The sequence below is a fragment of the Convolutriloba macropyga genome, chromosome 5 (genome assembly GCF_964194025.1).
Source record: "Convolutriloba macropyga chromosome 5, txConMacr16.3, whole genome shotgun sequence".
Taxonomy (NCBI): Eukaryota; Metazoa; Xenacoelomorpha; order Acoela; family Convolutidae; genus Convolutriloba; species Convolutriloba macropyga.
The window spans coordinates 27,574,676-27,646,764 of record NC_134472.1 but is presented as its reverse complement, the minus strand read 5'-3'; the positions used below and the strand labels follow the sequence as shown (position 1 = coordinate 27,646,764).

At 32.6% G+C, this 72,089-nt stretch overlaps 1 protein-coding gene across 1 annotated transcript; it reads left to right on the top strand.

Moving 5' to 3' along the window:
- Window positions 1-19,021: 19,021 nt before the first annotated feature.
- On the top strand, window positions 19,022-69,445 carry LOC142339921 (uncharacterized). The gene is made up of 6 exons (XM_075390281.1): window positions 19,022-19,144; window positions 23,730-23,835; window positions 60,660-60,895; window positions 61,294-61,418; window positions 68,032-68,196; window positions 68,715-69,445. Exons 1-6 carry the CDS (start codon window positions 19,093-19,095, stop codon window positions 68,898-68,900), a joined length of 870 nt encoding a protein of 289 aa, XP_075246396.1. The 5' UTR covers window positions 19,022-19,092; the 3' UTR covers window positions 68,901-69,445.
- Window positions 69,446-72,089: the final 2,644 nt, after the last annotated feature.

Below are 72,089 nucleotides of genomic sequence, written 5' to 3'. Positions count from 1 at the left end.
TCCAATAGATCTGGATCCCAATACATCAGAAAGTTAAGGATGTTGTTCTGAGTTTTCCGGCCGGGAGCCTCAAATTTGTACCTAACAGCTTCTCAACCTGCTGGAAAACCCGTGCGCAATGAAGGAGACAAAAAATTCTATGCTAAAACGTTTGAATTATTTATCAAAGACAAAGCTGAGGAAATAATTGATATCTAAAATTGACCCGAGATTATTTGCTTTTAAGACTGCTTGTTTATAAAGTATAGTTAAGGGGGCAGTACCTGATAGGATTTTAAAAAAGGTATGAAAAAGTACAAAAATTGACCTGCAGAACTCCGCCACAGTTGCAAAAAGAGTGCAGTATTACTTTCTAGGCTGGGTCTCAAATTAATGCAAAAATTATTTACTTCAGCTACAATTACTTTACAGGTTAGAAAGTTCAATAAACAGTGCAACAGATGGATTTACTCTAATCTCAAAAAACGGTACCTGGGAATGCAGCAGAAAGATGAGTCTGAACTTGGAAATTTTTTGAATGATCCAAATGTTAGACACAAAAACCATCAGCTGACCTTGATGAAGCATTTACAAGCAATCAAACAGAGTTCGGACACAATTATTCTCGACTTAGAAAGCAAACCTGAGCAGTAAGCAGAAGAATCTGTTGAACCTACACCAGATAAAAAAAGACTTTAACACAGTATGAAAAATAACTTTTGGTCTATCTTTTCACAAATGTTTTAATCTAGAAATGGTCCAAAGCATACTGGAAATTGTTAAGAAGTCTCAATAGATTACTATTGGTGAAATCAGCTTAACTTTGTTTCGACATTGCTTGGGGACATTGGCTTGAAGGCAACAACCTTTCTGTACAACATTAAACAACTAACAAAGAAAACAGACAAAAACTTGGCTTCCGATAAGAATATTTTGAATGCCAATGACATTGAAGAGGAGATGGTAATTAAAAAAATCAGAAAAACTGTAGTCAGGCAAGTATTTGAAATAAATCAATTGAGGTCAGAAAACGAACAACCTTCAACCTTCACACGATTTGAAACAATAGCAAACTCACTCAAAAATGAGTCCTAAATTAAGATCCAGGACTACGATGAAGAAATGGATGAAGTTAACAACACCAAAGATAGCATCTGCATTTAACCAACCACCAGAGGAATCAAGAAAAGTTTACGTTCAAACAAAACGTCAAACGTTCCAGCGCCTGAAAAAGGATTGAAAAAACTATACAAAAACGGTCCAGCAACCATGGTATCGGAAAACGTCTCCAGAGGGCATCAAAAATCCAGAAAAACAGTTCAGAAAATCTTAAACCACACAAAACACTTATACCAAAAACAAAACTTATTGTGAAAGTTTCCTCGATTGAACGACAAATTGTTTGATCTGAATGAGATCTCGTCTCTAGACCATGCATACGTTGAGAAACTTTCAAGACACAACGGGGACTTAAAACTTTAACTGGTCGCTGTCGATTGCTTATCTCGATTTTTACGTGTGCAAACCATGCAGTCAAAGTATGCTACTTGTATGCTAAAATAGCTTTCAAGAAATGATAAAAATGGAGCAACCAAAAAGATCTGGGCTGATCGAGGGAAAGAATGTGAAGGCTACACAACTTACAGCGAAAAAAATCGAGCTGAGGTAAAAAATGAGATCACTGAAAACCATAATCCATAGATGCTTGAAGACAAATGTATATAATCCTATACAACAAATCAACAAGATTGTTTGAACGCAGTTAATTGTCGTACTAACAGAGTTACCCTAATGGCTCCTAAAAAGATAACAAAAAAATCTGCCAATTCTACTCTCTCTTGTAATAGATGCAGCAGCATGCAAAAAAACAACCTAAAAATAGTTTCATAGATTTAGTAAGAATTTGAAGATTTAGAAAGTTTTGGAGATTTAGTAAAGTACAACGTTTCCGAAAGGGTAAAAACATTTTTAGACAAGGTGTTTGAAATAAGATTTTCCCACTAAAAACCCTTGCACTTACGGTTTATTAGACAAAAACGTCGAACGAATTCTCAAAAAATTTACACGAAGTTGAAATCAACAATCTTGTTGTGGAGAATAAATACAGGAATTTAGCTCTCATACAAAATTGACAATGAACTGAAGAGATGTTGGAGATGGTCAGTTTGCAGTTCATCTTCTGTCATTCAATTCTTTAAGAGTTCTCACAAACAACACACTTGTAAACCTCAAAAACTGGTTTAGCAAAATTAAAAAAAATCATTCCTGATTTCGACTGGCACTGAGTAAAGTACTTTTTCCTGCGTATATATATATATATATATATATATATATATATAATGTTGTTTACGCAGAGGTCAGAGTGTGTAAAAAGAAAACAGAAAACTGAACAAACACTGATTGTACGGTTACTAAACCTAATATTGGTGGAAGAGCAAGTTTTATGAAAAGGGCCTACGGAAACGCTGAGAAATTGATTCCACAACTCAAAAATTAGTTGACGATGTAATTGAAAACGAAATTTAACAAAGTAACTGACCATGTTAACTCAACGATCATAAAGAAACAGGAGGGATTAACATTTCCCTGGCCACAAATTTGCAGTTTGCTTGGTTCTTTAATGACCCAAGACGGAGGGCTTTGTTTCCACATTGGCTTCAATTCAAAACCTCATAAGTAGATGACAATTAATCTATATGAAAACGACCCAGATTAGCCAGATGATCTCTGGCTGGAATTGAGCTCCTGTTTTTTTACCTCGATGTTTGTGATTACCAGCACGTGGGACACTCAGATGCTCTTTTGCTTAGTATCATTGTCACAAAAGGACGATAGAGAGACAGTAACTTAGACATTTTTGAGCCCAGTCAAAGAATAGTTTTCAGAAATTTGGATTACAAAAAGCAGTTGACAAAAATTATGCAGTGTAGTAGAGTTCAACGCCATAGCGGAGCGGTTATTTTAGTCCCGCTTGCATGAACCTGTAAAAGTGTTCTGGCCATACTCTTCAAAAAATCTTACCCAAAGATTTTTTATGGCGGCATCATACGCGCCACAGGCTGTGTCGCCTCATTTTTCGGGACATTACGACAACGAACAAGTGAATTTGGTGCTTTTGCGATATTAGTGATTTGGGTGAGCAGCCCTGCCTTTTGCGAGAGAAATGGTGTTTCTTGCTGTTAAACATATTAGAAAAAAAGTTATTGCTTCAAGCTGCTGTCGAGCTCAGTGAGGTAGCTAGTAAGCGCAAAACTCCCTAACGAGCACTCAGAAGCATCGTCACTAGAACAGAAATGAAACAGTTCTGCGAAGTTACTACAACAATTGAAGCCTTGGATTTTCTACAGAACGGCACATAATATGGTATTTCTCTTGGAGATTATGATAATCTTTTCATTATGGCTTTTGATCTTACGTCAACTCAGGCAGGAAGTTTTTCACAATTTTTGTCATCCAGAACGAACCAATTGTTCAATATCAGTGACCTCACATTAACCTGAGCACCGGTTGACAATGTAAAAACTTTCTTTTAGGTGAACGCAACTCTAGGTTTTATATTAGTTCAGAACGAAAAACATTAAAAAAATCTGATAACCTAAAAAATCTGATCTTTGCAGCTGACAATTGTCCCAGACTCTAAACAGAGCGTTTTTTACTTTTAATGCATCCGAATTGTCAGAACCAGGATCGTATTGTTTTATATTATACAGGCAACAAAACTTTGCCATCCCTTGGGGAAACGGTGTTTTTTACCGACCCTATACCACTTCAAAAACCATCAAGAAGCTTTCAAGTGGATGTTTTAACAAAAACAAAGAAGTATTTAAGTGACAACGTAATCATCCCATGGACTCTGTTCTTTGAGGTCCTATTGTGTTTATATAATTCAAATTTTGTTAGTTTTTTTTATTCAGCACTGATTGTCATGAATGACTATGATTTAATTCGTTTAGGTGAGCACATGTTTTATTTCAACTTCTGAAATTTTACCACTGTTTACCAAAATTGGGGAATTGAATTATCCAAATAAACTTTTAATTGAACTTAGCAACAGTATAAACCATAAAAAATTTGAATCTGCAGCCATCAATCTGGAAATCAAACTCTCAAACTCTAAAACTGCGCAAAGAGGAGACTTATATAGAACGTTTGATAGTACGACTGATAGCAACAGAAAATACTAACACTGTTTGAGTCTGTTGAGTCCATTTGTAGTTCTATTGGATACAAACACATGGTAACTTTTCCTTGAAACGGCTGTGAGATTCATTTTTAAAACCGCTGAAGACAACTTCTCCATTGTGGCTCCCTCTGCAAAATAATACTTTACAATTAAAATGATCTCTTTAGAATAGATAAAAAGGAGTGGAACAGTGGGGAGTTTTGATGTCAAAGACTTTCGTTCTTCGGATTGAAAATTTTCTATTTTAATGAGAACTTGGTATTGAAAATGGCTGCCGCAATTAACTTCATGTATATACGTGCATGCGCTTTCTATTGCATGCTTTGATGCTTTATCATAAAGAAGAGACTCAAGCTCGTGTTCGACAAAACTTAGTCGGTTCTTTCATAGAAATATGTTTTTGTATGGTTAGAACAACGTCACCGTCTCTTTTTGGAAATCTAATACCAAAATTTTTCCCAATTTAAACGTTTACAAAGCATGTCAAACATTACTGACAGTACTGGGCAGAGTACCATAGATATTCTGATGCAACGTCAATCCCGACCTATTTAAGAAATACACCCAAATTTGTGTTCTCCCGCCAAAAAAAAAACGAAGTGAATTGATTGAGATTTTTTCTATGAATTTGATTCAGGCAACACCAAAAACTCTAAGCAAAGCATCAAAAGATGAGATTAAAATTCTATCTGTTTTTCTGTATGTTGTATAGCTTTTTTATTTGCACGGAACGTTAAAATGATTTCAAAAACATTATTTTCTTACCTCAACGACTCTATCAACAATTTTGAGGCATGTAGTTCTTTCAAGCTAACGAGTTGAACAACAAATTGATTAATGGTTTCTTCGAAGCACAATATATTAGGTACTGTAGTGGAGTCGAGCCGGTTTAAAAGTTAACAGTGCAATATTTTGAAATCAATAAATTGGTTTATCTAAAAGACAAGCAAAAAATGTAATATTTGGCAGAAGGAAAATTTTGGTTAGTAAACAATACAAATAGCTACTGAGAAACAGGAAACCGTCTTGTTCGATCACAGTTGGAGGCAAGATGACCATATCCACCACAAATGAGGCTTCATGGGGCTCCGGCTTTCTGCAATTGAAGTTACTCCAGGAGAATTGCAGTCTGCAATCCTTGCACTTCGATGCAGCTGCAAAACAATTTTGAGAAGCAATAAGCCTCTCCATCTTGTCGTCTTGTCCGATGCCGTTCAAATTCCAAATCTCTTTACCCTCTGGACTCTGTGTTGCAGCATGCCTTCGTCTGCAATACCCAGCAACACTTGTCGTACTGCAGCAAGATGCACCTTCCTCTGATGAGGACATCTGAAATGGGGAGAGAGTTTTATAGTAGTAATTTTATGTATGTAAGTTAATACTGTTATATGTCTTCCTTCACTATTAAAGTTAGAATCATATTAAAAAAATTTCTGCGAGTAAAAAACGAGTAATCAATGCTTTGAAACCAAAAAATTTAAAAAAACAAGGACTTATGTTATGCTGTACATAGATTTCACCAAACCAAAGCAAATTTACACTCCTACAGATCTAAAAAGATCAAGCATTTTTTTATGTTGGGTATTCAATTAGGTGTGCTTAAATGTATGAGTAGGTTAATAAATAACAAACTATCAGTGACTAAAATACATTCATGTCTCAGCAAGTTGTGGGAACTGGAAACGGAAACTCAATTCTCAGACACTCGATTCGCCAACAAAACCAACTAAAAAAATTTATTTTCAGCTACACAAAAACAGCTCCGTGAAAAGTTGTAATAATAATCAGATTTTAACAAGTTGATCACAAAAACTCTCATTTTATTACAAGTTAGTTGGTCTCTCTTTTTCTTGTCAATGGAACAAAAACACCGAAAACCCAACAAAAAAACTTCCTTGACGTCTTTGCAACTCTCCGATTAAAAAATATCAGCGAAAACATCTTATTTGATTCAAAAAAAGCGTCCGACTTTATTATTGTGTAATCATTGCAAACTCAAAACTGAAATCCTACTCGGGCACATTGGTCACAGTTGCAGCCCTCACTGTGTAAAAAAGGTCGAGAGTATGGTCACATAATGCAATCATTGCTTCATGAGCAAAGAAAACTTTGCTCAACACTTGAGACACAGACACGTACTACTTGTCTAGGATACGGGGGAAACAACTCAATCTGAGTCTCCAAACAAGGCTGGGCAGTCGTTAGCCCGGATGTTTCAGAGGGACCCTCTTTAACAGAAAGACAGTTTGCCAAAAGCTGCACAATCAGCCTTGAAAGGTGTTGTAAAATTTTACAATATCAAACCAGCATTGGAAATAGACCTGCTGGCTTACCTAAACTCATTGAAGCCGGAGATGAAAAATGTCAGAGCAAATTAAGTCATGAAGCTAACAGAGCTCAACTGACAGCAGGATTGAAACTCTTGTAGCCACGAGATAATGACGAAGACAGATACATTACTAATTTTGCCACGACTGATAGGAAAACTGTCTACAATGATGCTTTATCCGAAGATAAATTTTTCACAATGGTTCAAAAACGTTTTGTGTACTGAACTGCTTTGCATTGAATGGGAGTGGATGGGTTCTAGGGACATTTATCAGTTCATGGAAATAAATTTTGCATTATTCAACACTATTCGGTATTCTTCCTATCTAGGACTGACAAAAGAAATGGCAAGCAGCAGACATCTACTAAAAATCCGAAATATAAAGACACGAAATGTTTACTCTTCTACGAATACACTTCTTCTTGCCAAATTATGCTCGGCCCTACTCTAGAGTCTAACTCTTGGCGACTGATTGCCAGCCCGCTCTGTATGTAGGTACTGCTGTTGTACGAACATGAGAGCTCAACAACCTCCTAGCGAGTAATGAATGTCAATGGCTATTGACAATTTAATTCTATCGAGATATTTAAAAAAAAAACTGGAATGTTGTTCGATATCATGAAAAAACTATCTTTTCACTGGGAGTATCCAAAAAAGAACAATTTTGTCATCGGTTTGCTTTAGATTTCTGATGGTGAACGCTATCACTTGTTCTGACTGAAGTTCTAGAAAAACTTATATCAAGCATAATAGGCATAACAGTTAATCACCGTTCAGTTCTTTTTAGAGACTGTTTTAGCCATTGTAGCAGCTCTGAATTTTTGTAAATGATCCAGATCTTTACTTTGATTAGGAGGCTGCATTCATTGCAATGCCTACAAAAAAAGCGTTCCCAAATTCTATCGTACTTTGATCTTAAATATACGTTGGAAGATGTTCATAGCGTACCAAATGGCCCAGATAAAAGTCATTCCAGATTAGTAGGAAAGCATACGCCGAGCAGGTACAGATTTGCTGCAGTTGAACACGATTGCTCAAATCTGTTCAGATATCGACTGCAAAGAGGACCTGACTGTATGATAGGTAATAAAAACCAATTTTCGGAACTAGCGCGTGACATTGACTACAGAAATCAACAACATCGTGTAAATTCTGGAACCTCTTCCTACAGACGAGGAAAGATAAAAAGCAAAAAGTTCCTGGATTTTTGAAAAGGATTTTGGCGAAACTGATTGAAAAAAGGTCACTGTCATATCAAGGGTAATTTTCTGGGCTGGGATCATGAAGTTTGCGGTATCGAGCAAAACCCCAAAAATACACTTCTGTTTTCGTTCATCGTTTGAGTCAATACAATTTACACCACCTCTGCAATGCATTACACAATTGTCACCACAAGAACAATGTCACAAGTATCCGAACACAGGTGAGACATATATCAGTCTCACCCAAAAAAAATCACAGAAAAACGTCCAGATTGAAAAAATAGGATCATTTAATTTCGTGAAGATCTCCAGTTTCCAAATTTATGAACACATAACTACAAAAATTGGTCAATTTACTGCCAAGCATTAGTGTAAGAATATTGGATAAGCACTTCGGAGATTATCAGATGTTTTGATTACAAGAACGATTGGAACAATTGGATCATTTTGTTTTACAAGTAAAAACACCACAAAGTTTATCAAAAAATCTGAAATTGAAAAAGCACAAAAAATTTTGGGAAACCTTGATTGCTTCAAGTGGTGGCAATTATCAGAATCTGTACTCGTCATTAGATACGTTGCAACAAGCGGTGTTTTTGAAAAATTTTGTACCCTATACATTCAATCATCAGGTTTAGATTAGTCTCAAAATTTCGGCAACAAATTCTGCGGGGGATGCTTTTCTAAAAATTTAGATACACTAAAAATTTAGATACACATGAACTCGATATACTTATCAATTAAATTTTGTTGGAAACTTCATGTGAGCCGGTATAGCTTTCGTGTTTGCGAAACGTTTTTTGAAGCCAAAAGTGATTCTCTTTTAAACAGGTTCACTCCGTGCATGGAGCATAGTTTCAACCTCCTCATGGACGCAAAAAATTTTGTGGAGGATTCCGAAAGATTTTCCCATTACGTCCTGGAACTTTGTGCTCTGAACCAACAAGAAGCCTAGCCCGCAAATGATTTGCATGATGATCACGAAGACCTTCCGTTGACAACTTTAAAATAATCAGTCAAGCCTCTTTGGTTGATTGAATATCATTTTGCAATTTGGAGTGAGCTTATTCTAACGGGTAACTTCAAAGTAAAAAAAAGTTGCAAACTTTTTACCACAAGGCGCGATATACACTGCATTATATCACATTGAAGCTTAATGTGTCACTAAGTCTGAAGGAAACAAAGCTCATCATTGCCTAAATTTTTCCCAGATTAAAAGGTTATCGGCTTAGATTGGTCTCAACATAGAAAAGCGCCACCATGCAGTTGGAAGGTTTAAAGAGAAATTTTTAAGCTGATAATAGGCGCCGTGAAAGCAAAAGAGGTAATCAGTCATTTTTACTAGTTTTTATTGAAGAGGAACTATGGGCAAGCACAGAAAAGATTAACATTAAAACATTAAAAGGTTTTCAAGAAAACATGGTCACGGTAACAATTCGAAAGTACCATTTTTTTGGAATAAGCCGACATTAGTGGATATAGCAACATTAGACTTGCTGGAAATAATTATGCTCAATTTTCACTAAAACACAGTGAAAAAACGGCGATTGCTTCTTATTATACACAGACACATAAATCCTGACCATTGAAATACGAACAACCGACCTAAACAATAATCTAAAAAAATCAAATAAAATGAACAAGAAATTTGTCTTTTCAAATTCTGCGCGCGACAACAATTCATGTGATGAAAAAAACAAGATTGTAATTTTGAAATTTAAAGATGAGATGAATATGATCGCCAATAGAAAGCTTCTGTGCTCTCAAGTCAAAAACGTACTCAATCTCAACTGAAGCTTATTTATCATGTTCCTATACTTTTGTATGATAGCAATTGCAATGTTCAAAGCAACGCGATAGTGCATAAAGTTTTATGTAAAAACTGTTCAAAAAAATTGTTTAAACATTACTGCTTTAAAACTAAAAGCAATTCACAAGAATACCCAGAACTTTTAAAACAAAAATTAAGTAACGGTATGGCAGAGTTTATTGTCTTATTTACAGATGAGAAGAAATAGTCAGTTAAAAGAATCACCAAAACCGCCTAAGCCGGACTCACTCAAGACATGTTTAATTCAGTTTTGATGGAGATTATGGGTCGATTTGAACACCAAACTACAGAATCCGTTTAATCAATCAACAGTTTTACACAACTGGGACGAAAAAATGAACTCACTGCTTTTTGCGACAAACGGTATTATATTGATGCAATGAATTCACTATCCCATGGTCATAAAACAAATCGGGAGAACATATTGTATCAAGAATTAGCACTCGATGGGAAACGTGGTAAAAATTGGAGAAGAAACTACGGGAGGGGGCTAAGATATCTCGAGTTGGACGTTTGAATTATCAGATGAAACAGTTGTTCAACAAGATGAACAAATAAATTTCGCACCGACTGATTCGGGTTTCTTCTAGCGAAAGTAACACGACCAACAAAACCAACTAAAAAAATTTAATTTCAGCTACACAAAAACAGCTCCGTGAATAGTTGTAATAATAATCAGATTTTAACAAGCTGATCACAGAAACTCTTATTATATTACAAGTTAGTTGGTCTCTCTTTTTCTTGTCAATGGAACAAAAATACCAAAAACCCAACAAAAAAAACTTCCTTGACAATTCTCTGCAATTCTCCGATTAAAAAAGATCTGCGAAAACATCTTATTTGATTCAAAAAAAGCGTCCGACTTTATTATTGTGTAATCATTGCAAATTCAAAACTGTAATCCTACTCGGGCACATTGGTCACAGCTGCAGCCGCCACTGTGTAAAAAAGATCGAGAGTATGGTCACATAATGCAATCATTGCTTCATGAGCAAAGAAAACTTTGCTCAACACTTGAAACACAGACACGTACTACTTGTCTAGGATGCGGGGGAGACAACTCAATCTGAGTCTCCAAACAAGGCTGGGCAGTCGTTAGCCTGGATGCTTCAGAGGGACCCTCTTAAACAGAAAGACAGTTTGCCAAAAGCTGCACAATCAGCCTTGAAAGGTGTTGTAAAATTTTACAATATCAAACCAGCATTGGAAATAGACCTGCTGGCTTACCTAAACTCATTGAAGCCGGAGATGAAAAATGTCAGAGCAAATTAAGTCATGAAGCTAACAGAGCTCAACTGACAGCAGAATTGAAACTCTTGAAGCCACGAGATAATGACGAAGACAGATACATTACTAATTTTGCCACGACTGATAGGAAAACTGTCTACAATGATGCTTTATCCGAAGATAAGTTTTTCACAATGGTTCAAAAACGTTTTGTGTTCTGAACTGCTTGGCATTGAATGGGAGTGGATGGGTTCTAGGGACATTTATCAGTTCATGGAATTAAATTTTGCATTATTCAACACTATTCGGTATTCTTCCTATCTAGGACTGACAAAAGAACTGGCAAGCAGCAGACATCTACTAAAAATCCGAAATATAAAGACACGAAATGTTTACTCTTCTACGAATACACTTCTTCTTGCCAAATGATGTTCGGTCCTACTCTAGAGTCTAACTCTTGGCGACTAATTGCCAGCTCGCTCTGTATGTAGGTACTGCTGTTGTACGAACATGAGAGCTCAACAACCTCCTAGCGAGTAATGAATGTCAATGGCTTTTGACGATTTAATTCTACCCAGATGTTTGAAAAAAAAATAAACTGGAATGTTGTTCGATATCATGGAAAAGCTATCTTTATCACTGGGAGTATCCGAAAAAGAACAATTTTGTCATCGGTTTGCTTTTGATTTCTGATGGTGAACGCTATCACTTGTTCTGACTGAAGTTCAAGAAAAACTTATATCAAGCATAAGAGGCATAAAAGTTAATCACCTTTCAGTTCTTTGTAGAGACTGTTTTAGCCATTGTAGCAGCTCTGAATTTTTGTAAATCATCCAGATCTTTACTTTGATTAGGACGCTGCATTGATTGCAATGCCTATAAAAAAGTGTTCCTAAATTCTTTCGTACTTTGATCTTGAAAATACGTTGGAAAATGTTCATAGCGTACCAAATGGCCCAGATAAAAGTCATTCCAGATTAGTAGGAAAGCATACGCCGAGCAGGTACAGCTTTGCTGCAGTTGAACACGATTGCTCAAATCTGTTCAGATATCGACTGCAAAGAGGACCTGACTGTATGATAGGTAATAAAAAACCAATTTTCGTAACTAGCGCGTGACATTGACTACAGAAAACAACAACATCGTGTTTATTCTGGAACCTCTTCCTACAGACGAGGAAAGATAAAAAACAAAAAGTTCCTGGATTTCTGAAAGCTATTTTGATGAAATTGATTGAAAAAAGGTCACTGTCATTTAAAGGATAGTTTTCTGGGCTGGGCTCATGAAATTTGCGGTATCGACCAAAAACCCAAAAATACACTTCTGTTTTCGTTCATCGTTTGAGTCAATACAATTTACACCACCTCTGCAATGCATTACACAATTGTCACCACAAGAACAATTTCACAAGTATCCGAACACAGGTGAGACATATATCAGTCTAACCCGAAAAAAGCCACAGAAAACCGTCCAGATTGAAAAAATGGGATCATTTAATTTCGTGAAGATCTCCAGTTTCCAAATTTATGAACACATAACTACAAAAATTGGTCAATTTACTGCCAAGCATTAGTGTAAGAATATTGGATAAGCACTTCGGAGATTATCAGATCTTTTGATTACAAGACCGATTGGAACAATTGGATCATTTTGTTTTACAAGTAAAAACACCACAAAGTTTATCAAAAAATCTGAAATTGAAAAAGCACAAAAAATTTTGGGAAACCTTGATTACTTCAAGTGGTGGCAATTATCAGAATCTGTACTCGTCATTAGATACGTTGCAACAAGCGGTGTTTTTGAAAAATTTTGTACCCTATACATTCAATCATCAGGTTTAGATAAGTCTCAAAATTTCGGCAACAAATTCTGCGGAAGATGCTTTTCTGAAAATTTGTGCATATGAACTCGATATACATATCAATTAGATTTTGTTGGAAACTTCATGTGAGCCGGTATAGCTTTCGTGTTTGCAAATCGTTTTTGGAAGCCAAAAGTGATTCTCTTTTAAACCGGTTCACTCCGTGCATGGAGCATAGTTTCAACCTCCTCATGGACGCAAAAAATTTTGTGGAGGATTCCGAAAGATTTTCCCATTACGTCCTGGAACTTTCTGCTCTGAACCAACAAGAAGCCTAGCCCGCAAATGATTTGCATGATGATCACGAAGACCTTCCGTTGACAACTTTAAAATAATCAGTCAAGCCTCTTTTGTTGATTAAATATCATTTTGCAATTTGGAGTGAGCTTATTCTAACGGGTAACTTCAAAGTAAAAAAAGTTGCAAACTTTTTACCACAAGGCGCGATATACGCTGCATTATATCACATTGAAGCTTAATGTGTCACTAAGTCTGAAGGAAGCAAAGCTCATCATTGCCTAAATTTTTCCCAGATTAGAAGGTTGTCGGCTTAGATTGGTCTTAACATAGAAAAGTGCCACCATGCAGTTGGAAGGTTTAAAGAGAAATTTTTAAGCTGATAATAGGCGCCGTGAAAGCAAAAGAGGTAATCAGTCATTTTTACTAGTTTGTACTGAAGAGGAACTATGGGCAAGCACAGAAAAGATTAACATTAAAATATTAAAAGGTTTTCAAGAAAATATGGTCAAGGTAAAAATGTACTCAATCTCAACTGAAGCTTATTTATCATGTTCCTATACTTTTGTATGATAGCAATTGCAATGTTCAAAGCAACGCGATAGTGCATAAAGTTTTATGTAAAAACTGTATAAAAAAATTGTTTAAACATTACTGCTTTAAAACTAAAAGCATTTCACAAGAATACCCAGAACTTTTAAAACATAAATTAAGTAACGGTATGGCAGAGTTTATTGTGTTATTTACAGATGAGAAGAAATAGTCAGTTAAAAGAATCACCAAAACCGCCTAAGCCGGACTCACTCAAGACATGTTTGATTCAGTTTTGATGGAGATTATGGGTCGATTTGAACACCAAACTACAGAATCCGTTTAATCAATCAACAGTTTTACACAATTGGGACGAAAAAATGAACTCACTGCTTTTTGCGACAAACGGTATTATATTGATGCAATGAATTCACTATCCCATGGTCTTAAAGCATATCGGGAGAACACATTGTATCAAGAATTAGCACTCGATGGGAAACGTGGTAAAAATTGGAGAAGAAACTACCGGAGGGGGCTAAGATATCTCGAATTTGACGTTTGATTTATCAGATGAAACAGTTGTTCAACAAGATGAACAAATAAATTTCGCACCGACCGATTCGGGTTTCTTCTAGCGAAAGTAACACTGAAATTATTTAGAGTGTGTTTTGTTGAATTTTGAGGAAGAACAGGCAACTAACAGTTGTAGTGATATCAGTGACGAAACAAACCCATTCATCATTCATGAAGTTTCTGAGGAGTCTGAAGTAGGAAGTAAAAAATATCAATATAAAGACAGTGAGTTTTGCAAAGTTCGCAAAAAAAATTGTGCAACCGGCAGAGCAGACAAAATCTAAAAGAGAAGCTGAAACACCAATTCAACAAAATTATAAATATTATCGTAAAAGACGTCGTGTCTCTTTTATTGAAAGGGATTCAGATTGACGCTTGAATTTTGTTGTTATCCAGACGGTATTGTTGGTCCCGGCTTTGATAGCTGTACAAAATGTCGCTTGATTAATTTACTGCATAAAGTCAAAAAAATTGCAAGCCAGATTTTAGAATTAGATAAACGCAAAAAAAACACTAGGAACCTATTTTAAAAATTACAGAAAAATAAGATTGCCTAAATGGCTGTCTTCTATTCTTGTTTTTTGGTTGAGTGAACACAAAATGCAGAATAACCTTCAATCGCTGGAAGGAACATCAATGAAACAGTGTCGTTTGATTGACAATTATTTATGAAAATTCCAGGCCGGAAAAGTTTGAAAGTCAATCGAGGACAGATCTTTGTGTTACACAGATTACTGTTTATAACCAGACAACAATTCGGGAATCTGTAATTTGTTGCCAATTTTTGAGATGATTATAGATATTTCAGAAGAAATCGTCATTGTTTGAACGTTTATAAATAGTGCTTTTAACTACGCTTCTCTTCAACAATTTTCGAAAAGTCAGAACTTTATAAATAGTTGACGATCAAACTGCGGTACAGATTTTAAACGTAAAACTCAATTCCTGTGAGGAACTGCATTCAATGGATAATTTTTTTGAAGTATATAAGATAAAAAACCGTATAAAAATATTTTCATTTTGTCTGAATCTTAATAAGTGTCGGGTTTGCTCGAGAGGAAGCAACTGAAAGAAACATTATCAGTAGCAATTTCCGTGACATTGGAAAAAAACCTTCATTTCAGTAGCTCAAATTCTTCCTTAAATCTTCTAATTTAATTTTATCTAGCTTCTTTTAATAATTTTGTACGCAAAAATTTTTGTCTCTTGCTACAATACGCAGACGTAATTAGTAAGTTAGGTTGTTGGAAATAGCTGCGATGCAGTATGAAGAGCATTAGAGGCAAAACGGAAACAAATCACATATATTTATAATTAAATGCACACCAACAAACAATAGGGTGTGCACCTATAACGCACGGCCATTTTGTTCTTATTTGAACCCATTTCGCAAATTAAACCTATTACGGATTTCATAGTGCATTGAATACATTTTTAATACACCCAGTCAAATCTTGTTTGAACTTTTCCGTCGGCGCCAACATGCATTCAAAATTAAATTTCAGGGTTTCAAATTCAATTAAAGTATTTCAGAATAAATTGACAGAAAAGTACTTCAACTATAATTAGTATACAAATAATAAGAGCAGAACTGAATTAACCAGAACAAAATTGCGATGCAATGAGGGAAATATAACTACAGTAGAGATTGGAAACAAACAAATTCAAAACAAAACCAGTAACCAAAAAGGAATGACAGTAAAGGACAGCAAGTGTTCGAATTTTTATAGGGAAGACTCAAAACCATTCGCCGAGTGTTAATACACTGACGTGTTCGAACACAATTTCTCTAACAGGAAAAAGGTTTCGCTTCTATTCCCGAAAATAGAGTAAAAATACCGTGTTTTAATTGGAACGCAATGAGGGAAATATGGGTTAGATTGGATTTGCTGCGGGGGTGATCTCACCAAAGCGCAAAAAATTAACAAGAAATTCAGCTCCCTTATTGCGTGCCCAGTAAGACGCCGTACATCTGGGGGCCGATAAAAAATTCACCACCGTTTGAGCTCCTATCACTCCTATTATATGCCTGGCTTGACATAACGCTCTTGATATGTGATTATCAGAGCAAATTATGAAGAAAAAAGAAAAAGCGGTCATGCTTTTGCACTCAACCAAATTCTCGTCAGTTACCTTGTAATTTTTTTCCGTAATTTTGAAACCGAGTCCACTGGGTAGTCAGTTGGGTCTTCTTTGTCGTCCTTATAGATTTATTGACAACCAATCCCGCGGCCACATAGCGGGAATACTAACCAAGTGGTCCAAAGAAAAAACAACCACGACGAAGGGTGGCAATATAACTTAGCAATAAGTTAGAATTTGCATTTTCCAAAAGTTTCCGAAGTAATTTTATTTGTACTCATTAGTGTAATTAAGCTAACAGTCTTCGGGTACCAATTTGGGAGACTGTGAAAATAGAATCAGAGCCAAATATAGAGAACTGATGTGTCTATCATTCGACAGGTTAGTCATCAAATGCCAAAGCAAACACTTTAAGAAGTAAATTAGTTACTATTTTATAATCCCATACAATTTTCTTTGCATACCTTCGTCAAAAAACACTACCTACTGATATGGAAAAAGGACCCGCATCTTTTCTTTGTCTCTGAATATTTAAATTTGATGTTTTTCAATTTTGAGTCCAATGGATATAGTTGGGTCTTCAAGTTTGTCTTTAGAAACTCATTGACAAACACTCTAGAGGGCACACGGCCACAATACTACCCGGGTGATCCAAAAAACCGTCATAACGCCAGGCGGCAATATAGGTTAGCAATAAGTTAGACAAAGCATGTTTCAAAATTGTCCAAAGTAGTCTAATTTTTTACAATCATGTAGTTAACTAAAAGTCTAAGGGTGACAATTCGGGCGAATATGAAGCAAAAAACTAAGCCAAATAATGAAAATTGATGTGTCTATTATTCGACAAGTTAGTCAACAAATGTTAAAAACAAACTCTTTTAGAAAAAAAGTTAATATTATACAAAACAATACAATTTTCTATGCATATATTTGTCAAAAATCATTATCATCATATGGAGTAGGACCCACATCTTCTTTTCGTCTGTGAGTTTTTTAAATCCGATGTTTTCCAGGTTTTAAATCACCGAGTTTTTCGCAATTATGTCATTATGCAGTAGAAATTATGTCAAGTGGAGATAGTTATTAAAACAATGAGAAATTGAATTGAATAGTTTGAGGTAAGACACCTTAGTACTGAGGCCTGATAAATAAGTGTCTCCCACTTGTGAACTCCAATGACCTCTATTGTACGCCTCGCACAACATAACGTTCCTGAGAACAGTTCTTAGAGGAAAACATGAAAAAAAAATTGAAAATGTGGTTATGCTTTTGCTCTCAACCCAAATTCTCTTTGGTTACCAATTAACTTTGTAAATTTTGTTCCATAATTTTGAAATGGACTCCACTGTGTTGTTAGTTGGATTTTCAAAATCATTTTTATAGATTTATTGACAACTAATCTCGAGGCCACATGGCGGGACTAGTAACTGGGTGATCCAAAAAACAGCCATGACGCCAGGCGCCAATATAAATTAGCACTAAGTTTGACATGGCTTGTTTCAGAAGTTTCCGAATTAGTGTTATTTCTTTGGAATCGTGTAATTAAGCAAAAAGTCCCAGGGTGCCAATTCGGGTGACTATGAAGGAAAAATCTAAGCCAGATAATGAGAATTGGTGCGTCTTTTATTCGACAGGTTAGTAAACAAATGTCAAAACAAACTCTTTAATAAAAAAAATTAGTTACAATTATAAAATCCTATGCAAAATTTTTATACATACCTTTGTCAAAAAGCATCATTATCTGCTGATGTGGAGTAGGTAGTACCCACATCTTCTCTTTGTCTCTGATTTTTTAAATCTGATGTTTGGCTACTTTTTTAACTACAAAGTTCTTCGCACTGATATTTTTTCGCTGATCTCCAGTTGAGATTATTATTGAAATATTGAGAAATTGAAGTGAATATTTTGATTGATATCTCATTTATAAAAGTTACTTCCTATCTTTTCATCTAGTTTATTGACACCTGTCTTGATGAATGTTTTCCCGGGTCGAGGTTTGGTCAAAAAATAATGTAAGATTGGCGGTGAATAGCAATGAAAAAAATATTTATCACCGCAAAGCACCCGCATCCTTAAGCGTTGAGTGCGGTGAATTTTTGCGGTGAAAATTTTTTTTTCACCGAATTCACCGGATTTCTTACAAAAAAGAAATTGCTGTATACGGGTTCGAACCTCTCAACAACTTCTTATTCCACTGCGCCGTCTGTCATCTACTGCAATAATATTTCCTGTGAATTTAAGATAAGCGTTGAAATTAGCGCGATGAATATTACTAAGATTTGCAATTTTAGCGGTGAAATTTTTTTTCGCCGCATTCTGCTGGTGGGGCCGAAAAAGTTTTTTTCACCGCATTCTGCTGGTAGCGGTGAAAAATTTTCTTTCACCGCTTAAGCGGTGAAGAAAAATTTTTCACGCTTGAAAGTTTTTTTTCACCGCATTCATCGCTTTGAACTCAAATCTTACACTTTTACTCAAATTCATCGCAAATCTTACATCTTTTAGCGATTTTCAGCGGTGACACCTCGACCCGGGTTTTCCCGAAATTCATTAATATTGAAGTTTTTCATGTAAAGCGTAAAACGCAAAATTCTGGGTTGGATTAATCGAAATAGACAGTTTTCTGAACAGAGGATGATGTGAACTGTGGCTTTGGTTCTGTTGACCGGTTTATTTGTTTACAATAACCCTTTGGTGACACGTTCTGTGAAGCCGTCTTTCCAACGGTCTGCCTAGGGCTTCATTTAGTTACGCATAGTATGTTCAGGATATCTGAGACTTGAGGCGCGTGCTCCTCATCTACATTTATTTTCTCTAATAAGAATGCGGGGTCTATAAACACTTGCATGGCACTTGTCGATTTACGGACTATCTTTAATCATGATTTCAATATAACGAAAACTATTCAGAAACGATTTTAGGCTGGTTTTCTGCTTAGTTGAAACAGGTTCAGCCTCAATTGGCATTGAACTTAATTAATTGTTTACGTATTTACGATCATCAAAGGGTCAAAACGGATTGTAGAAGTTTTATTGTTCAATTCTAGACAGCATTGAAACCATGAACCGAATTAGCCAAATATCTTTCATCACTTTTACTTTTTTGATAGCAGGTACGTTACATGAAAAGTTATTGATAGCTCATTACGCTGCAAATTTTTCATATCTCAATCAATCCCGGGTTTCAGGCTAAAACTCAATAATGGATTACTTTGAGTTCAGTTTGGTGAGCTAGTTTAAGCTTAAGTGCCAAGAAATATCTTCTGTGGGTTAGCAAAAACAAAATAGAAACATTTATTCGAATTTTCATCTCATTTGATGCAGAGACTTTAACGAAATACTTATTAGTTGTTCAACAAAACTTTTTTCCTCGGTTAATTGTTCCGACCCCACGGAAATTTTTTTTCACAGCATTCTGAATTACATTCAAAATTACATTTCACCCCACAAAAAAAAATCAATTTTCTGTTCCTAATAGACAAAAAGCAATAAAAAGACTAGTTCTGGTCTCATAGGGAAGTTGACTATTAAAAAAATTGAATTCTAATTGAGAGCTCTTGTTTCAAGAAAATCTTGCACTTTTTGTTTTTTTTTTTCGTGTCACCATGAGACTAGTCACTTTTCACATTCGAGGTTCCGTTAATGACAAACCTCATTTACTATCAAATGAAGCCCAATGAACAAAAAAATTTTTTCCAATGGATCGCTCATGTATTTTTTGGATTCGTATCTCAGTTTTCGTAATATTAAATTAAATTTTGATTTTCTTTTTGAGATTTTACTAAATTTTTGAAATCCTATGGCATAATCTCTTGACTAAATGTGCAATAGGTTGCGTAATGAGTTTTAAGTGAACCTATATAATACTTTGAGTGGACAGCTAATGGCTGTTAAGAACTTTGAAAATTAATCTCGTTAGCGCTTTTATCTTCTAACTCTTGGTTATATGACTTCAATGCCACAAGATTTCAAATTTTTTGTTTAATTTTCAGACATTTCGTTTTACTGATTCCTTTTGAAATATTATCACGTTATCCTAATATTGATGGCTCCCATTGATTTAGCGAAGACGTTCAATGGATAATAGATAAAGTTTTCGGGAAAAAACCTATGGCTTAAATGGTTTCAACACTTTCTTCTTGCACTTTTCTACAGAATTTGTTGTTTTTGCCTCTATTTGTTTTTTTCATAGACATATTGTGATGCCTTGTTGATTACCTATGCATCCTTGTCCTTACATCGGGGCACAACTGAGCGTATTTATTGACTTTCCTGGAAAGTTAATGAATTTAAAGCCTGTAAAGACTATAATTTTTTTGAAATTTTTTTGAACATAATTCAATCTTAATCTTTTTGATAGAACCAGTCTGCAAGTTGTATCAACATTAATCAGGTCTTGAAATGTTGAATTTCGACCTTTTAGGAAACTCCAAGGGAAAACTAGACCCTGCTTTAGTTTAACAATACCATGGAATAATACGTTTATAGTGAGAAAAACTAAAAGAACAACATCAGCATTAGATGAAGCAATTAATACATTTATAAAAAATAGTCTAACTAAATGTAAACCTTTCTATGAAAAAATTGAACAAAAGAGAACAAATGTGGCTTGTCAGGCAGGACTTCAACAGCTCTAAATAGTTCAGATAACTTGCATCAACTGCCTAATTTTTGAAATCAAATAATTGTTTCCAGCCGACTTTTGGTGGGATGGAACTATATACTCAAATGGGATTTTTTTGTTCAGACAATTTCGGACGATCGATATAATCATCGTAGAGAAAAGTGAGTGGTATCATTAAAAATCCCGTCTATCGTAGAGTTCGAAAAGAAAAGACTTTTTGATTTTCAAAGTTTTCCAGGAAGTATCGAGGTTTAAATTTGGTGTGAACAGTAATGTTTGGCATGATTTTGATTCATTTTTTTGTTCAACTTAAAATTTTTCTAAGAAAACCAATTCAAAATTATCTTTTATGCTGCAAATGAAACGTCCATGTGTTCCTAACAGACGAAAAGCCATAAAAAGGGTAGTTTTCGTCTCATAGGGAAGCTTATTATAATAAAAATGATTTTTATTCGAGAGCTGATCTTTTAGAAACCATTTAATTTTTGAAATTTTTTTCAAGTCACTTAGAGACTAGTCATTTTTCAAATCCGCGCTTTGTTCATGACAAACTTCATCTACAGCCAAAAAGTTCCCAATGAACAAATAATTCAATTTATAGGAATCGCTCATTTTTTTATGGCATCGACTATAAGTTTTGATAATTTTTTTTTGAAAATTTGACTTTCTTTTTCAGATTTTAATACTATTTTGTAGTCCTATGGCCTAGACTTGTTGACTAAAGTTGCAATAAGATTCCTAAAGAGCAAAAGTTGAACCAATGTAGTAATTTGAGGGGACAGCTAACGGCTCTTAAGACTTTTAAAAAAATTGTCCGAAATTTTTCTTTGCACATTAACCGATCTTAAACTTGTTTCTCTGAACTGTAAGTAAATCTCACTATTGACAGGACCCCCTTCCGTTGTACTGCAACCAAAAATAGTCTGATTAGCGGTTTTATCTTCCAACTGTTGTCTTTATGACTAGGATTCCACAACTTTTTTGTAACTTTTTTTAAATTTTGGTTTATTTCATATTTTTGGATTCTTTTAAAGTGTTATCACATTATCCTATTATACCACTTTTCGTCGGCAAAAAATATTGTTGTTAATGTTTTTGAAAATAAAAATTTTTTTGAATAGTTCAATTTTCAATGGCTTCGACAATTTTTTTCTTAATTTTTTTTTCAATTTGCTGTTTTTAACTGTTTTTCACTCTTTATGTAGTCGTAAAAGTTTGAGAGACCTCATAATCTATAAATGAGTGTTAAACGAATGAATTGACTCAAAGCAGGAGGTTTCTAGCAAAAAGCATTAAAGTTTATGCTATTATTCGGTTTCAAACGTTTTTTAAACTTTTTAGTTTTTGTTGTTATATTTGACAACTTTTAATCTAATTCTCATCATCGATAGGCCCTATCCGCTTCCCTGTAGTTCGAATATTGAAGGTGCTATTGATATTACGTTGTAACCACTGTCTTGTTTGTCGAAAAATATGCATTTCTATAAAAGTTTTGTCAGTGAACAAAATTTGCTCTTTTTTCTCTTCTTTAAGCACATTCGCATAATAACAGATCACAATGATTTTGAAATGAAATCCAATTTAACAGATTCATTTTTTCAGCATAGTTTTAACTGAAATATTTTAATTAGCATTTGAGATTAAAAAAAACATAATATTCAGACAACAACGAAGGATTTTAATTGCTTCAATAATTTGTGTTTTCGGATTTTTTTCAATCTTTAGTCCGTTTCAGCTGTTTAGTCTAACCGAAGACAAATTCTATTGGTTTCAATATTACTTTTTCACAAAATTGTCAAAAATATTTTTGTTAGAAGTTAATGGTTTGAAAGACATTCGTAATTTTTAGGTTTAAAAAATATTTTTTAATTTTAGTTTTTCGCCTCACTATTGCTTCTTTTTGTCAACTTGTTAACTAGTTGCAATAATTTAAAGTCCCATCTGCTTTATAGTAACGAAAAAGTAAAGTTAAAGAAGGATTTTTCCGATTGTGTTTTGACGTTGTTACTGGGTGCTTTTAAGTGTAGATGTTGAATTTTTGCAGTAAAAAATGTGTTTTTTTTCTTTTTGCTTATTTTGTTGTTCAATTTTTTCGCCGTAGTCTTTTTAACAGTGTGAGATCTCGTGAGCGCTTTAAAGAGGCATGGTTGTATGTAATTCATTTAGTAGTTTATGTAACGATTTTTTAAAATCAAATATTAATTTGATTATCTCTTCAATTGGTTGATAGTTATGTCAAAAATGTAGATGAGCGCGGGTTGGAACATCATGTGCAAATGGAAATTACCGAGCCTCCTTGTTTAGAGTTTTAAATTTGTTTGCTGGTTCCTACGGACATAATTAATAAAAAAGGTAAGCAAAGAATAGTAAGCTAAACTCATACCAAGAAAATCGTTCTTAAAAAAAAAGACCCACGCTGTCATCGCTATTCATATATCTTTTTTTCCATTATTTTGTGCGGTGAAGATATTTGGTAAATTAAGCAGTGAATTGTTGTCAGAATTGTAATTTTACGCGGCCAAACTTTTTTTCACTGCATTTACCGCATTCAAAACTAAAAATTGCAATTCTTGCATCTTTTCACGGCATTCATCTCAATTCTTAGCGTTGTCACCTTCTTTCTTTGCTTTCTTCTACCGTTCTTTTTAGCGTTGTCACCTCGACCCGAGGCGCTCAATGTGCGCTTGAATCGGCCTCTGAAGAATCGGCCTCTGATGGCCTTTTTAGAATCGACCAGGCCTTGTGCTTTCTTATTTCTTGTTCAGGTCTTATTTCTTTACCAAAAGACTGCTTCAATTAGAGCATGGTTGATGAATTTGCAAATTTTATTCATCCGCTTTTTAATATGGAATATTAATTTTAATGAATTTAAATCCCTTTAGCCGGGTTTCTATGAAATCGTTAATAAATTAAATTTTCTGCGCCTTCTCTCAAATTGTCAAAACATTTACATTCACTTTTTGCGGCGTAATATAGACAGCAGTTTCATATGAAAACAAAGCGTGTAGAAAGATATCCATATAAACAATCAAGTTGTTTACCAGCAGATTTTAGCTATTTATTTTTTGATAAAGGAGTTGTAGGCGAGGACGTTATCAATGGTAGCTCAACTGTTGGTACTTTCACTTTCGTCATGGCCAACTCACGGACATCCTTGGGTGCCTCATGCTTGAAATTCAGGTAATTTCTGCTACACATAATCAAGGCTGTTCATAATGAATTGTAATTCTCCTTTCAAAAGATAGCGCCGCAAATATGCAAATGTACAATGTTTGCATAGTATTTAAGAAGCTAAATTCTGTCTCTAAATTTTTATTGCCTAAGACATTAGTGTAACAATATCAATACTTTGTGTCAATTAATATCAAAAGTAGTGGATAAAACAAGGGATTCAACCACCAGTAAAATTTGTCCCTTTCTCTTAACGCTAATCGCGCATGTCGAATCGGGCCAAATTTTACTGTTTGTTGAATCCCTTGTTTTATCCACTACTATATATTAGCTCTAAATTCAATAAAAAAATCAATTAAAATCAAAAATAAAAACAAAAAATCAAAAAATCAAAGCAAAATTTACATTTCACTCTTTAAGAGTGATTCACTCTTATTCGGAGTGATCCCCAGTAGAAAAGATCGCTCTTTTTCGCTCTTAAAGAATGAATCCCTCTTTTTTGATATTTTTTATTTTTCTATACTTTTTATTTCAAATTATCTATACTTTTCAATAAATTTATATTTTCTTTTATTTTTTCTACATTTATTCCATTATTAATAAGAAATGATACAAAATTATAGTATTTACATGAAAAACTATCAGTGAAACTGCTTCGCAGATCCTCTGTTTGGTTAATAACTAAAGAACTTACAGCTCTAGGACTTTGCCAACTAGGATTAATTGTTTTATCCGCGAAGCGGTTACACCGATCAGTTATATCAGGGAACCTGCTTTGCAGATTTCTACTAAATCCTCTAGTCAATTCTATATCTGGATGTTGTTTCTTTACATGAGCCCGTATCCGATCATATCTCACAACAGAAGTACAATATGAACAATTAACTTTAGCTGAAGTACAACTTCTACATGTATACTTACCCTCATCAAATTTATTTACTGGTTTTATATAATTACACTTATTACAACATCTAGTTAATACTTCTGAGCTGGGGTTAAGGTTAGGGTTGGGGATAAGGTTAGGGTTAGGGTTGGGGTTAGGATCTGAGTTAGAGTTGTTTTGCTCAACGGAGTTGTTTTGCAAATTCGCAGGATAATATTAGCTATGCTGTAGAATCGGTGTACAAACTTTGTGGATCAGTGAAACTGCTTTGCAGATAATATTTAGCCATGATTTCAATTAAATCTTTAGTATTATCTTTAGATGTGATACACTCTGCTAAATATTTATTTCCTAAAGTATTGAGTGTATTAGTTTTACATCTCTTATCTAAAATCAAATCAAGGTCTAATTCTTTTTTATCTTTAACAAAATTTATAATCTCTTCTCTAATTTCTTCATTATTTATATATAGTTTATTTAAAAACCTTCCTCCTTTTCTATTCAAAATTCCCATCTCTTCATTGACGAAGTCACAGTTACACTGATCAGTATAACTGCTTCCCTGATCAGTATAACTGCTTCCCTGATCAATATAACTGCTTCCCTGATCTATATATTCCTCTTGGATCATGGAATCTGCTTCGCAGATCGAGGAATCGGACTTTGTCCGTGTTTCACCTTCCAACACTTCTCCATATCCAACATTAACTAATGTATTTACTCTACTCAACATTGTACTTGCTCCCATTGCTACAGTTCCAGCATTTCTTGATATTGAATCAGGATAAAAACAATTAATTATAAATAAACCTGTGCCTATAATTCCAACAATATTTGATAAAATTTTCATACCCTTTCCCTTAATCACCTCTTTTGTTAAAACATCATTCTGAATTTTAATATTATTTAAAGTAAAAAGTTTATTAAAATAAAACTGATAATTATCATGATTAATAATATTTCTATCTGTTGCATTAATCATTAGTGGTTTCATATATGCTATAAATTTATTTATATCTTCTATTTCTAAATCATCTTTTAAACTAAGAGCTTTTAAATCAAGGAAACCAACTCTTGAATCATATATCATTGTTCTATTACTACTAATAATAATAAAAGTATTTTCCTTTTTATTATAATTAATTATACCATAACGAAGTTCATCTGACATTCCATCTGTACAATTATAATAGTTACTATTTAATTCACTAATTATTTTATTGAAGTCATGTTCACATTTATATATCTCATTAAAGCTTTTAAATAGGTCAGGTCCATTATAAGTTGTTAAATAAATAGTATCACAACTCATTCTTGCTGTATTAATTATTTGAGCTGGTTTATGACACATTACAATCATTTTAATATTAGAATGTCTACCTTCAGTAAAATAATAACCTATATCCTTATTTAACCTATCACCCATATCATCAAGTACTATTACACAATTTTGAAATTTATGCATATTATTTTTTGTGATCATATTTATATCACATTTATTAAATCCAGTATAAAACTTATTAGACTAAGGATCTATCCAGTCTCTGTCATCTTTACAAACTATAACTATGGACCTTTGGTCTTGATCTTGAACTTGATCTTGATCTTGAACTTAATGTTGAAATTGATCTTGAACTTGATCTTGATCTTGATCTTGAACTTGATGTTGAACTTGATCTTGAACTAGATCTTGAACTTGATCTTGATCGTGAACTTGATGTTGAACTTGATCTCGAACTTGATCTTGAACTTGATCATGGTCTAAGTATAACTTTAAGTATTTTCTAATAAAATATGTTTTACCCGTTCCAGTTCCACCATAAACAATAGTATGTAGTGGTGACTTTTCATTCAAATCTAACTAGACTCCTATTCATAAATCCACCAAAGCTTTCTTCTAAATTTGTACATCTACTTGGTCTTGAATCATATATTATATAACAAATTCCAATTAAAATAATAAAAATAAAAACTGCACTACCTGTTTCCATTTTTATATAATAAATATAGATTTGATTTAGATTTAGACTTAGACTTTTAATTAGACTTAGATTTAATAAATTTATTATATAAAAATGCTCATCCTAACTTTTGAGGAATTCAATAATAAATTTAATATTGATAATAATGCAATGAGTGATATCAGAATAAAAGATATAGGTAAAGATATAAGTCTAACACCAATTGAGATTGTAATGAGAGATCAAACTCCAGATAGTATCAGGGATCCTAACTTCAACATTATTGTAAATCTACATCCAACTGAAGGTACACACTGGGTTTCAGTTATAAGAAGAGAAGGTGGTCCTGTGTATTACTTTGATAGTTTTGGTGTAGAAACCCCACCATTATTCCTAGAAGAATATGTTGATCTAGGCTCTAATGAGAGAATACAACAATATGATGAATCTTATTGTGGGGCTTATTGTTTATATATGATCTATCTTATTGATAGAGGATTTAGAATTAAAAATGCTTTGAATATTCTAGTTAACCAATGTAAATATCCAGGAATATATAATGAGTGTTCCTGTTTAAGTTGTAGTAGAGGTGGTGATAAAGATAAGGATAATGTTAATGATAATGTTAATGATCTACGAAGTAGCTTTGCTAATAATGATAATGATAATGTTAATGATAATGATCTACGAAGTAGCTTTGCTAATAATGTTAATGATAAGGACAATGTCATTGATAATGATAATGATAATAATAATGATAATGATAATGATAATGATAATGATAATGATAATGATAATGATAATGATAATGATAATGATAATGATAATGATAATGATAATGATAATGATAATAATAATGATAATTTTATATATCTAATTGATGAAAAATATCAAAAGAGTAAATCTAATAGGAATAGCAATAGTAATAGCATTAGTAATAATCCTACTAATAATATCCGTGAAGCGGTTTCACCGATATCTGTAAACATAAATGATGATCTATATTCATGGTTAAATGATGATGATATAATTACTGAAGCCGCATTCCCAGATAACTTTAGATGTATAATATCTGTTCCTAGTGAATGTGGTAAGACATTCTTATTGAAAAAACTAATTCTAGCTAGTATATACTTTGATAAGCTATACATCATCGGATCTACTGGTGATCAGTACCATGGTATAGAAAGAATAAACCCAAAAGCAGATGCTGAATTTATTAAAGATATAAAAGATTTACCATCTCCTGATAAACTACCCAAAGACTTAAAGAAACTGATGATATGTGATGATGTTAGAGCCAAAGAACCAGTTATTAATGAATACTTTTGTAGAGGTAGACATAATAACTGTAATATGATACATCTTAATCAAAACCTGTTCTCTCTGGATAGGCAGAGTGTTAGAGAGAACTGTAATCTATTTATTTTATTTGAACAGAGAGGTAAAGTCCTCATATCTATATATCAAGATTTCTTTATTAATGTTGAACTTAGTTATAATGATTTTGCTAATATATGTAATAAGGTATGGAAAGAGCCTTATAATTATATTGTCATTGATATAACTAAAAATAAAAATATTAATGGTAAACTAAGAATTAATTGGGATCGGAGAGTTTTGTAGTATAGTTTAAGTTTAAGTATCAGGGAACCCGCTTCGCAGATAAGTGTAAGTCTAAGTACAAGTCTAAGTATCGGGAACCTGCTTCGCAGATAAGTATAAGTATAAGTATCGGGAACCTGCTTCGCAGATAAGTATAATTATAAGTATAAGTATCAGGGAACCTGCTTCACAGATAAGTCTAAGTGTAAGTATAAGTATAAGTCTAAATCAAATGTAAAGTAAAACTTAATACATCACCATTAAAGTCTGTAGGTCTTCCATGCTCATCTTTAATATGAAATTCTATATATTCTATTCTATCTTTAGTTACATTTTGATACAAGATATTAGTTGGTATAATATTTATCAAGTAACCTGGTGGTTCAGTTATATTAAAAGTATATAGTATGTGTGTATCTTTACCATTATCTTTGGCTCCAGATATCACATTACAATGAATGTTAATAGTTCTAAAACCCATAATATCAATAATTTTCTGAGATTTATATCTACCTTTTTTATAAGTTATTTTTCTAAATCCTAGTAATGAGGCTAGTGAGTTTTCTACATCAAAGCTGAGTGCTCCTCGTTTTATTTCCATTAAACATTTCATCGTATTCTTATCAGGTTCTATTTTAACATTACCATCAGTTTCTTCTTTTATTAATTCTGCTATGTCAGTTAACTTATATGCTCCCGGTGTAATAGTTGAATATAGCAACGGGATTCCTTTAAAATTATGATTAAGTATAGATGTAAAGTTTGGGCTTGAGGTAGAGATAGGGTTAAGGTTAGGGTCAGAGATAAGAGCCCGAGGTAAAGCTTCATCATCTTCTATAACAGTACTAGCATATAAGAATTGATTATTTCTCCTATTCACATTAAACACCGAATTATAAACAGATAACCTAATTAAACCTAATTTTGTTGTATTAAGTATAGGTTCACTAAAGTTAAACTTTTCTGTTGGTTTTATCATTCTAAAGTTAAGTGTATACTCTTCTTTAATTTTAGTTAAAGCTTCGTGTATATTTTGTAGTTCATATAAAATCAAGTTGTCTGTCATTTTTTATCTAATAAAAATGGATTTTAATTTGGATACAACTTATGGTTATAATAATGATATACATAAAAGTAAGATTATAAAATATATACCTAATAACCTAGCAACAATGAATACGGTTAATACCAATATTAATATCATACTCAATAGAGGAGAGAATCACTTAAATTTGCGTGATTGATATCTAGAGATAGAGTTTGTTGTATCAGATGATGCTGGTGGTGTATTTGCTAATGATGCTAATATTAGAATAGTTAATTATGGTATGATGGCATTGTTCAGTTTAATTAAGCTTAAAACTAGTGGAGGTAGGACTATTGAATATATAGATCATTGTCATCCTAATCTATTGATGTATAAGTTATTAACTAGTACTGTTGATGAATATGAGAGTGGTTTTGTAAGAAATCAGGGCAATAGAGATAGTCAACTTAAAGGTGATCATATTGCTGCACAACGAGGACATATGTATATGATGATTAAGATGAGTGATGTATTTGGTTTCGTAATTGATTTAGAAAAGATTATATATGGTTTAGGTTTTAAACTAATTTTTAAAAGAAATAATAATGATAGAGCTCTATATAGAGTTAATGCTAATCCTGGTGCAGTTGCCAATGATGGTAATATAGAAATTAGAGATATATCATGGTGTGTACCTAGTATTGATCCTAGTAATGATAATAGAATTATTGTGCAAAAGGATTTAAGTAAAAAGTATAATGTTATTATGACTTTAGTTATTATGAAAGAAAGACATTTTATAGGAATGTACCCTTCTTCTTGTTCGATTTAGGTAAGGAAAGTGGTATGGAAAAACCGCAATATATAATAGTTGGTTTTGAAAATAATAATGTTAATGAACAAACTCATGATGCAAGTACATTTGATGTAATGAATGTTACTGAATGTTATTGTAAGATTGGTAGTGAGTTTTATCCTGAGGATAGAATGAATATTAATTATGGAACCAATAATTATAATGAGGCTTTTAAAGAGATTGTTAGCTTTAATAAAGATTATAATGGGCTACCACATAAAATAAAACCATATATAAATCATAGAACATTCAAAAGTAAATATGGAATATATGTATTCGATACTAGATATCAAAGGTATCATATAGGTCCACAACCAATACAACCTAATTTTAAATTTAGTGCTGCAGTTGCAGATGTTATATGTCATGCATTAGTATTAACTAGGAAGGTTATTAGTGTGAATAGTGATGGTAATAAGATGGTTGATATAATATCATAGATATAATTTAAGTCATAGATATAATTTAAGTCATAGACATAATTTAAGTCATAGATATAACTCTAGAGATTATAATTTGAATTATAATTTTAGATATAACTCTAGCGATAATTATAATTTTAGATATAACTCTAGCGATAATTTATAATTATAGTATAATATAGTTATTGTTATAATTATATACTTATACTTATACATAACCATATACTTATACTTATATTTATAGCTAGTCAGCTCTAATTGTTACTCTTGTTAATACCTAACTATTTCTTATTAGTATTAACAAAACCTTTAGCATAAATAATATTTAATTTCTTTTTATTCTCTAGAGCCAAGCCTCTAGCTTCAAGCTTAACCTTGGGCTTGGGCTTAACCTTAGGCTTAGGCTCAGTTTTCGAGCTTCTCTCGCGGGTGGAACCCGTAGGCTGAGGCTTAATAACAACAAAGGGATTATACTTTTTAACTTCCATTATTTTTTATATATAGAAATGAGTCTTTTAAATAAGTTCAAAACTAATTCATATTGTGTTGGAGGTAGACATTATAGTTGTACTGTTAATATAAGAGGAGCTATTACTTCAAAAGGAACTAAGATGTTAAAAGGTAATTGTGTTTTATGTAGAAGGAACAAATCAATGACAGTATCTGATGCAACAATAGAAGCAGAAGGACTTGAAGATTTTTTTGAAAATGTTGGTAGGGCTACAGTTAACTTTGGAAAGAAAGTAGCTAATAATCCAGTAAGAGCATTAGAAGTAGCAAGTAAAATAGGAAGTGCAGCTGCATCTAGAAACCCTAGAGCTGCTTTATCAGCCACACCTGATTTAATGATTTAATTAAATTTGCAACTACTGGTGAAGGTATAAAAGTAGTACAAAAAGGAAGAGGGTTATACTTAGGTACAAAGAAAAGATAATTATTTGATTATAATTATGATTTTATTATGTTTATGATTATGATTATGATTATGATTATGATTATGATTATATCCATGATTATATCCATGATTATATTATGTTTAAGATTGTGATTATAACTAAGATCATGATTATATATTTATCGATAAATATTAATACTAATATTATTTTTACTAAAAACATTGTTATTACTATGCACTAATATCTTTAATCTTAAAAATACTCAGCTTGTTTTTTTTATTCCTCTTATAATCCTCATATAACTTAACAAATTCATTATACTCATCATTATCTATTTTATTATCATTCATTGATTTAGTATATAGTTTATTAAACTTATCACTAAACTGTTTACTTAAAATATACGTTTGTGAATACTTTATAATTTTATTTCTAATTTTAGTATTAATTGTTTTTGATAATGAACCACAAACAGTTGCTGTAGCAAAAGCTGTTGGTATAGAATAAGCTAATCCTATACCTGTTAATGAAACTGATGTTGTTGTTGCAGTTGTTGCTATTGATGATAATAATATTTCTGTTATCTCAGCTATGTTAATATAATTCTTATATCCACTTAACTTCTTATTATAGTTACTAGTTTCAGTTTCATAATAACTTCTAATATCTTTTATAATGTTAATATTGTTGTTAAATTTATTATTAGCTTGTATCTTTTCGTTTATTAATCTTTCTGATACTGATGACAAATCTGGATATAGTAATCTCTCACTCGGTGCTGTTGGATTGGTCATTGCTTTGCTTATTTTTATTAGTAAAAATTTTTCTATTTCTTTCATTATATCTTCATGATTAAAACTATAATGCATCTCAAGTCTGTCTTTCTCTTTTTTATCAAGTAACTTACTTTGTAAAAGTATAGCAATTATATATTGTACTATAACACCTCTAAGAGATTTATTGTATTCTTTCATTTCTCTCAGACCGTTAGTAAACATTTCATCTAGTTGTATGTTAATGATATTCTGATTAAACTTATTATTATCAAATTCTTGCTTTAATTGATTATATTTAGAGATAGTATCTGCAGCAACTTTATTACAAAACTTAACAGTATTTCTGACTTCATTTGTTGATTCATTAAACTCATTAATTAGTTCTTCATTAACTTGTGTTTCTTTTAGTTGTAATGTTTTAGTTGTAACTTTATCAAAGCCACCTTTTCTTAGTTCAGTTATGTTTTTACTTAAAATGTCTATTTTATTAGAAGAGGATAATTAGTTATTGTCACAATACTCTTCATTAACAACATCTTTTTCATCTCTAGGAGGATGAACATTTGTAATTTTATAGGTATCCTTCATATCAATATCATCATTATCTTCCAGGAATAACCCACGAGCCTTACTTAGTGTTAAGTTGTTTGTTAATGTTGATGTTGATTTATGTTTAGCTTGATTGAATCTATTTCTTGTCATTATTTATTTTAAGAAATATATTTAATGATTCTAAAACCTTATTATTAGATTCAAAATCAAACTCAGATTTTAATAATTCCTGTTCGTAATATTTACCTTCTATTATCTCACCATTAATATCTCCTATTTTATAAGTTGGTGGTTGTGTTTTTAGAACTTCATTAACTTTAAACAATTCTCTATTCCAATTAGAAGTGTAACCTTTAGAGAAGATATTACGTTTATCTACATTTCTAACATAATCACCAACTTTAAGTTTAGGTTTAATATTCTTAAAACAAAAAGTGTATTTAACTTTATCAGGATTATTAGAAGCATCAACTGGTGTCATATTAATTGTTGAGTGAATGTTATTGTTATATGTTACAACAGCATCATTTAATATATTTACCCAATTACCATCACCACTGATGAACATAACATAGGTTTATTTATTATGTGTAATAATGTTCTATTGAATCTCTCTATGAATACAGCCTTTAAATAACTATAAGTAGAATATAGCTCTATCCCTGAAGAGGCTTTGTCGGTTCCATATTCTTTAAGTAAAGCTTTAAATGTTTTATTGTAAAACTCACTACCTCTATCTACCCATAACTTTTCTGGTTTTCTAGGTTCAGAGCCACCTTGTGGATGTTCACTTAATACTATTTTAAAACCATTAGTTATAGATAAGCCCGATTTATTCTTTAATGGAATAGCCCATGCATATTTTGTGAATATATCTATAACTGTTAATATAAACTTATAATTATTATTGTATTTAATTAGAGATGACTTATCAATTAAATCAGCTGACCATGCTTCATCTTTATATAGTGGTATTATTCTTTGTCTTTTAAACTTTGTTATTTGAGGACTGAATACTTCTTTAGCTAGTTGTTGTCGTTGTTTTTCTATCATTATTCATTTACCATAGCTAAAAACAAAATTATCTAGTTGCTCGTGATTAATAATATTCATAGATAATAGTTGCTTAGATATATCTAGCATTTCATCATATAACCCATCATGACCAGCTTTTGTTTCTAGTATTAATAATTCTAGTCTTTCTACTAAATTATTCGAGTTGCCATTTAATCCCCTGCCAATTATATCATCTCTTACCCCCATTATACGTTTTATTGTTCTATATCTAGCGCTTTTCGTATCCCCTTTTCCTAAATCATATCTAATATCCTTTAAAAACCTTTTAATTTTGTTTTCATCTTCCTCAATATTATCATCATATGTTACATTTGATTTAGTAAGAAAATCAGTAAATCCATCTGAAAACTCATATACATTATCCCTAAGTAAAATGCACCCTGCTCTAGAGTTATATTAACACCATTCATTTTATATCTCCTAGTGGGTAAATCTATGAGTTCTAATTTTAATTGAGGATTAGTTTGAGCCCCCATGTCATGAAGAAGTTTGGCTGTCTTTGTATCAACAAAAACTGGTGCTATATCTTGAGTCCCCTTTAACGTTTCACCAATCTTGGAAGCAGTTTCATTAAGCTGGGAACCAGCTTGCTCGATCATCTTAGTTTGTTTATCTAACTCTTGATTTTGCCAATCTATTGCTCTTAATGTTTGTTCAATTAATGCTAGATTCTGTTCATTGTTTGCGTTTATCTGCGAAGCAGTTTCATTGATAGTTTTGGTTAGAGGATCAAATAAATCTTTTATTTCACCATAATATTCTTGTTGTTTTAATTTATCTTCTAATCTATTTCTTCTGTTTTGTTTTTCTAGATTATTTAATTCGATAAGTTTATCTAGTTTAGTCATTTTATATTTAATGAAAAAATATAATAAGAGTAAAAAATGGATAATGAAAACAGCTTCTCTCTTAATATAAAAAGATGTTTAGCTTGTAAAAGACGTTTTAATACTATAGATGAGTTTATTGATCATATTAAGGAACCAAATCATGATGATTTAATAATTTCAACTTATTCTAAATATGTAGATGGTGCTAAGAAGATAATAAAATTTCTAGAATAGAATAAAAATATAATAGCTGGAGCTACACTATATAAGAATACAACCATGGGAGACATTATGGAAAAATATATGGCTCAGATAATGATTTATAATATACTAACTACCAACCATATGGATGTAATGAATGAATTAGGTCTATAATTATTTGTTATAAAAATTAACAAAGCTCATTATATAATATAATAGCAACTTCAATTAACTTTCTGTCATCATTAATGTTTAGTTCTAGAATATTATTAACCAGTAGGTCTTTGTCTCCATCTAATGATAATTGGCAGATCATTTTTATTAAATCTATTTTGAATAGAATAGATTCTCATCATGAAGATAGCTTTTAATATTATATACATAAAATCTTTTATCATCAAATGTGTTTAGACTAATCTTACTTGTTTTTGTTGTTGTCATGTTATCACCAACTTTTTGTATTCTACATTCATCTACTGTTCTCTGTGTATTATTCATTAATGCATCATCATAATCTTTGTGCCTAGCATTATTATGCTTCTTTATTCCTTTTTCTTTAGTGTTTTTAGGATAATTTTTGAAGCTTTATGTTTTGGGGGACAATGCTATAAATTCCTCAATAATCCTACTTCCCAGCTCGTGCTTAAACTTGCCGGGGACTTTATTATTAGTTTTTATAGGTATGTCTAGATTACTTAAGTCCATATGCTCATCACTAACTTTACCTTCACTATAACTTAATACGAAACTGTCCGTATCCATATAGTGAAGTGTTAGATCTTTGAGGGATGGTTGTAGAATATTAAAGAATACATCATACATGTGTAATTTACTTAATTCTAAGATAGTAACACCTACATATACTGGAGAATCATATTCTATTTTTTTCTTTATATATTCAATTTGGCTATAATCTCTATATCTAGTTATATTCATAAATGTTGGTTTACTTACACTTTTCATCATCTTTTCTTCATCATGCAAGAACTTGCTTTGAAAGAAGTGTAGAGGATTCATGCACATTCTTCCATATAATGAGTTATTCATTAATTTTCTTACATCCTTTTCTGCTTCAGTTTTAGCTGCTGCTCTTTTATTTGTATTGTTTTGAATATAATCGCTACATATATAATCTTGTTTAAATTTAATTACTCTATGTATTTTTGTTACTTTTACTCTAATCTTAACATAGAACTTTAACATCCTATAATGAACCATATATTCTGTTTTGTTGTTTTGGTCTAAGATTAATTTCTCGGATCTTGCTTTACTTTTCTCTCTTTGTCGGTATCCCAATTCATTATCATTTATCTTTCTTTTATTAGGCATTAGTGCTAACTGTTTTGTTTTCTCTTTACATTCATTAGTATAATCAATATCACAAACTATATAGTAACCATGATCACTATCATCTGGAGTATTCAATATTACATCGAGGAACCCGCTCGCGGATCTAGAGTAGTAGTAGTAGTAAACTGGAAGTCCTTATAAGGTAACTTTGCATAACGATATAGGTTGTTTGCGTCTATGTACCATATGGTCTTACCATCACTGTTACCTATATATCTATCACCCATTATTCCACATATATAACCTCTCTTTGCTCCAACAAAATCATCTAGCATTTGTTTATCTTGTAATGTATTTAATGTTACACCGCTTGACATTAACCAACAATCAAAACTATAACCCGGGAGACTAACGTAATGTAGATTGAGCTTGAATTCTTTCATACTTAGTTTAACATATTCATTCATGCAATAGTCTAATATTTCCACATCTTTCTGTAAATACTCTATAGTTAGATATTTTCCAGTTTTATGACTGTTTTCATTATTAAAATTATCTACTTCTTCTTGTGTTGGTAATTTATTATGTAGAGAGGATTTAAAGTCTTCTTTTTTTAGATTACCTATAAGATTATTATAGGAGTCTAAACCAAAGTATTCATATGGATATAATGTTTTAGTTTTACATCCGTATATCTTTGCCATTTGATCTAGAGGCATAGCTAAGAAGTTATAACTGTCTAAGAATTTGAGACAACCAATGCTAAACACCTTAGATTTACCAGCAGCTAGTGGTATGTTATCTACTTTCCTTTTATCATTATTCTGTTTAAAGAGTTCACTGTATAGTAGGTTGAAGTCATAGCCAGAGCCATTATGGAATATTACTGGAATGAAGTTTTGTTGTTTGTATCTTAGATTACATATTTTACATGCTGGTCGTCTATATTTACCAGTTTCATGACAGTGATCTCTTACTTTATTAATACGTGTTTTGCTGCAGATATGACAAGTGTTATTAGTTTCATGATATAATTTATCTTCTTCTGTGAATATCATCTTTTCATTATGTTTGAAATTATTCTCAGTTTCTATTTCTAACAGATCTCTAGCAAATCTTTTGATGCAGCCTAGACCGAAGTAGTGTTTAAGTTACCTTGCCAGGTGTAACCCACAGCTATTGGAAAATGTTCAGCTATTACATATTTACAATCATTAGTTGAGACATCGTTGAAACCGCTTCGTGGATCAACAAAGCAACATTCAAGATCGGCAGTTATAATATTTTTTTATATTCTGACGTTTGTGTTCATTTACAAAAGTAATATATTTTTTCTTAGGACAAACAATCTCTGGTTTGAATGAGGTGGTGCATTCGTGTTTATCAAACTTAACTTGTGAGTTAAACCAATAGGTACACCTATCACAATAATAATAATTAATGTTGTTTTTATTTGGTCGTTCTAAAAAGGTTTCTATATTTTTTATTAGGGCACAGTGTTCTATTTGACCATTACTCCAAACAAGTATTCTTACATCTTTTCTATCTTTATTAAAATCATCCACTTGTTTAAACAATTCTATTTTACCATTACCACAAGGTGTGTATACCCAAATATTAATATTATACAATTTCTGTATTCTTATTATATAAGCAAAATCATCTTCATGTTGTTGTCTTGGTTCAATTAGTTTATCTACATATTTACTTTCTCGAGTTGCATGGTGTGGGGCGGGATGTAGCCAAGCAGTTATAGTTAGTTGTAAGCAATTGTATTTATAACTACGTATATTTAATATCGATTTAGAGTTTTTGAGATCTGGAGGTAAATCTATATAACTACCAATAGATGCTTTAGTTAGTTCAATGTTTAACTGAATACTTCTTATTCCAAGAAACTCAAAATCATAACCATAACCTTCATATATTTCCTTTTCGAAATCTAGCCACCGATTGAAGTCACCATATTCATATATTGCATTATTATTATTATTATAATCAGTATTGAAGAATATTTTAGTAGTTTTAACTTCTTCTTTGGTTTTCTTCTTATAATCAAATTCAGCCGTGATCTTATATTTAAAACTTTTAACTTTTCTGAACTGGTAACAGTTTTTAATTTCTAAAGAGTAATTAGTTGCTTCGTCTATGTCTTCGATGTAATTCCTAGCTTTATCTGTAATATAAAACTCTCTCATGTTCTGACTGGAGTTTATATCGAAGTCTTCTGTGTTTTCTAGATACTTACCATTATGACTATATGAATGAGTAGTTAGAGCTAATTTACTTCTAAATTCTTCATGACATTCTTTACATATAAACCTAATCTTAGAATAGATATTGTTTTCAGTTTCTGTTTTAGTTTTAGCCCTAGTTTTAATAATATAATCATCTTCATCCGGATTATACACCCTCTCCAAGATTTCTTCTTCAGACTCAAACAATTTCTCCAGTAGTTCCTTATGTTTGAGATCATAAGATTGGTGTCTGTATAAAATTTCTTTGATTCAATGGATAGATTACAGACATTGCAGAAGTTTATGACACTAGTATTAGTTGATTGAGATATGATGTATTTATTTAGGGAAATAAAAAAATAATTTTTCGAAAAATGAAAATGAAATGCGATAAGTGTATAAATAAACCTTGGGAAGAATGTTGTAATAATTGTAAAGAATTAGAATATTCTTGTTATGTATGTAAAAATATGGTTAAGGTTAAAGATTATATAGAACATTTGGGATATCATTATTCTGATCCTGATCAATATCTAACGTGTAGTATGCGTAATGTTTATAAACATATATCATTATATAGATTTAGAAATAGGAAATGTAGACTATGTATTTATCTTCATAGATATAGATATGGTCACACTAGAAATCAATTCAGAGAGCATGTTTATAAGTATAATATTAAGGAAGACATAGAAAAACACTAATCACTGTGTTTCCACCGATCTCAGTGTTTTTGACTGTGCTATTATTGTTCGCTTTCTTTCATATTTAGCAACCGCTAATAGTATAAGAAGTCAACAAGCTTGGTTTAACATCGCATTACACTGCTTAGCAGATCGAATGAAAAGTGCATTTCATGCTAAAATGGCCGTCGCCATTGACAAAGAAAGCCACCACCACTAACAGAATGAAAACAAGTGAAAATTTCGAATATAAGATACCCTTGAAAATTAGCTAGTAAAGTGAGTATTTATTAAAATCTTTATTTAATTTTTAATAGATCATACAAATCATTCAATTTAATAGAAGGATTCAATTATTATTTTACTTTAAAACATGTAATTACTTGGGAAATGATAACTAATTTTAAGTTAAAAATCATGTGAGAATATTCTAGAAAAAGAATGTTCTAGAATAATTCTCCACGTGGGGACCTTTATTCTCCACGGCACTTTTTGGCTATTCATCATGAGTTTCACTTCACTACAAAAACTGTAAAATGATACATTAATATTGTTCAGTCAGCTTAATACTAGACTTCAGTCAGCCTAATAATTAAAACTAAAAGTGTTCAAGCATTCTGTAGTTGCACGCTCCCCCACAGTTGCCATTAAGAAAGGTCGAGCAGTACTGCCGTAGTGTGGTAAAGGCGAGTCAACCTTTTATCAAGGCTTCCCAGGACTCGGCTCAAAAATGTAACCAGGTACATAGAATCACTCAGTTAAACATCATAGATCAATCGCCTCCTGGTTAAAGTCAAAAATTTTAAAGAAACTTGTTTCTTATTATCCAATTCCAAGCAATTTTGAGTTATTTTCAGTCCATCCGATTCTATTGAAAAAAAACTTTGTGAGATGATTAACCTGATTTATTTCAGTATAGTTTGGCATATTAGATATGAAATTGGGCTTAAATCTAGCTTTGAGAACTTTTGGATATTAGTGTATGATTTGCATAAATTATACTAGCTATGTATATTTTTGTACACAAAATTGTGCGTGTAGTATGTATTTATAGTGGTGAATATAGTAGTGGATAAAACAAGGGATTCAACAAACAGTAAAATTTGGCCCCATTCGACATGCGCGATTAGCGTTAGGAGAAACGGACAAATTTTACTGGTGGTTGGAGTCCTTGTTTTATCCACTACTATCAAAATCATCAAGCATGAACGCAATGCGAAGAACTAAAACTGGGAAAAAAGCTTTTATTTTTGAAATTTTGCTGAGATTTAGGAAATTGAAATCAGCAGAATTTATGGTGAATAATATTTCGATTCGCTTTAAAAGACTTCAAATTCATTTTTCCGAGAGAGATTGACAAAAACTAACTGTTTAAATTTTTTATGCATTTAACGCTTTAGGTGAACAAATTTCACATTGAATTAACGCTTAATTTGTGTCGTTGACTACAAAAATACTTTGTGTACCTTGAGTATGAACTTTAATCAACACAATGCAACGCATGAAAAAGAATATGGAGTTCGATTATCTTTTCAAACCAAAAAAGTGCATGACCAAATGTAAGAAGGCAGCTGGCTCACCTCTCTGGTCTGGTTGTAAAAATTCCTAAAAGTTTTTGAAGCAACAACTTAAGTTCCTGTACTAATATAACACATTACATTAATATCGAGACCGAAATCAGTATCAAATAGTTAAACATTGTAGTTTTTGGTTACTGTATTGAATCAATTTGATTAGAATGCTCGTAGCAAATCACAAAACTTGTATCAATACAAAGAGGCAATTCAAGTGCTCTTCAAACGTTTTTGTTTTCTTTTATTCAGCGGAACAAATTATTCTTTTCCAAATATTAACATTTTCAAAAGCTGAAAAACCCTTTCTAACAGGTCTGATCAACCCTGATCTGAGAACAACACAGTGACGATGTTTCACCGCAGTGTAAGAAAATTCTGAAAGTGCTTTAGTATGAATATTTTTTTAAAAAGAGTTTTTGAATATTTCTGTAAACTAGCGCATGGTTGGTTCAACAATAAGCAAGAGATAAAATAGGTTGCGATCGCAGTTTCAACGTTTTCAAAAATTCACTTTATAAAAGTGAGGACACCAAACAAGTTCCTACAATCTTATTAAAAGAACGATAGAATAGTTCTCATTATAAGTTTTGTTCCTCAAGATTCGTGTGTGTGCAATAAAGAAGCTGAGTTTCATTTCATGTTCAGAAACCTTAAAATATGATGGAAAAATTTTTGGCTACGAAAAAACATCGTTCTTTTTTGTTCTAAAACAGCAAAAATTAACAATTCAATATTTCCCAACAAAAATAAAACATGAACGATATGCAAGTCGAAAAGGCAACAAGAGTAAAGATTCCGTAACTTAAGGTGTCCGCCAACTGTCAACGAGCACCAAAATTCTTAATTATAGCAAAATTACGTTTCTTTTGGATGGTTTTCTTTCGGATGTCTTCCGGATGCCGCAAGAAGCAAAACTGTCCAGCAAAAAAAAACACAACATTTGTTTTTAATTTGAACAAAAAATTACTAAGCTGATTCAAATTTCATCATTTTTTATCGTGAAAAGAACTTCATGATATAGCCAAAATAACATCTAATTGTCATTAGGGGATGAGGAAATATACCAATTTTACGACACGCTGGTTTTGCTTATTTTCATATCAACAATGTTTTTTTGTTGTTGTTCTACATCTTTTTTTGAAGCATAATTTTTCACCTCCGATTTCTCAAACTGAGCAACTAAATCTGTCGGAATAGGAACAATAATGCTTCAATTTTATGATGATTTTGTGCTTGAAGAGCAAAGCCTGAAAACAAAACAAAAAACAATTTAAAGAATAAGCAAGAAAAAACTGCACATCAGTCTTATCTTACCGGTTACTGCTGCTTATTTGTACTTCTGTTTAATTTTATAACAGGATTTTTTTGTACAAGAACAAAAAAGATTTTTTTGTTACCTCAAATTTTTTACTGATTGTTTTTGGTACCTTTACGTTTGTTGACTTAAAAATAGAATTAAACTTTATTTTGAGATAATGGTTTTACGATTTTATTTCTAAATCTTAGCTGATTAGTTTGGTTTATTTTTTGAAGTATATAAAAGTACGAAAAAAAATATTTGTGAGAGCAGCAGTATCATCCACCGAGGCACTATCATTAGTATAAGCGACAAAAGTTTTGCTAATATGAAACATCCAATGTCCTTTAACAACAATTGAAATAACTATGGTCGACGAGTTCTGCATTTCAGAAGACATATGGCACCATCTATATTTCTCCAGGATGTCTATAAAATTTTCCCATTTTGTCTGGAATTTTTGTTTTGAATAGTTAAAATTGTAAGAGCCTAGCTGTGAATGAAACTGCAATCCCCAAAGATTTCTCTTAATGAGCGATAAGGATTACGAAGGACATTTGGGCTATAATTTGCCCACTAGAATATAATTTGTCTCCAAATAAACGGTTGATAAAATTAATAATTAATTTGAAGAAATTACAGAAAAAATCATACTGCAAACCTGAAAAAATTACACAATTTTTGTTCTGGTTTCATTTTTCAAATACATAATGTGGTTAGGAAAATTCAAAGCGTTCTTATATCTAAAAATTTGCGGCTGAAAACATTAGTTTTTTATTCTAGACATGGAGAGGGATAGAATCGAAAGTCTAATGTCAAAATAAACCATCTGTGGTGAAAATTGTTCTTGCACAGCCGTGCTAGTCAAATGAGAGTTTAACATACACATTTTATTTCCGTGAGTCAGAAAAAAAACCATTTATAGGAGACACTTCTGACAAAAAAATTGTTTTGGGTTGGCCATTTATATAATGAAAAACTTCTGACAAGGGCTTCAATATGTTTTTTCTTCCAAAAAACACTGTTCTTCTCGGTCTCCTGTTTGATTTTCAAACTGGTAATGAGAGATGTTCATGACATTTGCAGCTTGTGGCAGTTTGAAACCAAATTTCTTATAGTTGATGTAAATAACGAGCGATAGGATTTGCTGAACAAAATTTGGTTTGACAAAAATGAACAATTGACAAGCGTACTAGACGTACTAGACCAAAATGTTTTGAAATATGGTAAAATAAATAAACAAATCATAATTCTTGCAATAGAAGCTTGATCTTCTATGCCAACAATTTTTTTTTCAGATAACTAGTCTGCAGGTTTTTTTTCTTATTAAGTGAAAATACGACCGTTTAAAGAAAAGTAATACAAAAAAACTCAGAAACGATGCAGTGAAAAATGTAATTGTGAACTCAATAAGTGTATCAGGAAAATTTTCAGCCATATCGCGCCATCGAAGGTTCAAAATATGTTGAGATTAAAGTAACCCTTATATGTTAAATAAGAACTTTTGGATATTAGTGTATGATTTGCATAAATTATACTAGCTATGTATATTTTTGTACACAAAATTGTGCGTGTAGTATGTATTTATAGTGGTGAATATAGTAGTGGATAAAACAAGGGATTCAACAAACAGTAAAATTTGGCCCCATTCGACATGCGCGATTAGCGTTAGGAGAAACGGACAAATTTTACTGGTGGTTGGAGTCCTTGTTTTATCCACTACTATCAAAATCATCAAGCATGAACGCAATGCGAAGAACTAAAACTGGGAAAAAAGCTTTTATTTTTGAAATTTTGCTGAGATTTAGGAAATTGAAATCAGCAGAATTTATGGTGAATAATATTTCGATTCGCTTTAAAAGACTTCAAATTCATTTTTCCGAGAGAGATTGACAAAAACTAACTGTTTAAATTTTTTATGCATTTAACGCTTTAGGTGAACAAATTTCACATTGAATTAACGCTTAATTTGTGTCGTTGACTACAAAAATACTTTGTGTACCTTGAGTATGAACTTTAATCAACACAATGCAACGCATGAAAAAGAATATGGAGTTCGATTATCTTTTCAAACCAAAAAAGTGCATGACCAAATGTAAGAAGGCAGCTGGCTCACCTCTCTGGTCTGGTTGTAAAAATTCCTAAAAGTTTTTGAAGCAACAACTTAAGTTCCTGTACTAATATAACACATTACATTAATATCGAGACCGAAATCAGTATCAAATAGTTAAACATTGTAGTTTTTGGTTACTGTATTGAATCAATTTGATTAGAATGCTCGTAGCAAATCACAAAACTTGTATCAATACAAAGAGGCAATTCAAGTGCTCTTCAAACGTTTTTGTTTTCTTTTATTCAGCGGAACAAATTATTCTTTTCCAAATATTAACATTTTCAAAAGCTGAAAAACCCTTTCTAACAGGTCTGATCAACCCTGATCTGAGAACAACACAGTGACGATGTTTCACCGCAGTGTAAGAAAATTCTGAAAGTGCTTTAGTATGAATATTTTTTTAAAAAGAGTTTTTGAATATTTCTGTAAACTAGCGCATGGTTGGTTCAACAATAAGCAAGAGATAAAATAGGTTGCGATCGCAGTTTCAACGTTTTCAAAAATTCACTTTATAAAAGTGAGGACACCAAACAAGTTCCTACAATCTTATTAAAAGAACGATAGAATAGTTCTCATTATAAGTTTTGTTCCTCAAGATTCGTGTGTGTGCAATAAAGAAGCTGAGTTTCATTTCATGTTCAGAAACCTTAAAATATGATGGAAAAATTTTTGGCTACGAAAAAACATCGTTCTTTTTTGTTCTAAAACAGCAAAAATTAACAATTCAATATTTCCCAACAAAAATAAAACATGAACGATATGCAAGTCGAAAAGGCAACAAGAGTAAAGATTCCGTAACTTAAGGTGTCCGCCAACTGTCAATGAGCACCAAAATTCTTAATTATAGCAAAATTACGTTTCTTTTGGATGGTTTTCTTTCGGATGTCTTCCGGATGCCGCAAGAAGCAAAACTGTCCAGCAAAAAAAACACAACATTTGTTTTTAATTTGAACAAAAAATTACTAAGCTGATTCAAATTTCATCATTTTTTATCGTGAAAAGAACTTCATGATATAGCCAAAATAACATCTAATTGTCATTAGGGGATGAGGAAATATACCAATTTTACGACACGCTGGTTTTGCTTATTTTCATATCAACAATGTTTTTTTGTTGTTGTTCTACATCTTTTTTTGAAGCATAATTTTTCACCTCCGATTTCTCAAACTGAGCAACTAAATCTGTCGGAATAGGAACAATAATGCTTCAATTTTATGATGATTTTGTGCTTGAAGAGCAAAGCCTGAAAACAAAACAAAAAACAATTTAAAGAATAAGCAAGAAAAAACTGCACATCAGTCTTATCTTACCGGTTACTGCTGCTTATTTGTACTTCTGTTTAATTTTATAACAGGATTTTTTTGTACAAGAACAAAAAAGATTTTTTTGTTACCTCAAATTTTTTACTGATTGTTTTTGGTACCTTTACGTTTGTTGACTTAAAAATAGAATTAAACTTTATTTTGAGATAATGGTTTTACGATTTTATTTCTAAATCTTAGCTGATTAGTTTGGTTTATTTTTTGAAGTATATAAAAGTACGAAAAAAAATATTTGTGAGAGCAGCAGTATCATCCACCGAGGCACTATCATTAGTATAAGCGACAAAAGTTTTGCTAATATGAAACATCCAATGTCCTTTAACAACAATTGAAATAACTATGGTCGACGAGTTCTGCATTTCAGAAGACATATGGCACCATCTATATTTCTCCAGGATGTCTATAAAATTTTCCCATTTTGTCTGGAATTTTTGTTTTGAATAGTTAAAATTGTAAGAGCCTAGCTGTGAATGAAACTGCAATCCCCAAAGATTTCTCTTAATGAGCGATAAGGATTACGAAGGACATTTGGGCTATAATTTGCCCACTAGAATATAATTTGTCTCCAAATAAACGGTTGATAAAATTAATAATTAATTTGAAGAATTTACAGAAAAATTCATACTGCAAACCTGAAAAAATTACACAATTTTTGTTCTGGTTTCATTTTTCAAATACATAATGTGGTTAGGAAAATTCAAAGCGTTCTTATATCTAAAAATTTGCGGCTGAAAACATTAGTTTTTTATTCTAGACATGGAGAGGGATAGAATCGAAAGTCTAATGTCAAAATAAACCATCTGTGGTGAAAATTGTTCTTGCACAGCCGTGCTCGTCAAATGAGAGTTTAACATACACATTTTATTTCCGTGAGTCAGAAAAAAAACCATTTATAGGAGACACTTCTGACAAAAAAATTGTTTTGGGTTGGCCATTTATATAATGAAAAACTTCTGACAAGGGCTTCAATATGTTTTTTCTTCCAAAAAACACTGTTCTTCTCGGTCTCCTGTTTGATTTTCAAACTGGTAATGAGAGATGTTCATGACATTTGCAGCTTGTGGCAGTTTGAAACCAAATTTCTTATAGTTGATGTAAATAACGAGCGATAGGATTTGCTGAACAAAATTTGGTTTGACAAAAATGAACAATTGACAAGCGTACTAGACGTACTAGACCAAAATGTTTTGAAATATGGTAAAATAAATAAACAAATCATAATTCTTGCAATAGAAGCTTGATCTTCTATGCCAACAATTTTTTTTCAGATAACTAGTCTGCAGGTTTTTTTCCTTATTAAGTGAAAATACGACAGTTTAAAGAAAAGTAATACAAAAAAACTCAGAAACGATGCAGTGAAAAATGTAATTGTGAACTCAATAAGTGTATCAGGAAAATTTTCAGCCATATCGCGCCATCGAAAGTTCAAAATATGTTGAGATTAAAGTAACCCTTATATGTTAAATTTCATATGAAAGGTGGACCGCCGAATAGAAAACGTGATCAATTTTCTGGTTTTTGAAAATTCTTTCCGAAATTCATCATTAATTCAATTAAACATATTTAGGTGTTATCAAAGTCCTTGAAAAAAAACATAGCAGCAAAAGTCAAAATTGCAGAGATTGTGAACGGATTTGTGCAAACTGAATTTTGAAAAAGTTTTTATATCTTTGACAAATAAACAACGTGAAACTCATTGATCCTGAAAAAAATCGTAAAACAACAAAAAAATATGTATCGGATCTTCTCCGTTTGTGCCCTTCCTCCTCCCCCCCTAGTACCTCATGCCCCCAGATACAGAGCACACAGAGCACGCGTCATCAGACAGTCTAAGACATTAATGGCAAATGTGTCGGGGGGAGGTTGGTGCAAGCAGTACGCACCCCTAAGCTGCGTGGCACAAACGGGACAAAATCCATGATACTAATAAAACAAAAGGGCAGCAAAGTTTGTTGATGGTTACTCAAATTCGAAACGAAAAACCTTTTGAAATTTATTGTAGTTTTTTTTTATCGAAAGATTAGTGAGTCAAGAGTCCCTAAAAACAAATATTTAGAGACGAAGGTGAAAATGTTCTTTATAAAATTATGCTTATATTTGGCAATTATGGCAGTTTTTTTCGGATGAATAATTCCTATCTCGGGCTACCAGAATAACAATATAGTGACGATAAGAAAGATACCTCTTGTATGAAAACGTTCTCTAGGATTGATTGGCGCGTTTATTGACAATCTGAACGAAAACAATAATTTTTATCACTGCCATATTTCTTCTCTTAAATGAGATAAAACTGACGTTTTAAAAACTTATATAAAAGCTTATTTGAAACAAAAAAAATGTTCAGAAAAAACATTGAAAAGTGTTGGTTTTTCAAAAACCCAATTTGATCTAATGAGACGCTAGTTTTGTTCTTACAAATCAAAAGCTGTTTGCTGCTCAATTAAAGCATTCTCAATAGCCCAAAACCAACCAGTTTTCTTTTTAATAGGAAATTGTGGAAAATTCTCTCCATTTATCATTAGAATTTGACTAGGATGAAAAGTATACATATATAAAGCAAAAGCCGTCTGTCACTCAATTAAGCCAATCACAATAACGCAAAGCCAGCCAGTTATCTTTTAAAAAGAAAAAATGGCCAAAAACCTCAATTTAACATTGGAATTTGACAAAAAAATAAAAAAGAGATATTCCTGTGATTAATACTATGTTAGCACTCACCGACATAGATACTGTTAGCTCAAATAAGAGCTATTGATGAGGTTCATTCGTTCAGCAACTACTATGGCCCACTGATGCTCAATTTCCCACCACTTCGCCTTCCTCCATCTTTCGAAAAAGCTTTCTCTCAATCGCGAGACAATAGCCAGAAGAATAAGTCGACACGACGATTTCCAAAACCAATGACGAGAGTCGCCAAGAAACATGACGCAGACAAAAACTCAAGAGCTAACGTTATCATTCTTCACGCATACTAACTTCTTTTCATTCCTGAAAAGTGACCTGCCAGTTGGTTAGCATTAGCTTAAATGGCATAAAGTGTGCTTGACTTCTAACAAAATTTAGGCTGAAACCAACTTGGTCCTTAGAGTTGAAACACAAGCGAATGTTCTCAATTAATACTACCCAAAACCTAAGCTGCGTGGCACAAAAGGACAAAATCTTTGATGATAATGAAAAAAAAGAAAAGAAAGCAATTTTTCTGATGTTCGACGAAACGAAAAAGAAAACTTTGAAACTTATAGTTATTTTCCACCCAAAGATCATGTGCAAAAAAACCCGAAAACACAAATTTAGAGGCCAAAATGAAATTTTTTTGTGTTATTATAATTAGTTTTGAGCGTTTTTGGGTTTTTCGGATGAGTAATTCCTATCTCGGACTATCAAATTAAAAATATAGTGACAATAAGAATGATACTTCTTGTATAAAAACATTCTCTAGGATTGAGTAACGCGTTTTTTGACAATCCAATCTGATCCAAAACTATTATTTTTTTCACTGTCATATGTTTTCTCTTAAATGAGATGAAACAGACGTTTTAAAAAATTACGTAAAAGCATATTTGAAACAAAAAAAACTGTTCAGAGTAAACATTGAAAACTGGTGGTTTTCAGTCTGGAAACAAAATTGATTCAATGAGACAATAATTTTTTTCTGAAAAATCAAAAGCGATTTGCCGCTCAGTTAAAGCATTCACAATAGCCCAAAACCAACCAGTTTTTCTTAAAAGTAAAATATGGCAAATATTCTCAATTCATCATTAAAATTTGACTAAGATATAAAAAACACATTAAAAAGACAGAAGCCGTCTGCCCCTCGATAAAAAAATCACAAAAACGCAAAACCAAACAGTTTTCTTTTAAAGAAAAAGTCTAAAATGTCTAATTTATCCTTATAATTTGACAAAGATTAAAAATGCACACAGATATTCCTATGATTTGTACGATGTTAGCACTCAAAGATATAGATACTGTTAGGTTATATAAGAGCTACTGATGAGGTTCATTTGTTCAGCATCTACTATGGTCTACTCCGGCTCAATTTCCCACAACCTCGCCTTCCTCCATCTTTCGATATAGCTTCCTCTCAATAGCGAGACAACAACCAGACGAAGAAGTCAACACGCCCATTTCCAAAACCTGTGACGAGAGTGGCCAAGAAGGATGACGAAAATAAATGTCAAGAGCTAATGTGGTTGTTCTACTCGCATATTAACTTAATATAAATAACGAGCGATAGGATTTGGTTCAAAATTTGCTTCGACAAAAATGAACAATTGACAAGCGTACTAGACTCCAAAATGTTTTGAAATATGGTAAAATAAGAAAAACAAATCATAATTCTTGCAATAGAAGCCTGATCTTCTATGCCAACAATATTTTTTTCAGATAACTAGTCTGCAGGTTTTTTTTTCTTAAAGACAGTTTAAAGAAAAGTAATACAAAAAAACTCAGAAACGATGCAGTGAAAAATGTAATTGTGAACTCAATAAGTGTATCTGGAAAATTTTCAGCCATATCGCGCCATCGAAGTTTCAAAATATGTTGAGATTAAAGTAATCCTTATATGTTAAATTTCATATGAAAGGTGGACCGCCGAATAGAAAACGTGATCAATTTCTGGTTTTTGGAAATTCTTTCCGAAATTAATCATTAATTCAAATAAACATATTTAGGTGTTATCAAAGTCCTTGAAAAAAAAACATAGCAGCAAAAGTCAAAATTGCAGAGATTGTGAACGGATTTGTGCAAACTGAATTTTGAAAAAGTTTTTATATCTTTGACAAATAAACAACGTGAACCTCATTGATCCTGAAAAAAATCGTTAAACAACAAAAAAATATGTATCGGATCTTCTCCGTTTGTGCCCTTCCTCCTCCCCCCTAGTACCTCATGCCCCCAGATACAGAGCACACAGAGCACGCGTCATCAGACAGTCTAAGACATTAATGGCACATTTGTCGGGGGGAGGTTGGTGCAAGCAGTACGCACCCCTAAGCTGCGTGGCACAAACGGGACAAAATCCATGATACTAATAAAACAAAAGGGCAGCAAAGTTTGTTGATGGTTACTCAAATTCGAAACGAAAAACATTTTGAAATTTATTGTAGTTATTTTTTATCGAAAGATTAGTGAGTCAAGAGTCCCTAAAAACACATATTTAGAGACGAAGGTGAAAATGTTCTTCATAAAATTATGCTTATATTTGGCAATTATGGCAGTTTTTTTTCGGATGAATAATTCCTATCTCGGGCTACCAGAATAACAATATAGTGACGATAAGAAAGGTACCTCTTGTATGAAAACGTTCTCTAGGATTGATTGGCGCGTTTATTGACAATCTGAACGAAAACTAAATTTTTTTTCACTGCCATATTTCTTCTCTTAAATGAGATAAAACTGACGTTTTAAAAACTTATATAAAAGCTTATTTGAAACAAAAAAAATTTCAGAAAAAACATTGAAAAGTGTTGGTTTTTCTAAAAACCTAAGTTAAACTAATAAGACGCTAGTTTTGTTCTTACAAATCAAATGCTGTCTGCTGCTCAATTAAAGCATTCTCAATAGCCCGAAACCAACCAGTTTTCTTTTCAATAGAAAATTATGGAAAATTCTCTCAATTTATCATTAGAATTTGACTAGGATGAAAAATATACATATATAAAGCAAAAGCCTTCTGTCACTCAATTAAGCCAATCACAATAACGCAAAGCCAGTCAGTTTTCTTTTAAAAAGAAAAAATGGCCAAAAACCTCAAACCTCAATTTATCATTAGAATTTGACAAAAAATAAAAAAAAAGATATTCCTGTGATTAATATTATGTTAGCACTCACCGATATAGATATAAAAAACACATTAAAAAGACAGAAGCCGTCTGCCCCTCGATAAAAAAATCACAAAACTGCAAAACCAAACAGTTTTCTTTTAAAGAAAAAGGCTAAAATGTCTTTTTTATCCTTATAATTTGACAAAGATTAAAAATTCACACAAATATTCTTATGATTTGTACGATGTTAGCACTCAAAGATATAGATACTGTTAGGTTATATAAGAGCTACAGATGAGGTTCATTTGTTCAGCATCTACTATGGTCTACTCCGGCTCAATTTCCCACAACCTCGCCTTCCTCCATCTTTCGATATAGCTTCCTCTCAATAGCGAGACAACAACCAGAAGAAGAAGTCAACACGCCTATTTCCAAAACCTGTGACGAGAGTGGCCAAGAAGGATGACGAAAATAAATGTCAAGAGCTAATGTGGTTGTTCTACTCGCATATTATCTTAATATAAATAACGAGCGATAGGATTTGGTTCAAAATTTGCTTCGACAAAAATGAACAATTGACAAGCGTACTAGACTCCAAAATGTTTTGAAATATGGTAAAATAGGAAAAACAAATCATAATTCTTGCAATAGAAGCTTGATCTTCTATGCCAACAATATTTTTTTCAGATAACTAGTCTGCAGATTTTTTTTCTTAAAGACAGTTTAAAGAAAAGTAATACAAGAAAACTCAGAAATGATGCAGTGAAAAATGTAATTGTGAACTCAATAAGTGTATCTGGAAAATTTTCAGCCATATCGCGCCATCGAAGGTTCAAAATATGTTGAGATTAAAGTAATCCTTATATGTTAAATTTCATATGAAAGGTGGACCGCCGAATAGAAAACGTGATCAATTTTCTGGTTTTTGGAAATTCTTTCCGAAATTAATCATTAATTCAATTAAACATATTTAGGTGTTATCAAAGTCCTTGAAAAAAAACATAGCAGCAAAAGTCAAAATGGCAGAGATTGTGAACGGATTTGTGCAAACTGAATTTTGAAAAAGTTTTCATATCTTTGACAAATAAACAACGTGAAACTCATTGATCCTGAAAAAAATCGTAAAACAACAAAAAAATATGTATCGGATCTTCTCCGTTTGTGCCCTTCCTCCTCCCCCCTATTACCTCATGCCCCCAGATACAGAGCACACAGAGCACGCGTCATCAGACAGTCTAAGACATTAATGTGTCGGGGGGAGGTTGGTGCAAGCAGTACGCACCCCTAAGCTGCGTGGCACAAACGGGACAAAATCCATGATACTAATAAAACAAAAGGGCAGCAAAGATTGTTGATGGTTACTCAAATTCGAAACGAAAAACATTTTGAAATTTATTGTAGTTATTTTTTATCGAAAGATTAGTGAGTCAAGAGTCCCTAAAAACACATATTTAGAGACGAATGTGAAAATGTTCTTTATAAAATTATGCTTATATTTGGCAATTATGGCAGTTTTTTTCGGATGAATAATTCCTATCTCGGGCTACCAGAATAACAATATAGTGACGATAAGAGAGATACCTCTTGTATGAAAACGTTCTCTAGGATTGATTGGCGCGTTTATTGACAATCTGAACGAAAACTATAATTTTTTTCACTGCCATATTTCTTCTCTTAAATGAGATAAAACTGACGTTTTAAAAACTTATATAAAAGCTTATTTGAAACGAAAAAAATGTTCAGAAAAAACATTGAAAAGTGTTGGTTTTTCTAAAAACCTAATTTAAACTAATAAGACGCTAGTTTTGTTCTTACAAATCAAATGCTGTCGGCTGCTCAATTAAAGCATCCTCAATAGCCCGAAACCAACCAGTTTTCTTTTCAATAGGAAATTATGGAAAATTCTCTCAATTTATCATTAGAATTTGACTAGGATAAAAAATATACATATATAAAGCAAAAGCCTTCTGTCACTCAATTAAGCCAATCACAATAACGCAAAGCCAGTCAGTTTTCTTTTAAAAAGAAAAAATGGCCAAAAACCTCAATTTATCATTAGAATTTGACAAAAAATAAAAAAAAGATATTCCTGTGATTAATATTATGTTAGCACTCACCGATATAGATACTGTTAGCTCAAATAAGAGCTATTGATGAGGTTCATTCGTTCAGCAACTACTATGGCCCACTGATGCTCAATTTCCCACCACTTCGCCTTCCTCCATCTTTCGAAAAAAATTTCTCTCAATCGCGAGACAATAGCCAGAAGAATAAGTCGACACGACGATTTCCAAAATCAATGACGAGAGTCGCCAAGAAACATGACGCAGACAAAAATTCAAGAGCTAACGTTATAATTCTTCACGAATACTAACTTCTTTTCATTCCTGAAAAGTGACATGCCATTTGGTTAGCATTAGCTTAAATGGCATAAAGTGTGCTTGACTTCTAAAAAAGTTTAGGCTGAAACCAATTTGTTCATTAGGGTTGAAACACAAGCGAATGTTCTCAATTAATACTACCCAAAAACTAAGCTGCGTGGCACAAAAGGACAAAATCTTTGATAATAATGAAAAAAGAAAAGAAATTAATTTTTTTGTTCTCATGTTCGACGAAACGAAAAAAACTTTGAAACTTAGAGTTATTTTTCACCAAAAGATCATGTGCGAAAAAACCCGAAAACACAAATTTAGAGACCAAAATAAAATTTTTATGTTATTATAATTAGTTTTGAGTGTTTTTGGGTTTTTCGGATGAGTAATTCCTATCTTGGACTATCAGATTAAAAATATAGTGACAATAAGAATGATACTTCTTGTATGAAAACATTCTCTAGGATTGAGTAACGCGTTTTTTGACAATCTAATGTGATCCAAAACTATTATTTTTTTACTGTCGTATGTCTTCTCTTAAATGACACAAAACAGACGTTTTAAAAAATTACGTAGAAGCATATTTGAAAAAAAAACTGTTCAGAGTAAACATTGAAAACTGGTGGTTTTCAGTCTGAAAACAAAATTGATTCAATGAGACAATATTTTTTTTCTGACAAATCAAAAGCCGTTTGCCGCTCAGTTAAAGCATTCAAAATAGCCCAAAACCAACCAGCTTTTTTTAAAAGTAAAATGTGGCAAATATTCTCAATTCATCATTAGAATTTGACTAAGATATAAAAAAAAATTAAAAAAACAGAAGCCGTCTGCCCCTCGATAAAAAAATTACAAACACGCAAAACCAAACAGCTGCCTTTTAAAGAAAAAAAGGCTAAAATGTGTAATTTATCCTTATAATTTGACAAAGATTAAAAATGCACACAGATATTCCTATGATTTGTACTATGTTAGCACTCAAAGATATATATACTGTAAGGTTTATATAAGGGCTACTGATGAGGTTCATTTGTGCAGCATCTACTATGGTCTACTGCGGCTCAATTTTCAATTTCCCACAACCTCGCCTTCCTCCATCTTCCGACATAGCTTCCTCTCAATAGCAAGAAAACAACCAGAAGAAGAAGTCAACACGCCGATTTCCAAAACCTGTGGCGAGAGTGGCCAGGAAGGATGACGAAGACAAATGTCAAGAGCTAATGTGGTTGTTCTACTCGCATATTAACTTCTTTCAAAAGTTGAAACACAAGCGTATGTTCTCATTTAATACTGCCCAAATCCTAAGCTGCATGGCACAAACGTACAACATCTATGATTTTAATAAAACAGAAAAGGGCAGCAAATTTTGTTTTCTGTTCTCAAATTCGACAAAACGGAAAGAACTTTGAAACTTAAAGAAGTTATTTTACACCGCAAGATCATGTGCCAAAAAAACCCCAAAAACTTTAAATTATTGGCCAAAGTGAAATTATTTTTTTATGTTATTATGTTTATTTTTTGAGCAATTTTGGATTTTTCGGATGAGTAATTCCTATCTCGGGCATCAGATTAAAATTACAGTGACAATAGTAATGATACTTCTTGTATAAAAACATTCTCTAGGATCAATTAGCGCGTTTTCTTACAATACAATATGATCAAAAACTTAAAATTTTTTTATTGTCATATGTCTTCTCTTCAATGAGATAACACTGACGTTTCAAAAAATTAGATAAGAGCATATTTGAAAAAAGGTTCCGAGTAAATATTGAAAATGTTGGTTTTCCGTCTAAAAATCTAATTGATTCAAGGAGACGCTAATTTCGTTTGTACAAATCAAAAGCCGTCTGCCGCTCAGTTAAAGCATTCACAATAGCACAAAACCAACCAGTTTTTTTAAAAGTAGAATATGGCAAATATTCTTAATTTATTATTAGAATTTGACTAAGATATAAAAAACACATTAAAAAAACAGAAGCAGTCTGCCCCTCGATAAAAAAAATTACAAATAAGCAAAACCAAACAGCTTCCTTTTAAAGAAAAAAGGCTTAAATGTGTAATTTATCCTTATAATTTGACATAGATTAAAAATGCACACAGATATTCCTATGATTTGTACTATGTTAGCACTCAAAGATATATATACTGTAAGGTTTATATAAGGGCTACTGATGAGGTTCATTTGTGCAGCATCTACTATGGTCTACTGCGGCTCAATTTTCAATTTCCCACAACCTCGCCTTCCTCCATCTTTCGATATAGCTTCCTCTCAATAGCGAGACAACAACCAGAAGAAGAAGTCAACACGCCGATTTCCAAAACCTGTGGCGAGAGTGGCCAGGAAGGATGACGAAGACAAATGTCAAGAGCTAATGTGGTTGTTCTACTCGCATATTAACTTCTTTCAAAAGTTGAAACACAAGCGTATGTTCTCATTTAATACTGCCCAAATCCTAAGCTGCATGGCACAAACGTACAACATCTATGATTTTGATAAAACAGAAAAGGGCAGCAAATTTTGTTTTCTGTTCTCAAATTCGACAAAACGGAAAGAACTTTGAAACTTAAAGAAGTTATTTTACACCGCAAGATCATGTGCCAAAAAAACCCCAAAAACTTTAAATTATTGGCCAAAGTGAAATTATTTTTTTATGTTATTATGTTTATTTTTTGAGCAATTTTGGATTTTTCGGATGAGTAATTCCTATCTCGGGCATCAGATTAAAATTACAGTGACAATAGTAATGATACTTCTTGTATGAAAACATTCTCTAGGATCAATTAGCGCGTTTTCTTACAATACAATATGATCAAAAACTTAAAATTTTTTTATTGTCATATGTCTTCTCTTCATTGAGATAACACTGACGTTTCAAAAAATTAGATAAAAGCATATTTGAAAAAAGGTTCCGAGTAAATATTGAAAATGTTGGTTTTCCGTCTAAAAATCTAATTGATTCAAGGAGACGCTAATTTCGTTTGTACAAATCAAAAGCCGTCTGCCGCTCAGTTAAAGCATTCACAATAGCACAAAACCAACCAGTTTTTTAAAAGTAAAATATGGCAAATATTCTTAATTTATTATTAGAATTTGACTAAGATGAAAAAAACACATTAAAAAAACAATAGCCTTTTGACGTTCAATTAAAACGATCACAAAAGTGCAAAACCGCCCAGTTTGCTTTTAAAAAGAAAAAAAATGCTATAATGCTCAATTTATCATTAGAATTAGACAAAGATAAAAATACACCGAGATATTCCAAGATTAATATTATATTCGCACTCACAGATATAGAAACTGTTAGCTCATATAAGAGCTATTGACGAGGCCCATTTGTTCAGCAACTGCTATGGTCTACTGCGGCTCAATTTTCCACAACCTTGCCTTCCTCCATCTTCCGAGATAGCTTCCTCTCAATCGCGAGACAACAACCAGAAGAATAAGTCGACACGACGATTTCCTATACCAGTGACGAGACTGGCCAAGAAAGATGACGTAGACAACTGTCAAAAGCTGATGTGGCAATTCTTCTCGCATATTAGATTCTTTTCATTCCTGAAAAATGACGTGCTTTTTGTTAGCATTAGCTTAAAGTGCATAAAGTCTGCTTGACTTCTAACAAAGTTTAGACTGAAACCAAATTGCTCCTTAGAGTTGAAACAAAAGCAAATGTACTCAATTAATAATGCCCAAACCCTTAGCTGCGTGGCATAAATGGACAACATCTATGATATTAATAAAAAAGAAAAGGGCAGCAATTTTTGTTTTTTATTCTCAAACTCAGCGAAACGAAAACAACTTTGAAATTAAAGTAGTTTCTCAACGAAAGATCATGTGCCAAAAAACTCCAAAAACACAAGTTTATAGGCCAGAGTGAAACTTTTTTTTGTTATTGTGTTTATTTTTTCAGCAATTTTGGATTTTTTGGATGAGTAACTCCTATCTCCGGCTACCAGAATAAAAAAATAGTGACGATGAGAATGACACTTTTGTATAAAAACGTTCTCTATGATTGATTAGCGCGTTTTTTGACAATCCAATCTGATGCAAAACTATAAATTTTTTCGCTGTCACATGTCTTCTCTTAAATGAGATAAAACTGACGTTATAAAAAATCACGTAAAAGCAAATTCGAAACACCAAAAACTGTTCAGAGTAAACATTGAAAAATGTTGGTATTCAGTCTAAAAACCTAGTTGAGTCAAAGAGATCTAATTTTGCTCTTACAAATCAAAAGCCGTCTCCCACTCAGTTAAAGCATTCACAATAGCCCAAAACAAACCAGTTCTCTTTTTAAAAGAAGAATATGGCAAATTTTCTCAATTTATCATTAGAATTTGACAAAGATAAAAAACACACATTAAAAAATAATAGCCGTCTGCCACTCAAATAAAACAATCACAAAAGTGCAAAACCAGCTAGTTTGCTTTTATAAAAAAATGTCTAAAGTGCTCAATTTATCATTAGAATTCGACAAACATTAAAAATACACAGAGATATTCCATTGATTATTTTTATATTAGCACTCACAGAAATAGATACTGTTAGCTCATAGAGGAGCTATTGACGAGGTTAATTTGTTCAGCAGCTGCTATGGTCTACTGCGGCTCAATTTTCCACAACCTTGCCATCCTCCATCTTCCGAGATAGCTTCCTCTCAATCGCGAGACAATAGCCAGAAGAATAAGTCGACACGATGATTTCCAAAACCAATGACGATAGTCGCCAAGAAACATGACGCAGACAAAAAATCAAGAGCTAACGTTATCATTCTTCACGCATACTAACTTCTTTTCATTCCTGAAAAGTGACAAGCCAGTTGGTTAGCATTAGCTTAATTTGCATAAAGTGTGCTTGACTTCTAACAAAGTTTAGGCTGAAACCAATTTTCTCCTTAGAGCTGAAACACAAGCAAATGTACAGCAACTTTTGTTTTCTTCTCTCAAATTTGACGAAACAAAAAGAACTTTGAAACTTAAAGTGGTTTTTCACCGAAAGATCATGAGCCAAAAAACCGCGAAAACACAAAATTATAGGCCAAAATGAAATTATTTTTTATGTTATTATATTTTTTTGAGCAATTTTGGAATTTCCGGATGAGTAATTCCAATCTCCGGCTACCAGAATAAAATAATAGTGACGATAAGGATGATACTTTTTGTAAAAACAAACGTTCTCTCTGATTAATTAGCGCAATTCTTGAAAATCCAATCTGATTCAAAACTAAATATTATTTCGCTGTCATGTCTGCTCTTAAAGGAGATAAAACTGACGTTTTAGAAAATCACGTAAAAGCGAATTCGAAACACAAAAAACTGTTCAGAGTAAACATTAAAAAATGTTGGTATTCAGTCTAAAAACCTAATTGATTCAAGGAGATCTAGTTTTGCTCTTACAAACCAAAAAATATCTGCCGCTCATTTAAAGCTTTCAAAATAGATCAATACCTATTAGTTTTTTTTAAAAAAAGTAAAAATTGGCAAATATTCACAATTTTTCATCAGAATTGGACTAAGATAAGAAATACACATATATAAAAGAAAATGCCGTCTGCTACTAAATTAAAACAATCACAAAAACGCAAAAGCAACCAGTTTTCTTTTCAAAAGAAAAAATGGCTAAAGTGCTCAAATTATCATTAGAATTTGACAAAGATTAAAATTACACACAGATATTCCTGTGATTAATATTATGTTTGCACTCACAGATATAGATACCGTTAGCTCATTTAAGAACTATTGATGAGGTTAATTTGTTCAGCAACTACTAGGGTCTACTGAGGCTCAATTTCCCACAACCTCGCCTTCCTCCAGCTTCCGAGAATGCGTCCTCTCAATCGCGAGACAACAGCAAGAAAAATATGTCGACACGACGATTTCCAAAACCAGTGACGAGAGTGGCCAGGAAAGATGACGTAGATAAATGTCAAGAGCTAATGTGGTCATTCTTCTCGCATATTAACTTCTTTTCATTCCTCAAAAATGACCTGCCTTTTGGTTAGCACTACCTTAATTGGCATAAAGCGTGCTTGACATCTAGCACCATATAGGCTGAAATTACAGTGCTTCTTAAGCAGCAATAAAAATAGGTCGACACGACGATTTCCAAAACATGTGACGAAAGTGGCCAAGAAAGATGGCGTAGATCAAAGTCAAGAGCTAACGTTGTCATTCTTCAAGCATACTAACTTCTTTTCTTTCCTGAAAAATGAAATGCCTTTTGGTTAGCATTAGCTTAAATGGCATAAAGTATGCTTGAGTTCTAAAAAAAGTTTAGGCTGAAACCACTTTGCTCCTTAGAATTGAAACACAAGCAAATGTTCTCAATTAATACTGCCCAAACCCTAAGCTGCGTGGCACAAACTGAAAACATCCATGATTTTAAAAAAGAAAAGAGCGGCAGTTTTTGTTGTTTGTTCTCAAATTCGACTTAACGAAATGAACTTTGAAAATTAATGTAGTTATTTTTCACCAACAGATCATGCGCCAAAAAAACCGAAACCAAAATTTAGTGCCCGAATTGAAAATGTTTTCTATATTATTATGTTTATTTTTGAGCGTTTTCGGATATTTCGAATGAGTAATTCCAATCTCGGGCTACCAGAATAAAAATATAGTGACGATAGAATGATACTTCTTGTAAAAAAGGTCTCTAGGACTGATTAGCGCGTTTTTTGACAATCCAATCTTATCCAAAACTATAAATTTTTTCTCTGTCATATGTCTTCTTTTAAATGAGATACAAATGACGTTTCAAAAAGTTATATAAAAGCATGTTTGAAACAAAAAACTGTTCAGCGTAAACATTGAAAAGTGTCGGTTTTTCGGTCTAAAAACCATATTTGATTTAAAGAGACGCTATTTTTGTTCTTACAAAGCAAAAGCCGTATGCTACTCAATACAAGGATTCACAATAACGCAAAATCAGTCAGTTTTCTTTTAAAAGGAAAAAATGGCTAAAATTCTTAATTATCATTAGAATTTGAAAAAGATGAAAAATACACACTTAAAATCCTATGATTTATATGATGTTAGCACTTCCAGATATAGATACTGTAAACTCATATAAGAGCCATTGATGAGGTTCTTTTGTTCAGCAACTACTACTGTCTACTGAGGCTCAATTTCCCACAACCTCGTCTTCCTCCATCTTCCGAGAATGCTTCCTCTCAATCGCGAGACAACAGCAAGAAAAATAAGTCGACTCGACGATTTCCAAAACCAGTGACGAGAGTGGCCAGGAAAGATGACGTAGATAAATGTCAAGAGCTAATGTGGTCATTCTTCTCGCATATTAACTTCTTTTCATTCCTCAAAGATGACCTGCCTTTTGGTTAGCACTACCTTAAATGGCATAAAGCGTGCTTGACATCTAGCACCATATAGGCTGAAATTACAGTGCTTCTTAGACTTGAAATACAAGCGAATGTTCGCAATTAATACTGCCCAAACCGAAAAGTCTAAACCGATGTTTAAATACAAACACAAAATGGAACACACATGGGAATTCACACGATAATGATTCTTTAAATGTATTGGATGAATTATTAAGTGACGTCAAAATTATCCTCTCTGCTGTAAAACCACTAACAAGGGGCTAGCGTTTCTCAGAATAACACACGTTACGTTTATTGGCAATAATTCATCAAAAGCACAATATTTCGACAATTAAGCAAAAAGATCATTCAGCATCAGAAATAGGCATCATATTTAATATTTCATATGATTTAGGCTGTTGTGATGCACAGATACAAGCATATGTGTTAAACGGACAACGGAACAGTATGTCTCCGAGGAAGTACATGTCTAGGCTTATGGACTATTCTGACCGCAGCAGACGATTGGTAGAGGTCAGGGTACGTACGATCTGACAACATCTGAAAAATATTCTGCAAGCTATTGCAAGAAAAAAGTCTATTTCTTGAAACAAAATTATACAAGAAAGTTCGAATGATACTTTCTTGGCAGAAAATGTTCTACATTTGCAATTGACAGCATGTAATGCATCATATCGCCGTATCTGAAATGATACTGCAGAAATGTTTGCCCAAGCAATTTAAGTTTGTGTTTCAGCAGGCTTCTACTAGAAATTGTTCAAATTTTATAACACAAAATTTGTAACATAAGGTACGACAATACCAACGTAGACCACTGAAAACTCAATTTTTAGTTGTGTCATCGACAGTTTTCATTTTACCTCATTAGAGAAATCCGGTGGTTATTTATAAATTTTAAGAAAGTGTGGAAACTTTAACGAATTTCAGGTCATTTTGATTGACCCCCAATGACTGGTAATAGTTATTGTGAGCTGTTCACAGGAAGTTCAAGGAAGTTCATTGTTGTCAACAGCACTAGCGAATACGACTTCAGAGATGTCAAAAATATCAAAAACAATTATAAGACTTTTCTTTTATTAGTGATAATAAAACCCAAATATTATGAAGCAATCTGATTTGGTCCTAAAATTTTTCTACAACTAATACCTTCTAAAATAATTTTTTATAAAATATGTATTCTATTGCCAATAGCTTCATGGGCAATTTCTGCTTAAATGGCGCCAAAATAGAGTGTATGGGTATAGTTCTAGCATGAAGAAATTTTTTTCAATTCATGCGAAACATTGAAAAAGCGGATACAGCCAAACGCATCTTTTTGACGAAAAATAATGAGAAGCAAATGCTGAATTAAAATTCATGGAAACAACAAAATCTCAAGCCTCTCTATTTGAGTCATTTGATTGCATACATTTTCGTGTTTCTCAAAAAACAATTTAAGCAAAAAAATAATTTCAAGAAAATAAAGTATCTCAAAAAAAGTTCCTATCTGAGAGCTCTAAAGATTTCGATTTTTTATTGATCATACGCAGCTTTGTATCGTACAGACTCACAGAGTACAGGCGTTGCAAATCAGTAACCACAATATGACTATGGCAACGGGAACTGAGGGCAAAATAGCAAATTTAGTTTGAATATTTTAGTTTTCAAAAATAAGGTTTGTAAAAGTTGAGTTTTAAAAACACCACTATGCTTTGAAATTGGTCAGCAGAACAAATCAATTTAAAAATTGAATAAGCAAAAGCTTATGTTATTTACGGTAGACAAGGTATCAAGCCAGAATTACCAAGTAAATCGGTGAACAGTTTCTTTGAAGTAGCTAACTTAGACGTATTGCAGACCCAAAGTTGTCATTGTGTAAGAACAAAAAACAATTTTTTGCACGCTTTATTTTGATCGAAAAAATAAAATCGCAAATTAGAAAAAACTGATGCAAGTTTCTCACTTAGCCTGCACTCAGTCCAGCTTTATTGGAACAGTATATTTAGGAACCGCAAATTAAGATTCAAACTTAGATCATTTCTTTAGAATCGAGATGCTTACTTCATTGTAGCAAATTTAAGACGGTTATTGGAAAATGGATTTAAAGTTCAAAAAGCAAAACTAGATATTACAACTTAGAGAATAAATTTCCTATGATTGAAAAAAATTTTATAAATCATTAAATACAGTATTTCTGAGTAAAAACTGCTAACAGTTAGGACATGATGAGGCGAAGTACGAAACACAATAATAGAGAACAGCTAACTGTTTTCAACCATTGATCCGAGAAGCCAAATCCAATCCACATAAATTATAATAACAATGAACTTCAATAGTTTTTTAAAATTTGATACTTTCTGTTCAGAACAGAAGAACATATTCCAGGTCACAGATACGAAACAAGAAATTAATACAAACAGTTGTCTTCAAAATCGGCTAAGAGTTTTCAACGATAAGACAAAAGAAGACTGAAATAGAAAACGGCACATCAGGGTAAAATTTTAAAAAATCGGAAATTTGATATATGATGTTTTTTTTGATACCTCTAGTACTTTGGTGTGACTAAAACTAAGTTCCCAGTTGGACGGCAAATTGACTTCAAAAACAATCAAACTTCAAGACCAGAGACCTAAATAGGACATTCAGAGTCTCTAAGTATATACATTTGTTGTATTTGTTTTTTTTTGTCACAAGGAGACGAAAAGTATTTATTGTTCAGTGTGATTGTTTTTGAATATTCTCCAGACGAAGCCCATCTCACAATTCTTGATTACATTTCTTTTAACGCCATCTTCCTAACTAGCTAGTTAATTCCCAATGTCTAAGAAAAAAAATAATTTTGATAGATATGAGACACATTTTTTTTGTTTGTGAAAAACCCAAAAAGAAGATGCATGAAAAAAATTCATCAAATTGGTTAAAAATCTTTTCTCAAAGACTAATATTGGTGGTCTTCAATTTCAAATAGTGAGAATTTTGAAACGAATGGTAATTGTTATTCTAAGATATTTTTGCAAAAGTTAAAAATTAATTAAAACGATCGAATTTTTGTTTCTGTTCAGAAATTTTGTGTCAAACGTTCACATTAAGTTGACCTAAACTTTTCTGTCACCTTATCTTTTTGGAGCTTTTGATATTATTAAGCTGTGGGAAGAGATAAAAACACTAATAAAAAGATTGGCCTGATAGGCCATCCGAAAAGTTAATTCATTGTGCTGTTGAAAAAATGAGCTGATTTTTGTCAAATTTGGACAAAGGGCACGCAAAATTCACAAAAAAGATTCAACAGTTTATCCAAATAAGTTTTTTTTAGAAATTCCGAAATTTTCAAAAGAATTCGGGAATAATTAATTGCGTCAGTTACCTTGGAGAAAAACCCACAATCGTGGCTCTCCCCATATATTTAGGAAACTCGTGTTTCTCGTATAGCTAAGTAAACAGAGTGAGAAAGCTGGAATTACATTAGTATTGGTGTCCCAGCCATTCTGCTTAGTTTTGCTGTTTTGGGTTTAAAAAGTTGATGTGCAACTCAGGCGTTTGACAAAAACTCAGGAAGTAATTGAGTGTCAAATTCAACGGGCATTTTGCATTTACTAAACAATTCTTTAATGTAATCTTCAACAATTATCGATAACAATTGTCCAAGAGAAAACAATTAGCTAACATACACTTCCCTAACCTGCAGAAAGATTTTCGCGTAGTTCTTTGGGTTTCAATCATTTAATCTCACTCATTTTGTCAGCACACAATCACATTGCTGTAAACCATAACGGGAGTCTTAAAGTTCTCATTTTATCGGTTTAATTTCTGCCAGTTAGCTCACTGATAAAATTTTCCAGGACATTTTGTAGGTCAATAATAAGAAACAATTGACGTCGTAATTGATACAAACAGTTATCTCCAAAATTCGCAAAGTTTTCAACGATGTGACAAAAGAAGACTGAATTAGGAAACAGCACATCAGGGTAAATTCTAAAGAAAATTTGTCGGAATCTTTATGTTTTTTTGATACCTCTAGACGAAAAGTAAGCTCGAAGTTGGCCGGCAAACCGACTTCATAAACAATCAAATTTCAAGAGCAGAATCTTAAATAAAATAATTAGAATCTCTAAATAAATACATTTGTTTTTTTTTGGTCACAAGAGGACGAAAAGAAAATAATGTTGAAAGTGATTGTCTTTAAATACTCTCAAGACGAGGCTTATGTCGCAACTCATTATTATATTTCTCATGATCATCATCATAACTGCCTTATTAATTCACAATGTCTACGAATAAAAAATAATTTTGATATATATCAGACAATTTTTATGTTTGTGAAAAACTCGAAGATGCATGCATAAATTGAAAAATTGGCAAAAAAAAGTTCTCAAAGACCTAATTTCATGATCTTCAATTTATGATAGTCACAATTTTTGAAGCAAATCGTAATGGTTATTCTAAGATATTTTCTGAATAAATTAATTAATTAAAACGATCGAATTTTTTTTTCTGTCTAGCGAATTTGAGTTCAAAATTTTGATTAAATTGACCTAAACGTTGCTGTCACGTTGTTTTTTGGAGCTATTGATATTTTTAAGGTGTGGAAACATAAAAAACACCAAAAAAATGATTGGCCCGGTAAGTCATCCGAAAACAGTCACTTTATTGTTCTGTAGAAAAAATCAGCTGATTTTCGTCAAACTTGGACAAAGCGCATGCAAAATTCAAAAAAAAATGCTTCAACATTTTCTCCGAATAAAGTTTTTCTTAGAAATTCCCAAATTTTCAAAGAAATTCGGGAATCTTTAATTGCGCCAGTTGCCTTGGAAACCCAGAATCGTAGCTCTCCCCATATATTTAGGAAACTCGTGTTTCTCGTATAGCTAAGTAAACAGAGTGAGAAAGCTGGAATTACATTAGTATTGGTGTCCCAGCCATTCTGCTTAGTTTTGCTGTTTTGGGTTTAAAAAGTTGATGTGCAACTCAGGCGTTTGACAAAAACTCAGGAAGTAATTGAGTGTCAAATTCAACGGGCATTTTGCATTTACTAAACAATTCTTTAATGTAATCTTCAACAATTATCGATAACAATTGTCCAAGAGAAAACAATTAGCTAACATACACTTCCCTAACCTGCAGAAAGATTTTCGCGTAGTTCTTTGGGTTTCAATCATTTAATCTCACTCATTTTGTCAGCACACAATCACATTGCTGTAAACCATAACGGGAGTCTTAAAGTTCTCATTTTATCGGTTTAATTTCTGCCAGTTAGCTCACTGATAAAATTTTCCAGGACATTTTGTAGGTCAATAATAAGAAACAATTGACGTCGTAATTGATACAAACAGTTATCTCCAAAATTCGCAAAGTTTTCAACGATGTGACAAAAGAAGACTGAATTAGGAAACAGCACATCAGGGTAAATTCTAAAGAAAATTTGTCGGAATCTTTATGTTTTTTTGATACCTCTAGACGAAAAGTAAGCTCGAAGTTGGCCGGCAAACCGACTTCATAAACAATCAAATTTCAAGAGCAGAATCTTAAATAAAATAATTAGAATCTCTAAATAAATACATTTGTTTTTTTGGTCACAAGAGGACGAAAAGAAAATATTGTTGAAAGTGATTGTTTTTAAATACTCTCAAGACGAGGCTTATGTCTAAATTGAACAACTGGCTAAAAAAATTTCTCAAAGACCTAATTTCATGATCTTCAATTTATGATAGTCACAATTTTTGAAGCAAATCGTAAGGGTTATTCTAAGATATTTTCTGAATAAATAAATTAATTAAAACGATCGAATTTTTTTTTCTGTCTAACGAATTTGAGTTCAAAATTTTGATTAAATTGACCTAAACGTTGCTGTCACGTTGTTTTCTGGAGCTATTGATATTTTTAAGCTGTGGAAATATAAAGAACACTAATAAATGATTGGCCCGGTACGTCATCCGAAAACAGTCACTTTATTGTTCTGTAGAAAAAATCAACTGATTTTCGTCAAACTTGGACAAAGCGCGTGCAAAATTCAAAAAAATGCTTCAACAGTTTCTCCGAATAAAGTTTTTTTTAGAAATTTCCAAATTGGGGAATCATTAATTGCGCCAGTTACCTTGGAGAGAAACCCACAATCGTAGCTCTCCCCATATATTTAGGAAACTCGTGTTTTTCGTATAACTAAGTAAACAGAGTGGGAAATCTGGAAATACATTGGTATTGGTGTCTAAGCCATTCTGCTTAGTTTTGGGTTTGAGATTGATGTGCAGCTCAGGAGTTTGTCAAAATCTCATGGAGTACTTGAGTGTCAAATTCAACGGACAATTTGCTTTTACTAAACAATTCTTTAATGTAATCTTCAACAATGATCGATAACAATTGTCCAATAGAAAACAATTAGCTAACATACACTTCCCTAACCTGCAGAAAGATTTTCGCGTAGTTGTTTGGTTTTCATTCATTTAACATCACTCGTTTGTCAGCACACAATCACATTGCTGTAAACCCTAATGGGAGTCTTAAAGTTCTCATTTTATCGGGTTAATTTCTGCCAGTTAGCTCACTGATAAAATTTTCCAGGACATTTTGCAGGTCAATAATACAAAACAATTGACGTCGTAATTGATACAAACAGTTCTCATTTTATCGGGTAAGGTTCTGCCAGTTAGCTCACTGCCAAAATGGTTAATAAATGCAAACACCCACAATTTTCGAAAACGTTAGAAACCTTTTTATGTTTTTCTGAAATATTTTGGCAAAGCGAATCAGGCCTTTTGTTATGATCCCCGAGTACCTATGGAAGTAGTTATGCTTTTACTGATCAAATATTGATTATATAATTCTTCTCGAAGGGAAAAATGGCTAAACCTTCACCTATAAATCTGGGTGAGAATCTCCCTTTTTATCAGTGCCAAGAAAAATTGTAAATTGTTCTTTATAGTGAGTTCCAGAAATGATTAAAACTTGACAATTAATAAAACAAAAAGATACTTTATTTTTCCAACAATAAAAATCAACGGCATTTTTATTACACGTATCGCAAAAACATATAGAATTGACAGATAACGTAAGATTTCATTACACACGTGTTTTAGTTCTCATAAAACTTTTACAAAAATTATTTGCAATTTTTTTTAAACTATACAAATCTTCGACCTAAATTTGTTTTTGTTTGCAGACAAGATTCGATCAGAACATCTGTATGAATGTGATCACGCAGCTATCATTTGGACCGGGCGAACCCTATTCAGGTCACCCAAAGGGTGCAGTGCCCAATGTCGACGTTGTCCTGGAGATGCCGAACGGGTTCTGGTATATTTTCGACGACGCGCGACTGGAGGATGTGAATAACATTAGCTTTTAAAACCTTTCAATATCCATTTTTAAAAGCGCTTGAGAATATTTCTGATGTTCTTCGATTAGCTTCCTTATCAACCTCATATAGACGCAGGCAGCCAATACGAGCAGTCACCCCCCCCCCCCCCCCCACGCACACAAAAAAGAAAAAAACATACACACACACACACCCCACGTCAAACTCATGATGATGAAAAAATGCTGCAAATCCGGAAATGTTTGTTTGTTATCGTGTAAGTAGCGGAACCAAAAATGTGCAACCAAACAATTGAAATACATTAAGAATACAGAATTTCAAGAAAGAGCGGATAACCCTCCGTCAGATCAAGCGGGATCACAACCACCCACCCACCCACAACTGCACAAACATACAAAAACAAACAAACAAAAAACAAACATACATACACGCGCACATACACACACAAGTAAACCCAAACCACAAACAAAACAGGATTTTCTTGCTAAGATATATTTCAGTAATCCAGGAGTTGTTATATATTGCAGTTGACCTTCGAGTGGTTCAAGAAGCAAGTCATGTGCGAAGAACAGGCCTGGATCTGCGAAGAGTTTGACACACGCAACTGGAATTACACTTGGAGTCCACAGCCCCCCAAACACGCACCTGCTGGATTGCACATCTCATACAGTGAATGGAGGAAACTAGTTGACGAGTCGGAGGGAGGAAATTGAAAAAAATATTAAAAAATTTAAAGTCTCTTTTCTGTTTGTCATAAATGACTCAGTCGCAGGATCTATCCCCCGGCCCAAGTTTAGTATGTATGTGAATTTTAGCTCCCCCAGACGCAGGTGGTATTGTTTTCTACAGAGTGACGTGCTATAAAACAACACATAATTTCTAAGCATGGTTCATAAAAACACGTGGGAGGAGGAGGGGGAAAAGGAACAGAACAGATGACAAAGTTACAGCACAAAGCCTCTTTTATCATTAGCATGAGACCGCAATTTTCATAATTTAAAGCGTGTCATTTTGTACCATAAGCTGTCATTCTTTTGTTTTTGCGTTGATGCTAGCTACGAGGAATTAGACGGCCACATTTGATGACTACAGCATAACAGATGACTGCAAAGATTTGGATTGTATTGGGGCGCTGTCGTTTTTATTACGACTGGAATAGAGTATGAGAGAAGAGTTTTTTTGATCAATTTTAATTGAGTGAATTTGAAAGCAGGAAATGAAAAGCGTGAAAACAATGGTAGTTGGGGGCGTAGGATATTAGGCGAAAACTTGATTAGGCGAAAAGAATTTTTGAAGCTATTAGGCGAAAAATCTGAACTAAAGTTTGCGGAAATTAGTGGAATACAACTTAAAACACTTAAAGGAGGTACTGCAATATCCGCTTGGTAAAATGATAAGGTCAAGTAACTATAACAGTTTTCTTCATTGTCTGCAATAACAATCAGCAATTAACCAGAGTTTTTGAATTCTGAGCCATTTTGTTAATTGTTATTTAACTCCAACTCTCGCATTGTTTCGTTCGTATTTTTCAACCGTTAGATCTTAAATTAACAAGGAGGCGCGGTAATGTGCGTACGCACATAATGTTCCGACCCCGCTCATCCACAATCTTGACTTAATTGGCTATGAAATGATAAGAGATTAAAAACATATCGTTCAATAAACAACCAATGGAATACAATAATGCCACGCTAGAGAGCCCATGAAAATTTTTGATAATAGAACTACTAAAAGGGACCATAAAAACAAACATTATTTACGAACTCAATTCGATGTCTACAATAAAAAAAAACATAATAAAATCAAACTTGCATCAGATAAAACCTAAACAAAACAGTTTAACCTATACTTCATTAGAAAAGACATGGGACCGGTTCTCAGTGCTACTGGTTAGCAGGTCGACAAAAAAGATAAAAATAGCAGAGAGGTGCAGAGTTAAAAATACGTCTCTATTTTTGAAAACAATCAACTTTGCATTTATTAAAGTCATTAGATATCACCAGATATTAATGAAATTTTCATTTATATCTCCATAGGAAGCAATTGAGTCATGCCATAATCCAATCTTGAATTGCGCAAAATTTTAAAGCCAAAGGGTCTCACGGTTAATGTTATGAACCAAAAAGAGAACAAAAATCCTCTAAAATGTACAAATATATAAAAATCTCAAGCATTTTATGAAGTCTCGTAGTAAAAGAAGTAACAAAGCCAGGAAACAAAAGTTTGAAGCTAAAACCGCTATGAAGGTTAATTTATAACTCACTGCAAACGGGCTGTGAACTGTGTTTAGAGAGACTGAGCTTCAATTTGACCGAAAAACTGTTTTAAAAAATGACGAAGCTCAAAAACCCAAATATGTTTTCAAAACAAATATTTCCAAAAGTCATAACAGATTTAGGATTTGAACAAAAAGCGATGGATTAAGTTGCAACACCTCAGGAAGCCAATTGGGCCTGTTAATAATGAGACCACGTGACGACCCCACAAAATAACAAATACATAACAAACACACATGGAAGCCAAAACTTCAAACAATTTTACATCACACTATTCAAGGCACTCACTATAATTATAAGATGTTACCTGCAAGAACTGTAAATCATCCCTTTCTCCTCATCTTAACATCAACGAGTCTTCCTTATAGAAGGACAACGTAGACACGGCAACAAAAAGAAACCCAAAAACTGAACAGTATAGAAATCTCGAAAACTTTTTTGAAAATAAATGGTCCAAGCAATCAGTTACAACGTATAAAAGTGGTTAAATCATCATAAATAAATGAGACTTTTAAGTAAAGAGATTGAGTTACATGGTGACCAAATTGAAAGCGAAGAGAGAAAGATGAAAAGATTTTAAAAAAACACTAATTTGAAAGTCATTAAAACAAAGAGCTATAAACTTAAATCGTTATCTAGGTGGAGTTATACGTCCTGGGGAAGCAAATAAGACCTATCGTTATCAAGTATTTGGCGTACATTTACAAAAAGAAAGACAAACAGAGAAAAAAAACAAAAAAAATCCACAAAACTTTGCGAGATAACTTGGTCTCAGCCCAAAAAGCTTAAACTATTCAACAAAAACAATTAACATATACAGATACGCATTTTTCCATAGCTGTACATTTTTGCCACCATTCTTTACTTTAGTTAGGCATACCAACATTGTGATTATTTGAGAAGGAAAAAAATGGACTCATAAAAAAGGCGTATATTCTCCAAAATGGAAACGAAAAGAAAAATTATTTTGAAACGCGTAGCATCAAAACAAGGATAACATTAGTTGAACATAAAACCAGTTCGAACGAAATTTTTTTAATCACACAAAACTGGTTTTTGCCTGTTTTTACTGAGGCTGCGCCCGAAGTTGAGAGAAATACGATAAAATAGTGGCAAAGTTCAAAAATTCACCGATATTTTCTTAAAACAGTTATATTCAAAGTCATAACAGACACTAGATAACAACTCAAGGAATTGTCTAAGTTCATCTATATCTCTTAAAAATCTAACTGCACCTTTGATTCGGGACACTGAGTCATAGGGCTACAAAAAATATAACAAATGAAAGCAAAACTCAAAGAATAAAATTTTTACGAAAACAATTGGTCAAAGCCATAAAATCCATGAGCTTAACTCCGAAACCATGTTATAATTTCATTGGACATCGTTTTTGTAAATATAATCTTTCATTAATTGAGCCCTGATTACATATTCTTGTCAGTGATATACATAAAAAAACATTTACATAGCAAATATGTTTTGAAAAAAAGGTCGCGCCCCATTTAAATCTAAAAAAATTTTTATCGTTGGGATCCAAGGTGAGATCAAGATCAGCCCAGATATTGCTGCGCGTCTAACAAAACAGTGAAGTGTTCAAATGATTGCTAAATAGATCAGGTTTCAAAC

Excerpts from the sequence above, each read along its gene's own strand:
- LOC142339921 (XM_075390281.1), top strand. The coding sequence starts at position 19,093 with ATGAACCGAATTAGCCAAATATCTTTCATCACTTTTACTTTTTTGATA. Across the intron at positions 19,145-23,729 it reads TTTTACTTTTTTGATAGCAG|GAGTTGTAGGCGAGGACGTT; the intron begins GTACGTTACATG and ends TTTTTGATAAAG. Across the intron at positions 23,836-60,659 it reads GCCTCATGCTTGAAATTCAG|CAACTACTACTGTCTACTGA; the intron begins GTAATTTCTGCT and ends TCTTTTGTTCAG.